Source organism: Zingiber officinale, chromosome 6A, assembly GCF_018446385.1.
Source record: "Zingiber officinale cultivar Zhangliang chromosome 6A, Zo_v1.1, whole genome shotgun sequence".
Lineage (NCBI taxonomy): Eukaryota > Viridiplantae > Streptophyta > Magnoliopsida > Zingiberales > Zingiberaceae > Zingiber > Zingiber officinale.
In genome coordinates this window covers 141131116-141202146 of record NC_055997.1, presented here as the reverse complement: position 1 = coordinate 141202146, position 71031 = coordinate 141131116, and the positions used below count along the sequence as shown (strand labels likewise).

Below are 71031 nucleotides of genomic sequence, written 5' to 3'. Positions count from 1 at the left end.
ACAAGTTCCTACACTTATATCTTCAATTCTTGATGATTCTTGAGGTAATGCTTCCAGTAAGCAATCCCCTACACTTAAATCATCTTCAAAATTATGTTCAGAACCTGAATCACTAACAACATATTCAACAACAAAATCATTAGGATCAAAAATTTGCATAATCACATAATCATCACAAAAAATACTAGAAAAATCATGTAAAGTAATGGGAGTAGGGTTAGGCCTGACAGAATCGCTACTTTCTATCTCTCCACTGGAATTTTGTGCTTGCAGCTGATTGATGGATGATGCAATTTGATCTAACTGTAACTGTAGGTTCTGTATCCTTGAGATTTGTTGCTCTTGATGTTCACTCATTTGTTGCATGATCTCCTTGAGTCTCCATGTTGACTCATCCATTTGAGGTTCATTTTGTTGAAAAGATTGTGGGATAAAATTTGTTGAAACTTCTTGGAACCCATATGAACTCTGGTAAGGTGGATATGACTCAATAAATGATTTTTGTGCACTTTCATACCTGAAACATGAATTATCTACCCAATTAGCATTAAAACCATTTGAAAATGACTCATACCTATTTTGTTGATCCAAATTTGGGTAAATTTGATACTCAGGCTGAAAACATTGATAACTCTCCATTCCACCTCCAAAATTCTGAAAATATGGATCCATGCTAAAGAAATCTCTTGTTCTTCACACTACAACATTAAAACTCAAGATTAGAAGATTCAAGAGCATAAAGTTTCAATCACATGAAAAACATGAACAGTAAAGCACTTAAAAATTCAAGAACAAATCAACATGAAAATACAAAAAAATAAGTAATCAAATCAATCAAGAAATATGCTAACAAAATAAAACCAATCAATGATCAATCTAAAATAAACACACATTGCTAGTCTTCCCCGGCAACGGCGCCAAAATTTGGTGTCGGTCATTTTGCATGTCACAAGGCTCACCAAATTAATAAAGATTTGAACTCATTAAAATTAAAACAAATGTTGTAGTAACGAGTCCCAAGTCGTATTTTTCCAAAGGCTAACTAGTAAACGTGTGTACGAACTTTAGATTTGATTCAAAATTGATTTCTCACATCGACAAAGTTTATTAGCCATTATCATCAATCAAGAATCATAAAATCAATTTCTTCAACTAGCAATCACAGCTTCAAGTAAACTCAAAGTTTAGACACCATTTAATTGACCAAACTACATACAATCCTTAATTTCAATCACTTCAACAACCATTTCAAGAATTCATTCACAATAACATAGAATAGAAGTAGCAATCTAAACATCGAATTAAGCATCCAACACCTAAACAAGATCATAGTCTCAAAGATTAAGTTGCTAACTAAATCACAAAACTCTACAACCTGTTAGTATCGGAATCGCAAAACTAATCAGAATTAGATCTAAGATGGGGTTTATAAGCAAGAAATCGAACTCGAAAACACAAAATCCCAAACAGAAATTCAAATTGTAAAAGAAATTATCAGATCTGAAGATCTGAGCAGATTCAAGACAATTCAAAGTAAAACCTAAACCTTAAGCATTCCACAACCAAACCCGTAGCAGATCTTCTTCAATCTGCCAAAAACAGAGTACCTCTGGGAAACGCCCTTCGGGTGACCACCGACGACAAACCAAGCTTCCGACTAGTGCATCCTTCCTATCACAGCCTCTGAGAAACACCCTTCGGGCTCACAGATTGGGTGACACTCACATCGCATGAAGAACAGTAGCTCTCTTCTGGAAATTACTTCATCCGATCAACTGATCAGATTGGTTCGAATGCAGCAGATGAAGTGAAGTCGGATCAAAATCGGAAGCTTCTGGGAAACGCCCTTCGAGCTCCATTGGCTGATGGAGATCGCAGATCTTGGGGAAACACCCTCTGTCGAACCGCGGAACTGGAATCAGAATCGAGCTCACGGACTGGGAACCACCCTCGTCCGCTCTCTGTGTCCTCGGTTGATGAACACCGATAGCTAGGAGATCGCCGACGATGATGAAGGATTGCTCACGGATCTGAAATGTGGAATGGGAGGCTGCAGCGTCGCGGAGAAGAAGAAGACGCAGGAACAGTGCTCGTGAAAACGCCGAGCTCCAACTGTAGCTTCTCACGCGAAGCCTTTTAAACTCCTAAGATCTGATCGGACGGTCCAGGTCGTTTCTAGCTTGATCAACGGCTATGATGTCTTCAGATCTGGATCAAAACCTCTGGATCCTCATCTATGGCTCAGATCTATCCCTCATTAGGTTGGATGAGTCGGATCTTCAACGGATGGCTCAGATCTACTCAATCTTGGATGAACAACCTATAATGCTCCGAGGCTTGATCAACTTGATTAGCCCTTGATTTGAGCCCAAATGCAGCCTGATCTGATAGGGTCCATGACCTTTTTGATGCTTATAAAATAAGAATAAAATATTAGCACCAAATATCATGAAAATTAGCTAATTTGCAATTAGGTCCATAATCAAATGCAATATTGAGATATGATGCTAATGTGAGATTAAACTATGAATAAACCAATAACAACATGCATTATGATTCAAAATAATATAGCCAAATTCATGGTTATCAGTGCCCAAAGATTGGGAATGAATTTGATGTGTGCCAATAGGGGGAGAATGAAGGGTTTAAGTTAGGCCTTCATTATCTAAGAGGGAGTTCGCCCTCTTAGGGGGAGAATGTAGGGTTTAACTTACGTCTTCATTACCTAGTGGCATGAAGGAGGTTGAGGCTATGAGATTAGCCTAACTTAAAAAAGGTATTGTCAAACATCAAAAAGGGAAAGATTATTGGTGCAATATTTCCCAGGTCAAGCTCGAGTCTTGATGTTGTGGTTTCGATGTTTGACAATACATGTAGTCAATACATGAAGATTGCAAGTGCAATCGTTCATGTGTGAAGGAGAGTCAAGTAGGTCAAGATTGACTGGATACTTGACTGAAAGTCCTAGTGAGTGAAGCTAGGCAGAAGAGAAATCCTGGTGAGTGAAGCCAGGTGAAAGTCCTAGTGAGTGAAGCTAGGCAGAAGAGAAATCTTGGTGAGTGAAGCCAGGTGAAAGACCTAGTGAGTGAAACTAGGCAGAAGAGAAATCCTGGTGAGTGAAGTCAGGCGAAAGACCTAGTGAGTGAAGCTAGGCAGAAGAGAAGTCCTGGTGAGTGAAGCCATGCAGACATGAAGTCCTAGTGAGTGAAGCTAGGCAGAAGAGAAGTCCTGGTGAGTGAAGCCATGCAGACATGAAGTCCTAGTGAGTGAAGTTAGGCAGAAGGAAAGTCCTGGTGAGTGAAGCCAGGCAAGGAAAATTCAGATGGATCAAGGATGATCGGACATCTGGTGGTGGGAAGTCCAAGTAGGTCAAAGGGATTGACCGGATACTTGGCACAAGGAAAATCCAGGTGGATCAAGGTTGATCGGACACCTAGTGAAGATAAGTCCAAGTGGGTCAAGGTTGACCGGACACTTGGTGAGCGAGTTCTAGCAGGTTAAGGGTGACCGGATGCTAGGCACGATGAACCAATAGATCATGGTTGACCAGATGTTGGTTTAGGAGGCTTTAGACTTGATTTTAGGGAGAAATCATGAGCTGGGTCGATCAGCTGATCGATTGGCTCATGCCCAATCGATCGGTCGATCGATTGGGAGAGTCTTCGCGACAAACCTCCTCCCAATCGATTAGTGGATCGATTGGGACAAGTGCACGATCGCATAGAACATCGCTGGATCGATCGGTCGATCGATCCAGATCCCCCAATCGATTAGTGGATCGATTGGGAGCGGCGATTTCGCACGATAAGCCTTGGATCAATCAGTCGATCGATCCAGGCAATTTCTCGAGAGCACAGAGGCGCTCTGGATCGATCAGCCGATCGATCCAAAGCCTTCCCGATCGATTGGGAGCAATCCAATCGATCGGGATCCGACCGTTGGCGTCGTATTTCGCTGCTGGCGAGCTGTTCTCTCGGCAAAACTTACACTGTTTCATCTCAGATCTTCACAGGGCTTCCAAAGCTTCTTCACAAAGTTCCCACCGTCAGATCTTGAGGGTTCTTAGAGGTTTGTCCAAGTCAAGTGGCGGATCTACAGTAGAAAAAGAAATCTAGGGTTAGGGTTTTCTTGCCCAAACTTGTAAGCTTTTGCTTGTATTTTGTTCCTTTCCCTTTCTTCTTTTAGTGTGAACTTGTAGGGCTTCTCCCCCTTCGGTAGTTACCGAAAAGGAGTGTTTTATTAGTGGAGGGTATGTGAGTATGTGGATCCTTGGATTAGTCACCTCTTCTTGTGGTGGATACCAAGTAATTCCTTAGTGTTAGCGTTGTGTTTGTTTTCTTTGTATTTTCCACTGCATATCCTTGAAGAAACAAGCAACGAAGAGCACGACGAGCGCACCGAGCTATTCACTCCCCCTCTAGCTACATAATCGATCCCAACAGTTTGATTATCATTCATCATGAGAAATTCAATTTTGAATAAATGGAAAAATGATCTCTTAGTGTGCAGAAGAATTTAGTTTTATATTAAGAGTTTTAAAGTTTAGAGACGATATAGCTGATTTATATTGAATCATAATTTTTGATGTTGTAAACATCTATAGATGCAATGGCGGAGCCGGCCCGGGTGAATTACCCGGGCTGATTTCAAGATGTGGGTCACAAGTGTTGACGCAAAGATCATCAACGTCAGTGTTCAGGGTTAACCGTCGACGATGATGTCACTGCCCCAAGATAGCCGTCGACGATGGCGTCACTGCCCCAAGCTAGCCACTGACACCGACATCGCCACCCCGGGCTAATCATCCATGTTTCTTACTTTTTCTTTTTCTTCCATTATTATATTTTTCCCCATCGTGGGCTACCCGGCTTATAGGTAGTCATGCATGTGACTCCGTCCTTTATAGATGATACACTTGCGAGCGTGCCAATAAGGATGTGTGGATACGTCTAACAAAACCTCTAAGTACTCCACAGATTGTCACGTCAAGATTACGTATCGACATATTAGATAAGTAGATTCTGTGACTTTGACATACAGGGACGGACCGAAAGAGGGGGCTAAGGGGGGCTTTAGCCCCCCTCCTCCTCCCCGAGTTTGTCGGAACCATTTAGTATGACGGTTCTTGACTGTGGGGGCTGCTTTTGCAGCTCTCCAATCTTCTTCTCCAACATATTTTTATGCAAGGAGGTGATGAAGTGAGTGGTGTTGGTGGAGAAATGGAGTCAACCTGAGCTTCAGGCCTTTCACCTTCCGTCTCCTCCCCGTCCTTCTTCCCACCCAAAAGGACACGTTGAAGTGAGTCTGTACATACAATCGGTGGCGACAATAATGGATGACCTATATATGCAGAGTGGATTCAGTCCCCTGTAAAAAATTTTCTAATTCCACCCCTATTAACACATATACACGATCTATCACTATAAAAACACCACCACATTCCACTTCTTAGAGTGAATAGATTGAGGCTAATTGCATGGGATTAATGACTACTCCTTAACACTCGACAGATGAATCATCCTACAACAAACAAAAAGGCATCGACAATTTACCAAAAGGCGCACTTAAAAATCTGAATTTACCAAAAGGTGTACACTACTTTGGTATTTACCAAAGAACGCACCTTTTTAAAAGCATTTCCTATTTTACCCTCCTAATAATTTGACTTTTCCTACTGTTTTTCTTTTCTTCATTATATTTCTCTCACTTCTCTCTCTCTCCTCTGTCGGCAGAATATAGGAATAGCATTAGTCAATCTTTAATCATATTTTAATACATTTGAAGAAGCCAAAAAAAAATAATGGACACCATATTTGGACTCCTTGCAATTTTAGAAATCCACAGAAACTGAAATGGGTGCAATCGGAGCTTTCTAGGTCGATCAGTGGGTTTCGGTCAAAACCCACTGATGGACCTAGAGAGCTCCGATTGCACCCATTTCAGTTCCTGTGGATTTCTAAAATTGCAAGGAGTCCAAATATGGTGTCCATTATTTTTTTTGGCTTTTTATAGATGTTAATAAGCAAAATCAAAGAATCGGCATAAAAGCCCACGTTGGGCACGATATGGAATCATATCGGGCCCAACGTTCCATATCGGGCCCGATGTGGGTTTTTGATTCTTTGATTTTACTTGTTAACATCTATAAAAGCCAAAATAAATAATGGACACCATATTTGGACTCCTTGATTTAGAAATGAATGGGTGCGATCGGGCTCTCAGGTCCATGGGTTTGGACCAAACCCACCGATCGACCTGTAAAGCTCCGATCGCACCCATTTCAGTTTCTATGTTAAATTACAAGGAGTGAAAATATGGTGTCCATTATTTATTTCAGTGGTGGACCGGAGGTTTTGAAAAACCTAAATCTCTCTTTCTTTCTTTTTCTTTTTTTTGTTTAGGCGATATGAAGATATCACGCCACGTTGGGCCTGATATCTCTTCATATCAGGCTCAATGTGGGCCTGATATCTCCCCATATGATGTGGGCCTGATATGGGAGATATCGGGCCTAGATACAACAAAAATAAAAAATAAAAAAGAAATAAAGAGAGATTTAGGATTTTAAAACCTCTCACTAAGAGTGCCAAAATAATAATGGACACCATATTTTCACTCTTTGTAATTTTAGAATTCATAGAAACTGAAATGGGACTACTCTAAGTCCATCGGTGGGTTTTGGTGAAAACCCACTGATGGATCTAGTCCTATGGATTTCTGATGTTGCGAGGAGTTCAAATATGGTGTTTATTATTTATTTTGGCTTTTATAGATGTTTATACATAAAATCAAAGAATCGGCAAAATGACCCATGTTGGGCTGATATGGAGTCATATCGGGCCCGCGTTCGATATGGAATCATATCGTCAACGGGCCTCGAGATGACTCCATATCGCCCAACATGGTTGTTGCCGATTTTGATTTTATAAACATCTATAAAAGCAAAATAAATAATGAACACCGTATTTGAACTCCTTGCGCAAATCGAAAGGAACTGAAATGGGTGCGAGCTCTCAGTCCGTGGTGAGTTTGACGAAATCCACCGATGGACTCCGATGACCCATTTCAGTTCCTATGGATTTCTGATGTTGCAAGGAGTTCAAATATGGTGTTTATTATTTATTTTGGCTTTTTATAGATGTTTATACATAAAATCAAAGAATCGGCAAAAATAGCCCATGTTGGGCCTGATATGATTCCATATCAGGCCCAACTTGGACCTGATATGAAAGCATATCAGGTCCAACAGGACTCTCAGTGATTCTCTAATACATTCTTTGCCTGAATCTATGCCTAGATCAATAAATAATTCCTCTCTATTTCGGTTGCACAATTCCATTTCTCGTGTGTTTCCTTGCAAAAAGTATTAATTCGGAATGTTGAGTTGCAACAAATGGATCAGTAGGTGATGAATGGGAATGCTCCTTCGTAGTGAAAACTGCATGATGAATGGAATTTTGCATGACTAAATCAAGCTCGGTTGGACTCTGAGGTTGTGAATAACTTGTTCAATTGGTCAGGGTTGGAGCTGTGTCCCTATCCCAATTGATCTCCCTTCAGTCCAGCACAACATTCATTATCATTATCTCAAATGGAGTTACTATAAGTTTATGTATTCAGTATTATGAATGTAACTATTACTGATTCAAGGATACAAACAAATCAAAGAAATGCAACATATGTATTAAAATAATTCCATATCAGGTACAACATGAGTTTTTTTGATGATTCTTTGATTTTATGTATAAACATCTATAAAAAGCCAAAATAAATAATGAACACCATATTTTAACTCCTTGCAACATCAGAAATCCAAAGGAACTGAAATGGGTACAATCGGAGCTCTCTAGGTCCATCAGTGGGTTTTGATCATCGGCAAAAACAACCCATGTTGGGCCTGATATGGAGTCATATCAGGCCCAACGTGGGCCTGATATCATTCCATATCAGGCCCACGTTGGGCCTGATATGATTCCATATCAGGCCCAACGTGGGCCTGATATGACCATATCAGGCCCAACATGGGTTGTTTTTGCCGATTCTTTGATTTTATGTATAAACATCTATAAAAAGCCAAAATAAATAATAAACACCATATTTGAACTCCTTGCAACATCATAAATCCATAGGAACTGAAATGGGTGCAATCGGAGCTCTCTAGGTCCATCAGTGGGTTTTGACCAAAACCCACTGATGGACCTAGAGAGCTCCGATTGCACCCATTTCAGTTTCTATGAATTTCTAAAATTACAAGGAGTGAAAATATGGTGTCCATTATTATTTTTGGCACTCTTAGTGGTGGACCAGAGGTTTTGAAAATCCTAAATCTCTCTTTATTTTTATTTTTATTTTTTTTATTTTTTGTTGTATCTAAGCCTGATATCTCCCATATCAGGCCCACATTGGGCTTGATATGGAGAGATATCAAGCCCACATTGGGCCTGATATGAAGAGATATTAGGCCCAACATGGGCATGATATCTCTTCATATCAAGCCTAAACAAAAAAAAAGGAAAAAAAAAAAGAGAAATTTAGGGTTTTTAAAAACCTCTGGTCCACCACTAAGCTTGCAAAATAATAAATCTACAGAAATAGAAATCTACAAAAATTGAAATGGGTGCATCGGAGCTTTCTAGGTCCATCGGTGGGTTTCGGCCAAAACCCACCGAAGGACCTAGAGACCTCAGATTACACTCATTTAGGTCCTGTGGATTTCTAAAATCGCAAGGAGTCCAAATATTGTGTCAATTATTTCTTTTATAGATGTTAACAAGCAAAATCAAAGAATCGGCATAAAAGCCCACGTTGGGCCTGATATGGAATCATATCAGGCCCAACGTGGGCCTGATATGGAATGATATCAGACCCACGTTGGATATGATTCCATATCAGGCCCAACGTGGGCTTTTATGCCGATTCTTTGATTTTGCTTGTTAACATCTATAAAAAGCCAAAAAAAAATAATGGACACCATATTTGAACTCCTTGTAATTTTAGAAATCCATAGAAACTGAAATGAGTGCAATCGGAGCTCTCTAGGTCCATCAGTGGGTTTTGACCGAAACCCACTGATCGACCTAGAAAGCTCCGATTGCACCCATTTCAGTTCCTGTGGATTTCTAAAATTGCAAGGAGTCTAAATATGGTGTCCATTATTTTTTTTGGCTTCTTCAAATGTATTAAAATGTGATTAAAGATTGACTAATGCTATTCCTATATTCTGCCGACAGAGGAGAGAGAGAAGTGAGAGAAATATAATGAAGAAAAGAAAAATAATAGGAAAAGTCAAATTATCAGGAGGGTAAAATAGGAAATGTTTTTAAAAAAGTACGCTCTTTGGTAAATACCAAAGTAATGTACGCCTTTTGATAAATTTAGATTTTTAAGTGCACCTTTTGATAAATTACCGAAAAGACATACATTATTTAAACTTTATATGTAATTTTGTTCCTGTATTCCGTACCAAAATGAGTACACAACACTGTGAGTTTCCCCAAAAATGTTTGACATTTGGCTTGTTCTCGTATATCTCAGTGTCAAATCGAAGACCCAGTTCTGAGTTAAACGTCTCCAAATGAGGCATATTGACTGTAGCAAGATTTTCTTATGAGATCAAAACATTGCATATTTTTAGCAGGAGGAAAGTTGGGTGCGTCGTAATAGACGATCGTGCAAACTGTTAAGACTGTTTATGGTAAATATTGGATTGTGTTCTTCCTATTATTTACAGGTATGATGGATGAGATATGGTCAGTAGTTCCTGCTATGCTTAAAACATACTCAGGCAGAAGAAGTAGATTAAATCATCCATTTTAATTAGATTAAATCGAGTCAATCCATTTAAAACATGCAAGGTTTTAGAAAACTTATTTTTTTTATTTTTTAATTCTCTTAGAAAATTTTCTTTGAAAATTTTTATCGAGGAAAACTGCTGCTTCCCTTGAGCAACTATCCAGTACTGGAACGACAAGCTTATATTGCAGGGGGAAAAAAGTTTTACAAGATTTCCTTTGAAAACTTTTACCGAGGAAAGAACTGCTGCTTCCCTCGAGTAACTCTTTCACTGACAGAGAGAGGAAAAAAACACAGAAGCATTATTAATCTTATTTGAAAGTTAGAGAGATGATATGCTAGACATATAATTCGGACGTCAATTAAAAGAAGATTTTAAATCTGACAAAAGGCTACGAAGGGAAGGAAAAATCGTCTTTGCGCATGTTCAAAAGAGCAAACGTTGGTCGGATGAGGAGTTATGTCATCTTAATTTTGACCGTATCGGCGTATAACATTCCGTATTAGTTATTATTATTATTATTTTTCAAATAATCGACAGAGGAATCTGTCTTGTCTTCATTCGTTGACCAGTCAAATCGAGTTGACAGAGCAGGCGAATCATTTATCCAATGCCATACTCCTGATCCACCTCATGCTCATTTCCCACATTTATCTTCTTCCTTCCTGGTTAATTCGTCTCTATCTACTCGCGTTTTTATTTTAAGCCACACTTCGCTGGTGGCGTGACAACGCACTTAACCCCATCATGATATGCACAAATCTAGTTGATGGTGGCTCTAACCTTCTATTATTTATACTTAAACAAATAAATTGCTTTTTGTAGGTAACCATACACAATGCATACTTTACGTATCCACCACAGTCAACACGATCCACATTCCAAAGTCGGATGAGTGCGTTTTGTCGCAGTGCTTGCAAACCCGTTCATCTGGCCGTGATTATTCCAATTAACTAAGACCATTTTGGAAAAAAAAAGTGATTTTTTTTCCTTTCTCAAAAGTTGTCTTTAGTTAAGTCTTAATATAATCTATTGTTTGTATTTATAAAGTGTCGCGGCTTGTCAGAGTCTTGGAGATTGGAAAAAAAAACTGAAAGACGAAGCACGCCTGAACGTGACACCCATTTAGGACTTCCTCAGACAGATACAGTTTGACATTTAATTTTCGAATTTATCTCTCGGTAAAAAATTTGAAAATTCTGATGGTAAAGTATTCGATAACAATATTATTATTTTGGCACTCAGATATGCCCCATGAACAGCGTTTGTAACTGACAGTTACATGCATGATCTATCATTTCAAGACGATTCAAAAAATTGAAACCTTAAACTATCACAGAGAAGATTAATTAATTAGCTAATCGCTCGATTGGGATTGCGTGGAGGTCTTGGGCGGGCAGTGCGGCGGCCGGAAGGCCAGCGGCCCGGCCGCGTAGACGTCGATGTCGGCGTACTGCCCCGGGACGGTGGTGTTCTGGAATCGGAGAGGCGCCCCTTGCAGGCCTCCGTTGACGTCGGTGGCGGCGCTGCAACGTTGGTCCGGCGACTCCAGGAGGCGCGCGCCGCACGCCTCCGCGGGGTCGAAGTATCCGCCGCGCATCGTCGTCGTGAAAAGCTCCGCGAACACGTAGCCGTTTTTGTCCGCCTTGGCCGCCCGGTAGAGCACCACCCGGCCCCGGTGGTCCCGGCACGTCACCACCAGCCTCGCCCCCGGCAGAGGCCGGGCCCCCGACAGATCCCACGTGCCCACGCTCCCGCAGCCCTGGCAGCTCACCAGCCCTTCCATCGCCACGATCACCTTCTTGCTGATCTCCTCCGCCTCGGCCGTCGTAGCCGCCGCCAACACCGCCGCCGCCAGCACCGCGCACCAAATCTTAGTCGCCATACGATCTACCGAAACGAAGGACAAATGCTCCCTTCCATCGAAAGGCAGGTGCCGCGGATTATAACGACAAACACGATCGATCCGGTTCATACTCTGAACCCGGTTCATAAATAGAAGGACAAAGAACCAAAATTGTTAGGGAAATTTTCACTGTACCACCAAATGATAAGATATTTCAAGTAACTATACACTACCCCAGAGTTTATCCCTTATGATCGATCATTTTCTTGATTATACAATATATTGACTTTGTGGGGGCAAACTGAAAATACCACTAGACTCTTTAGTTGGTGGAAGGCGAATTTGGTTTAGAATAAAAATTGAGTGATTCCTAAGTAACACACTTTTTTTCAAAATAAAAAAAAAAGGAAGAAGAATAGATGGAGAAATTTAGTAAGTGGGTTATGGCCAGTTTAGCGTTGATTCATGGGGTTCAATGGCGTCAGTTGTGGCGCATATTAATGTCTCTGAGCCAAACGCATCACTGTCGAGCGTCGACCGGTCGATTGCTTTACCATTAATTCATAATGGCGACGCTTGCGAAGGGATGGTCCTTCTTCCATTTTTAAAACACAAAAGAAAAGTGTTTTTTTTCTTGTTATGGCATAAAGGTTTAAGTAAGCCCATACAATTAAATATATATTCATGTGATGGAATCCTTCGACCCCGTGAAGCTATGCTGAGTTGTTAATTAAAGTTAAAATGGATCAGATGTGACCCGAAGGATAAAGGCCGGATAAGATTTAAATTTGATCGAGTTTACTCTGTACACTCGTTTTCAAAAATATAATTTGTCTGGAGACATAATCTGTCGAAAGACAAGACATTATTTTGTCTCGCTCTCAAATCCCGGCTCGTCCTTGCTCAGCCTTGGTCGGCAATTTCATCCGTGTCTCAATCTTAAATTTCAACATTATTTTTGTCTCGATCTTAGTCGCTAATATCCTACATGCCTCAATCTCAGGTCTCGACGTCATTCATGTTCCAGTTAGTCGTTGACATCTTTCGCACTCAATTTCAAGTCCTAACATCACACTTTTGACATAGGGCAAGATATTAATTATCTTGCGGACTGACGAGAAGAGAAAATTGAGGAAAAGATAAGAAGAGGAATCTTCAAAAGGAAACTTTTTATTAAAACTAGAGAATTAATTTCTCAACCTATAAACATAACTCTTATATAGACTACAACCTAAGACTTAAATAAGAAAAGAAATTATAATTAACATATTTTAATTCCAATTTTATAAAGAAAGAAAATATATTTGCATCCGAAAATAAAAATAATTAACTTAACTATCTTAATTCAAATCAAGACACAGATTAAATCTTTTCTAAAAAAATATCAGAAATATGAAAATTACCTTAAATATCAAAAAATAAAAATAAAAATACTAAACGGTTTAAATGGTAGAATTTAGGGCTAAAAAATTGATGGTTACGATTTTACTGATAACAAACGTAGGTTTTCAAATTCTGCACGTGTGACGACAGACAAAGTCTGATTCCGAGTCCCTAGTTAAAAGTTATGTCCGTTTGAAATTTAAAGTTTCATATTGGGCTTCAACAGGGGTTGGGCCTGCATTAGTATCCCCCACTTGAAAAGAATTCACCCTCGAATTCAGATTAACTTCATTAGCAACCATTGAATAAGGAGTTAGGTGATTCACATTGAAGACATCAGAAGTCTTTAGATGTCCAGGAAGGTGCAATCTGTAGGCATTGTCGTTAATCTTTTGTAATATCTCACATGATTCAATTTTTCGATCCTTTAGCTTTTTATAATCTCCAATAGGGAAACGATCACGAGTTAATATAGTCAAACAAAATCTCCAATCTGAAAAAGCATCTAATGTGTCATCGACCCGAGCTTTATACTTAGTATTGCTTTCCATAATTACCTGTTTTATCTGCTCATGAATACCTCGAAGATGGTCTGTCATCTCATCTTCTTTAGGACTAATTTGCCCTACACGTGGAACTGGGGCTAAGTGTTGATGCATATTGCATTAATAATAATATTTTGATGTATAACAAATAGGCTAAAGTTAGATGTTGTTTGCCTAACCTTTTACCAAGTGTGCGGACTTGATGGGTCTAGAGGACCGAAACACCCGGAGGGAGTCCGGGTGTCTGGAGGTGGATAAACTTCGAAGATGAAGTTTCGATAAGAGCTCGCCATGTCAGCACAAACAAAATACCCAAGAGGGGATCCAGGGGCTCGGGCAGGGCTATAAAAAGAATACTTCGACCAGCAGCTTCAATACAACAATTGCAACAACTTTTGTACTTGTGCGCTGCTCCGAAAAGGTCTCCAGAATATCAAAAAGTTGCTCCGACAAGCTACGCTCAAATCTGCGACAAATGATATTCACCCCCTTTAGTGTCTTTACGATCAACACTAAGTCTAGAACTCCTGGTGGATTCCGACTATAGACAATCTCAAAAGGATTCAATCTTGTGGTCCTATTTTTGATCTATTGTAGGCAAGCTCTGCTTGAGGTAATGCTAGTTCCACTGCTTTGGTTTAGTTCCTGTAAAGTATCTCAGAAGATTGCCTAGACTCCGATTCGCCACCTCGGTTTGTCCATCTGTCCGAGGATGGTAAGCATTACTAAAGTTTAACTGTGTTCCTAATCTCCCCCATAAGCTCTTCCAGAAGTGACTTATGAATTTGGTATATCGATCTGAAGTCATTGACCGAGGAATGCCATGTAAACGCATGATCTCCTTAAAGTAAAGATGACAATCCAAGTAGCATCCATAGTCTTCCTGCAAATTACAAAATGTGTCATCTTTGAGAATCTGTCAACAACAACAAGAATTGAGTCTGAGGTTCGTTGGATGCAGGGTAATTCCAATTCGAAATCTATGCTAACATTGAGCTAAAGAGAATTAGGAAACTGATAGGGGAGTGTACAAGTCTGCATTGGTTAGAACCCCTTAGACCGTTGGTATACAGAACATCGATCAATAAAGTGAGCCACATCATTAGTTAACTTGGGCCAATATAAATTGGCAAAGATGAAGGCTAATGTCTTATCACGTCCAAAGTACTCCTCATTTTGAAGCTCGCTCATAATCTGCTGCCTTAGAGAACAGTATGGAATGCACAACTACAACCCATGAAATAAATAACCATTATGCAAAATAAAATCATGTTGATCGGTAACCATCATGTATCTCCTAGAATATCCTTCTGAATGATAGGTCAGTTGTATACATATCTGGAAAATTTTCAAAGTCTGCAACTCTAGTACTTATGGTGGTGAGTAATGAAGAATGCCAACTCAGGGTATCTACGACACGGTTCAGACTTCTAACTTGGTGCCTTAGTGTAAAGGTGAACTCTTGCAAGTAAGCCACCTATTTGGCAATTGGCATGCCACCTGCTCTAGGTTGTGTTGACCATTGATATATACCTTAATGCTTCATAATCAGTGAACAAGAAGAATTCCTTCTATACTAGGTAGTGTCGCCAATGCTTCAAGGACTGCGCAATGACATAGAACTTCAAGTCATAGGTTAAATAAATTTTTTTTTTTTGACCCTGAGAGCTTCTCGCTGAAGAAAGCAACTAATTGCCCAAATTGACTCAGAACACCTCCGATACTTATGACGGATGTATCACAGTTGATCACGAATAATCTATCAAAATTAGAAAGAGCCAAAACTGATGCTTCGGTCATCCTTTGTTTGACCAGTTGAAATCTAGCCTCTGCTTCTTCAGACCACTTGATATCCCTTTCCTTAGGACACTCGTTGATAGGAGTAAATAGAGTGCTAAAATTTCTGATGAACCAGTGGTAGAAAGAAGCTAAGCCATGTAAACTTTTGCCATCGTGCAAGGTACTCGGTTGAGGCCACTCAAGGACTGCATTTATCTTTATTTAATCTACATATATACCATCAGTAAACACAATAGAGCCGAGAAAAGTTATCGATATAGTAAAGAAAGAGCACTTTTCTTGTTTACAAATAATCACTCTATTTTCAACTTTTCGAAGATGCCACGACGATGATTGAAGTGTGATGCTCATATCAGACTATAAACGAAGATGTCGTCAAAGTAAACCTCCATAAACTTTCTTATAAATAGTCGTAAAATCTTATGCATAAACCTCATGAAGGTACTGGGAGCATTGGACAATAAAAAAGACATGACTATCCACTCACATAGCTCATGTTGCGTCTTGAATGCCGTCTTCCATTTATCATCAAGCCTTATTCTGATTTAGTGGTATCCTCTTTTAAGATCATTTTTTTAGAAAACTTTAAAACTGAATAAATCCAACATGTCATCCAAGCAGGGATTAGAAACTTGTACTTTACTGTAATCTTGTTGATGACTCTGCTATCAACACACATACGCTACGAGCCATCCTTCTTTGGTACTAGTAGAGCAGGAGCTGCATAGCGGCTCATGCTCTCTCGGATGTGTCCCTTTTCAAGCAACTCCACTATATGATGTTGCAATTCTTCTGCTTCTTTAGGGCTAAGGCAATAAGCTAACCGATTAGGCAAACTCGCCCATGGAATAACGTCAATCTGATGCTGGATATCTCACATAGGCGGTAGCCCAAAAGAAAGATCCTTCGACATCAGCTCATCAAAATTCACTAATAGTTGATGTACTTGGCTGGTAACTCAGTATCTATGGTCAGAGCAATGCTTTGACATGGTAGCAAAGATATACAACTCCTTACTCCACTTCATCTAAAAACCTGGATATAGAAAACATATTAGTATTTTTAGCTATCAGAATTAGAGTAGTTCCTTTCCGCTAGGGCCCCAACACAATTTTTTCTCCCTTAACGTTAAGTGTATATGTATTCTTTTGCCCATCATGAACAACACTGTGATCATACTGCCAAGGTTGCCCCAACAATACATGATATACATCTATGACCACCACATCACATCAAACACTATCAAAATATTTGCTAATTAAAAAGGAAACGAGACATCGTCGGTCAACTGTTACCTAGCTTTCTTTATTCAGCCAAGTTAACTTGTAGAGTTTAGGATGACGATCAATCTTTAATTATAATTTCTGGATAACCTCTGAGGATATTATATTCTCACAACTGCTGTCGTCGATACTCATCTTGTAGACTTTACCTATGATGTTGTAGGTAGTATGAAAAATATTGGTTTTCAATCAATTATCCCTTGAATCACCCTTTATAGTCAACAGAATCTTATGAAAGGACAAAGTCTCATGATTATTGCCATAAATCACTTCGTCAGATGCTTCATACATTGAATTGCCAATTGTCGTTGTATCTTCTATTACTTCTTCCCCGATCAACAAGTTTTTGCCTTTCAGATAAGTAGAAGAGGGCTTCCTGCATTGGTGCGCCATATGTCCTTGTTCACCACATTGATAATATCTAACAAGAGCCTTAGAGTAAACCTATGGTTACCATTGCAGTGGTCGTTGTGATGGTTACTACGGTGGTTGCTGCTGTGAATGACAAGAATTTTGAGGGCGAGCTGGCCGATTGTTCTGGTCGTCTCTCCCCATTGATTTCTTGTTTTGTTGCTTTTTAGCCGCCAGTGCACCCTGAAAGGCCTTTGACACAATCGAGAGTGAATGAAGATTGATGACATCTTGCAAGGCCAAGCATAGACCCCCTAAGTAACGTGCTAGCTGCTGCTCCTCAGTCTTAGATAGGTCATTTTTGGCCACCAGTTGGAAAAACTCTTCTATATATTGTAAAATTCCAGAAAATTCCCTTATTGGACATTTTTCGGGAATTTTTCGGAGCTCGTATGGACGAGTTAACGGGGATAAGAACGGGGCCCGGGAAAGCCTGTTTAGGCTACCCCATTTAGGCGAGGAAAAATTATTTATTTTCTTTTCCTTTTTATTTGTTTTTCTTTTCTCTTTTATTCCTCTCCCCGACGCCGTTCCCTTCTTCTCCCCCGACCCCGAGCCGCACCCTCTCCTTGCCCTAACCGCCGACGTGCCCTAACCGCCGGCCACTCGGCGGTTCTTCTCCTTCCTCTTCTCCTCTTCCTTTGCCAGCACAAACCACTCGCGGAGCATCTCAACGCTGCCGACTTCTGCCGAGCCTCTTCTCTCTCGGGTCTTTGTCGAGCCGCCTTCTCTACCCGACAGCGACGCCGCCGCACGGGACAGCGCCGGCGACTCTCGAGCCAACGCAGCCGAGGACCCGACTCTAGCCTCTGCCCCGACTCCAGCGATGCCGTCCCTGTGCCCTAGTTCACCACCGCCGGCCCTTCTCCTAGCCTCCAGCCGCTGTGTCTAGCATTTGTTTGACATCAGTTCTTCCCGTTGTGCCCTAACCGAACTCCTTCCACTTCTGCCGACTCCTCCCTCTTCCTCATCTGATCCTTCAGATACTTTCACATCATCAGTTGCCGGAAGAGAGGATATCGAGTAGGTAAGCCTTATTGGGCATTTGGGATTTGATTACTTTGGTTTTTGCCTAATTTGGGAGTTTGGTATCAGAATTCTAATTTTGTTAATGGGAAGTTCTGGACTTAGGTTAATGTTGGCTGTGGATTCAAGCATCACCATTTGTAGGGCGTTAATTGGGTTTCCAGCAGTTACTCGGTTCTGATAGCCTCTCCATTCAGTGGCTACTGGTTCCTACGACGACTGTGAATCTAGGTAAGATGTAGGGTAACAGATCCTTGTTGTAAATGAGAAGTGTTAGCAAGAATTGTTAACTTGGGTACATGTGTTTGTTTGGGCAGCAACCTTTTGATTTACAGTAACAATTTATCTTTGCTAGCAGTAAAGTTTTGTTTTCCAGCAGCATCTTGGTCCAGCAGCAGTAAGGTAAGGGTTTAGTTTATGGATTGAGTTGGCACACTCTTGATACATGTTGTTTTAGGTATGAAATGATACATACATAATTTGGTATAGGGTGATTTAGGTACATTTCGATACATGATAAATTAGAGTCATGTTTCGAATTTGATATTAGTTATATATAACATATGTAATGGATAAATTACATATGTGATGTAAGTTAGTGATTAGGGGATTTGATTTGGCCAACTAATTTATACGTGAGTAGCTAAATCTGTATATTGTGACACAGGACTTTGACGCGAGACGGGTATCTCGACGTCGTGTTTGGACCATATTGGACTTGTTGATTGGAGGCGGGTACTTTTGACTTATTGTCTTTGATATGCTTAGTAATTAAATTAACAAGATGCATTAATTGTGTTTCTTACTTGTTTCGGTTAATCACTGCCCAATACATGCTACCTGTTGATTGATTGTTTGTTTACATCTTGTATGAATATGTACCTGATTCCACATGCTCATGGGTAGTGATATAACCATATTTTACCATGTCAGGACCTAGGTTTGATACCTTATAGAATCAGATACCTTGATATGATTCATTCGCTTTGGTGCACATTATGATATGTCCAGAGATTGGGTTAGTATATTACCATGTTTAGTGACATGCACCATTCGCATGATTGCATGCTGAGTGATTGATTGCTCCTTTATTGTCGAGCACTTTGCCAGTTTCATCACTGTTCGGTGCTCCGTTGTGACGCTCATGGGTAGCGAGATACAGCGTGGTAGCACGTCAGTTTGACTCTTCCGGTGCTCCGTTGATCCGCTCAGGGGTAGTGTGACGCAGCGTGTAGCACGTTAGAGATTCCTCCCCGTCATAGCGTACCGGGAGTTGAGAGCATTGCGCTCCCCCATTTATGATTTGGGGTAGGAGTACGTATGTACTCCGACAGCATCCCGTCCACTCGATCACTGCACGGTTGTCACAGCCCTACCCACTCGGTCCCACTGTTGATGTGAGTCGGCTGACTGGCGTCAGGGGTGACCATGACATCGGCATCATATGCATGATGCATTTATTGTTTGTGTTTGTGTTTGTTGCACTTATATGCTGCACATTGCTTGGATACCTTGATTGACATGCATACAGGTCTTCTATACCTTTCGGACTGTTTGTCCTTTTACCGGGTCCTGGTTAGTACAGTTTCTCTCCTGCTTACTTCAGTTTGGTATTTACCTTTATTCATCAGGAGACTGTACGCATGATTAGTGCTAGGTGTTATTTCTTTACTTTGCATATCAACTGTACCTGCTGAGTGTTGGACTCACCCCGCCTCCATTGTTGTTATTTTCAGGTTGATGCTGTCAGGAGGGAGTTCCAGTCGCTAGTCCCCACTGCACGTAGTGCTACTCCGCTGCTGGTTTTTGAGTTGTTTCATTTTAGCTTTTCGCTATCAGACTTTATTTTAGTTTTGTTTTGGATTTTTCATATGGATATTGTATGGAATCCTTTCGTTTGATGGACCTTTGATATGATTTGGATTTTATTCTACTATATGCCTGCCTGGATGGCAGAAGAGGTGGGTTCGTCGGTTTTGAGCTTTACGAGTGTAGTGGAGTAGGGTGGATTTCGAGTCAGAGTTTTATTGTTTTGTTTACTATTTTATTAACTGCATGGTTGTGACAGCCAGAGGCTGAATACTTATATAAACTGCGTGGTGATTGGTTTTATTTACTGTTATTATTCCAGCCGCCTGTGGCTGAGGTATTTATGTATGTAGAAAGTTTCAGATTGTCCGTCGTACAGGGGAGATGCTGCCGAAATTTCTTCGGACAGGGACTCCTCTGGGGCGTGACATATATTCGTTGACCAATCTCATGCCCTATCTTAACGAGTGAAGTAGCATGAGAAGGAAGTGTTCCTTCATGCTTTCTTTCATTTCTTCTAGACTGTTATTTGGGATTTACCTTGTTTGTCCCGATAGTGCCGTATCTGTTCCTACCATGCTGATGCTTGCCCTTTAAGTCTGATGACAATTAACTTCACTTTCATCCTATCTAGAATTTGCTTGTAGTCAAAGATCGGCTCTACTTCCTTGATCCAATCAATGAATTCCTTTGCTCGCAACGAACTAGAAAATTCGGGCAGATCCCGAAATCTGAAGTCTTGATTAGGTTCCTCTCATCCACGGTGGTCTTAAGGTGAGTCCCGCTGATGATATGAGTTCTCGAAGTAAGACTCATATCTACAATCTGAAATCTCATGATCTTCGGTTAAATTTGCAATTTGCTTCTGTAAATCCTCAATTGTCATTATGTCTCGGATGCTATGATCATTGTGCACAACTTCCTCCCCTAAAGCATGTTTGTTGTTGCGAATGTGACTATGACTACGACGACCCATCGTTGGATTTGTTGATAATCTTCTTGTTCTCTGATACCAACTGGTACCGAGCAGGATAACGATTATCCTACGGGCTGATAATAAGAAGAAAAATGAGGAGAATACAAGAAGAGGAACCTTCAAGAAGAAACTTTTATTAAAACTAGAGGATTAATTCCTCAACATCATGACTCTTACGTATTGTTTGGGAGGAGGTGAGGGAAGGGTAAAGAAGGGGAAGGGAAACTTAAAACCCAATTTGGGAGGAAGTGAACTACGGAAAGGAAAGGTAAGGAAGGGTATGCTTTAACATTCTTTATCCATGAAACGAAATAATTTCTTACACTCTGATTTGGGGGTGTAAGGAAGGGTAAGAGAAATTAAAAAAATTATGTTCCAATTTTATCTCTGTTTTATTATATTAATTCTAAAAATCTTTGTTTTAGATATTCTTTGCGTCACGATGAAAAATACTCGCATCGCCTGACTTGTACCACCCAACGCTTGCACTCCATTGATGATACCACCCACTTTGACGTTGACACCGACTTCGATGCCGACACCAACTTTGACCTTGACTTCGATGTCAATGCTGATTTTGTCGCTGACGTCGACATCGACGCCAATGCCAACGCAACTTTAATAAATGAGCTACAATTGCTTGAATGCGTAAGTCTTAACTAATAAATATATACATAATGTATTGGATTTTTGAACGCGTGTGTTTTTAATAAAAATGAGGGTAATTTTATAACTTTATATATTTAACACAGTAACACATGTTAAACCTTCCCTCCCTCTTAAATAAGGAAAATATAAATACTTTAATTTCCTTTCCTTTCTCTCCGTTCCCCTCCTTTCTCCAATTCTATTAATAAACTTTCGCTCACCCCATCTAAATAGAGGGTTATATAGACCATAACCTAAGACTTAAATAAGGAAATAAATTATAATTATCAAATCTTAATTCTAATATTGTAAAGAAAGAAAATAGATTTTTATTCGAAAAGAAAAATAATTAACTTAATGATCTTAACTCAAATCAAGATGCGGATCAAGACAAATCCTCTAAAAAAATACTAGAAATATGAAAATTACCCTAAATACCTAAAAAATAAAAATTACAAAAAATAACAAAATGACCGTAAAAAGGGTTTAAACTGCGGAATTTGCGGTTGGAAATTTGACGGTTATGGTTTCACCGGTAACACATATAGGTTTTCGAATTCTGCACGTAGTACGATAGACAAAGCCTTATTTCGAGTCCTGCGGGAAAAGTTATGTCCGTTTGAAGTTTAAAGTGTCATGTTAAGCTTCAATAAGGGTTGAGCCTGCATCAACTTCTCTTGCCCTTAGTCTTTGACATCTTTCACGTCTCAGTCTGAAGTCTTGACACCACACTTCTCTTGGCCTTAATCGTCGACATCTATGTTTTAGCCTCAAATCTTGACATACTCTCAGTCTCAGTCGTCAACATCCTCCATGCCTTAGTTTTCGATCCGAGCATCATCTCTGTCTCGACCTAAGTCACCGACATCCTCCTTATCTCGGCTTCAGTTGTTGACTTCATTTCTCCTTGTGGCCACTCAACGCCGATGTCACTTCGTCGTCCATCCTCAGATCAAGCCCACACTAAACCCCCAATGATGAGATTGCTTTTCCTTGAACATGAAAACAACAATGATAAATATTTCAGAACACGTGATACCGAGTGAATGGAGAAGTGGTTATGTGATTGTCAGATTTAATTTCTTAAATACCATCCTTTAAACACGTGACACTTAATAGATGAAGAAACATATAACAATTGTTAGATTTGGTCTCTTTATTGGCTCTGATGTAGAGATGCTTTTCTGACACTACATAAATCTTAGAGGAGATGAGCACCAGAGAACTCTTTGGCTAATACTCTCTTCTCTCTCCGGTTACCATCAAAGTCTTGCACCTTTTTCTTTTTCTTACTTCTGCATTAAGTTCATACCTTAAGCAAACACTAATTTAAGCATCAAAGTATCTCTCCCTTGCATCAGTCTATCCCTTTATTGAAGTACGTTTGAGTTCTCCTCATCCTCTTCACATACAATTTCTAAAGAGCGCACATATTAGATTATTTATTGACTTATAATTTGATCATCCACGTATTTAACCGGAACGTATTAATGAATTAGGAACTCAATAAGTTTCTCTCTTCGTCTGGGATTTTGTTTACATGCATGAATCCGTCCTATGAATCATTAATTACCCGACTCATTTTAAGCGAATGACATGCGTGCACGATATTCATGCCTTGGATTGGGGTAGGGCAGGGATTAAATAGCATTGCGAACTTGGACGTGGATGGGACGACAGAAAACGACGACACAATTCTTAATTATGTTATTATATATATTCAAGATAATGTGGAGATAATCCACATCGAGATAAACAGGTGGCAGATCTACTTGACTGAAACACTCCAAAGATGATGAACATAAAATACGATGCTTTAATTTGTCGACTAAATTATTTTACCTTTTTATTTAGATAATTTTTTACAACTATTATATGTTCCATCGTTCTTTCTAATCGGATAAAAATGACACGCTGTACTAAATATTGAAGCTTCATACCTTTTATATGAATTTTTTATTTTTTATTTTTTTTGCCTTGCAATTGAACTGATAAATGAAATCCAATTCAATTGATATATTTTTTTTATCAAACCGATTAAATCAGCTGATTGGACAAAACTCGATTCGTCATTAACGATTCTTTTGTGACAATCAGTTTAATAAATTGATACAGGATTATGAATGGATCCAAATATGATGTGACAATTAAAATAAGGTGAGATGACAATGTAAGCAAAATGGAGATGACAGTCAAAGGATCACTCTCAATATAGCTTAACTTCTCACCTAGTGCTAGGGCTCCCAATTTAAGGATGACTGGTCCTAAAGTCAATCAGACCTAGGAGACCCAATGTTTTACTCTACTGACACTAAATGTATATTCGGCTGTCTAGCTTAGCTCCTCCATTTTCAAAGTATATATATCTCCATATCTGACCGATCTAACAAATGGGCCCTCATTGTTCATTATTCGCCCATCCTCCTATATACATGCGTTCGGGTAAAAAAATGACCAGGGTTATAAGGCTTGGCCTCCTTATCTATGCAAGATAAATATACAAGACAAATTTTAGAAAAAGCCAGACCAAATTCCTAGAGGTCAGGATATTATTTCAGGGGCATGCCTCTGAATACTAGAATGGTCAGTTGAAAGCATTGGTCGGGCCTCTCGGGGCTCAATTCCCTATTCTCTAGAAACGAGCATCCCCGCTTAATGTCGGTCAATCATAGAATTGCCCGAACCTAGGGGGCTCGGTTCCCTATTTATATAATCAGATCTACATCATTCGACATATATCCGAGTAGCCATAAAGGCCAAACACCCTAGCATATTCAATATTCTGCTTATGCAAGATGCGGCCGACCGACAAAGTGCTCGATCGGGATGTATTCAGGAGACAACACTGTCAGAGAATCATAACAATCAGTCATTAAATAGTAACCGTTTGTCAGGGAATATTCTTCTGCTCTTATGAAGGCATTTAACGGAATCTTCATCGAAAGTGACTCTATATTTTCCTTTAGCCGACACATTATAACAACATATTTTTTTAACTGCTTCATTAATGACGTTAGCTACCAAAAGAGTGCACACGAGTAACGGAAGATTCTTCGGACAGTGAAGGTACACATCCCAAGCTATTCTTATTCCCTTATTCAATGACTTTTGACACCCGACATTCTGTGTCACCTCATGATTATGAAAGTTATAGAGGTGATATATAAATGGGGTCCTCTCCGAGAGCAAGGTACGCTTAAGTACGCTCACACAATTACACAATTACTATACTCTGCTATGGGCGTGTCCTACTATCGATTTATTGTTTTACTTTCCACTTAGATAATACACTGATTTGAGCGTTAGAGGACCTTCATCAGGACCCCTTCTTTGGTTTTTAGCACTGACGACTTGTTTGCTCGTCAGCTCACGACTCCTCTTACGATCTAAGACTAGTCTTCGTCTAGTCAACGTAGCAATCATCCACTCAGTGCACCATCTTCAACTTTCAGACAGGATCATAAATAATAAAAAAATAGATATTTAATAATTTCAATATCTTCCGATCTAATTTGGTCAATCTAAGATTTAACGCCTTAATCAGCTCTTGACCTCCAAACAAATTTTAGTAGATTCCTAAATGCCAATTAGGTTCTTACCAACAGTTGTCCGTTAAATTTGTAAAGTTTCTAGCCAAAGTTTAAAGGTTCGAATATTTTGTTTTTTTTTACAAATCGCTTCGATCATTTTTTTATTTAATCAACTGCTAATGCATTTTATGTATTGTATAAATGAATCAAACGTTCTAAGTTCGGTATTCAAATTGGTAAGAGCTTTTGTATATGTCTTATCATATAAATATTAATTAAATGAATACATTTAAATAATTCGTCAAATTTAATGAACTAGTTTGAATAAATATCTCATGAATCGAAAAATTAAAAATTATTAGTGAATAACATTGATGAATAGTGTATAGAAATAAAACTTATGAACTATATTTATTAATAAATTTCTCGAATTTATTAATAAATATTTTTGAAGTTTGATAACATTACGGAACAAACTAAGATCGAATCAAATTTAAGCCAAATTAAAACCAATTTAAATTTAAACAATTATTTTTATAACTTAAATTCATTAAAGTTTGATTTGATTTAACTCAATTATCTTACCAAATATTTTTGAATAGCATAAAACTTAATTCAACTCTAGTCTACGTCCCTAATTTTAAGAACAAACATTTTGAAATTGTCATTCCCACTGACAATGTACACTGTGATGAAAGGTGAAACTATCACCGACAGCCTCACACTGATAGGAGATAAATCACAGAGTATTTCATCCATATGATAAAAAGTGATTCGTTCGGTGTCAATGTCTTCATCAATCGGTCTCTAAATAAACATGGATGAGACACGAATAAAGACATATTCATACATACTAAATTTTAAACTTAAAATCTCATATGACAATATCTCACCATAAAATTCACCAGAGGTGAAATAATCAAAGGGAGATTGTGCACCCCCACCTGAACCATTCGTGTCAGCCCCACGAGCAATGTACACGAAGGAAGGTTTAGTATATATTAAAGCCAATTACAAACATGGACTCAGCGAAACACCAGAAACAAAATAGCAAATTGAACAACATATCGATGATGCACTCAATTCTCCCCACAACACATCGCAAATTGAACATATCGACATTAATGTATCTTCACGCCTCCTCGATCGCTATTCGCTAGTACCTCGGGGCGCAGCGAACAGGCCTGAACGCTAGCGGTCCGGCCGCATAGAAATCCTTCACGTATTCCCTCCCCGCGAACGTCTTGTTCTCACACCGCACCGCCGCGCCTTCGATCCCGTAGTTGACGTTAGTCAACTTGTTGCACGTCGCCTCCCGCGAGGCCAGCAGCCGCACCACGCAGGCCTTGACGGGGTCGAAGTGGCCCCCGCGTCCGCCTTCGAACGAGGAGTAGAAGTATCCGTTTCTGTCGGTGGAGACGGCGCGGTGGAAGACGACCCTTCGGTGGGGGGTCCTGCAGGTGATGGTCACCTTGGCGCCCGCCAAGGGCCGGGCGCCGTGCAGGTTCCAGGTGCCCGCGTACTTGCACTTCTGGCAGTAGACCAAACCTTCGGCGACCGCCACCACCTTCTTCGTGGAGTTGTACGTGGACGAGGAGGCTGTCACCGCGGCCACCGCCAACGCGAGGAGGAGGAGGAAGAAGGCCGCTTTGGTAGGCATTTCGTCGAACACTTGGGGTGCTGATTGAATTAACGGCTAGAGTATTTATAGATGGATTATTAGTGACGACGGACGTGGGAGCTTGTAAGAGCCTTCGGGATTGGGTCGAATAACAACGTGAAGACACGTTTGTTTTGTTTCATTTCATTAGCTAAAATTAACCTTGCTACATATCGGGAACTAGTGATCCAAACATCTCAGAGTCAGGCCTCTGAAGGTAGAACAACACATTCGAAGCATCACCTTCCATCCAATAAGAACCACTGGCGTTCCACCCTAACCTGCAATCCGCATCATCTGAAACATCAAAGTCAGTAGTACTCAACAGATCCTCCAGGCAGAAGACATCAGAAGGAACGTCGATCCTCCAATCGTCGTCAGTCTGTTCAACCTTTGGCCGTATCGACGTATCACTCGACTCAGTGACAGTGGCAACATGGCCGTCATTAGATTGATCAGGGAAATTGAGACGCGCGTAGGGTCCGTACATAGCTCTGGCAGCCTCGTCATATGCAAGTGCAGCTTCTTCTGCAGTCGGAAATGTTCCCAGCCACAGTCGGCTAATGCGATTGGGTTCTCGAATTTCAGCTACCCACTTCCCCCATGTACGCTGCCTCACACCGCGGAAACTGGAATTTGGATTATCTGGGCCTCCCTTGCCTTGCATGCACCCCTTTTTTGATCCTTTTGCCGGGGCACGTCGCACGCGTTTCTCCGCTTCTGCTTCATCGTTCTGCGCTCTCCACCGAGCAATGGTTTCTGCTACAGAGTTTGGACCATCACGCTTTCTTCTTTGTCTTTGTCTCTTTTTCCTGAACAAAATGAATCCAAAAGATTTATCACCCAACGCAAAATAGTTTAACCATGTGCAGAGAGTTGACACCGATATCGCAACAACGTAGACTCTACTAATATATTCATGCAAGCACTGGATTGTTCTCTTTGCCAATAACGAAAATCGAGATCTAAGACCAAACACAAAATCGAGATTGAGCGGCCAACTAAAACCCGATCACCAGCTTTGCAGAGGCAATATGAATCACGCTTGCTTTCCAAACTACTTGTTACCTCATTAAACGAAAACTCATTTGCCAGAACAAAGACTACTGTTAGATCAGTTTCCAGTTTCCACCCCCACAACATCCACAACCAAAACCACAGACTTAGATTGAAACAAGAACAGAAAGAATCACACAAAGAACAACGGGAAAAAAAACTCTAGAAATGTCAAGAGGAAAACATTCAATCTGGATCCTACCTTTCTTGTTCCATCACCATCCCCCTCGTTGTCTTCTTCTAATGCTCAAGTCTCTCGGCCTCTCTCGCGTTCTCGAGAACTCCTCTCTCTTGAAAGCCCAGAAGCCTTACGCCAGCATCGGGCCGTATTTATATCTAGGACGAGATAGTTCAAGAAAGGGCGTGGGTGTCGTATTCCTTGGAGGCGAAGAATCGATAGCCTTGCGGGTCAAGTCAAGTCCGACTCCGAAACCATATTTGGTATTCTTCTTCGAAGTTCACCAAAATCTATTGGGCCTTTAGTGGGTCGGATTGGAGGCAGGGTAAAATTCTAGTGGATAGTTCGGCCTACCCACGAGAGCCCAAATCAATTCTCAAACAATGATAGCAAAAATCAATACATTCGTCCCAGCGTCTCCATCAATCTATCGTAGGAATAATACGGAGGAGGTAAATCATAGGCGACTATTAACTTTTGGAATAATAACTAACACATTCTCAAACCGAAATCACAATCAACGCCGCCGAAATGAATCAAACCAAACAAGTATTATTTGTACAGATGAATCATAATTCCCTGAAGCAAAAATACATGTGACATTACTTCCAGTAGTCTAGTACCGGAAATCATTTAGAGTATTTATGTTGTGATTATGCAGATGTTCACTAGCTTTAGACAATCTCAATGAAAAGTCGTACTCATAGTGCAAAAAAATCATTTTATTACTAGTAAGAGTTGCTCCAACTAACAAGATGGATTATATTTTCTCCTTTTCATTTAGAATTTAAGCAAACAGTTGATGCAGATGAACCAAATATTGCGGAATTGACATGAGAGAGATTGAGCAGGTTAAAATTCGGAGCAGAAACCGGAGCCGTCCCATATTTTGGGTCAGATAAGATTTGGCATGACACCCTATCAGTCCAAACATTTTTTTTTTCCCCTTGGTGAAACGTCGTTAATAAAGTTCTAAACAAACTTAGGAACCAATTTATAAAAAGAATGGCATTTCTAATAAAGACAAATTTTAAATAATTTAAACTGCATCTCATGTTTGGGAACCCAGAATGGAATTCATTGCTCCCAGCTAATTTCTGCTGAACTCTCATTGAATTATCATGTTGGGATTGTTTAACTAATTTGCTAGCTATACGATAGTAATCTGCGTTAATGGGTGTGAGATATCTTATATTCCAAAGTTTGGTGATATTTGTTCAATCTTTAACCTTTTGCAATATTAACTTGGGAAGGGCTGCTCTAGAACGAATTGTTTTGAATTGGCGAAGAACACGGTTTGGGTGTTGAAACTTCTGATGAAGATTGATAATGTTTGTTTTTGTTGGAAGAATCAATTGTTTAGGCTTTGAATCCACCCTTAACACGTCATCATCAGGCACAACAACCATTAGGATAGAAAACTTGACACTTAGCACGCTATCTGCACTTGTAATTAGAACTTTGGAAGACAGAACCCTCCTCATGACACTTGCTTTTCTTCATGCGTATACATCATCTTGAAACATTTGCATCTCTATCTTTCTGCAATAAAACACAGTAAAATTAGTCTTGGGCATTTATTTCGGCATTAAATTCCAGACTTGCAAAGTTAAAAAAGCTATGTAGATAATAAAGACATCTCCAATGCAAGGTTTATTTGGAGCTTGTAAAATCCCAAAAAATTGAATAAAAAGTCTTAAATCATTGTAGAGGTGAGGTATGAGATTTGTAGTTTTGGTTTCTATGCCAGGTGTTATACCCGTGGCTTCGGGGGGGGGGGTATTCATGTTTGGCATATGCCTGCGCTGACCGAAATCTTTGGGGATGATTCCGTACTACAGTTTGGAGGAGGAACTTTAGGACACCCTTGGGGAAATGCACCTGGTGCAGTAGCTAATAGGGTGACTTTAGAAGCGTGTGTACAAGCTCGTAATGAGGGACGTGATCTTGCTCGTGAAGGTAATGAAATTATCCGTGAAGCTTCCAAATGGAGCCCTGAACTAGCCGTTGCTTGTGAAGTATGGAAAGAGATCAAATTCGAATTCGAACTAGTAGATAAGTTAGATAAAGAGAAAAGCTAAGTGTGCATAATTCAGTAATTCCTGTTTGTTCTTCTAATTGATTGTAATCTATCTTGAAAAATAAAAATCGGTAGAATAAACCTGTTTTTATTTTCTTTTAATTTAAAACTAATGTTCTCTTCTTCCCCATGTAGAAAAGGAATAAATAAATCAATCAAATTACGAGAAGCTTCATAAAGTGTTTCCTTAGGAGTTAAACTTCCATTTGTCCATATTCTTCCGTGATGAACTGTTGGCATCAGTCCTACATTTTGTCTCTGTGGACCGAGGAGAAAGGGGGTTCAGCGGGAAGAGGGTTGTACCATGAGAGAAGCAAAGAGGTCAACCTGCTTCAAATATACAACATGGATTCCGACAATGCAATGGAATTGGATCCTCGTGTCGATCCGAATGAATCAGTCTTTCCACAGAGGTAAATCTTTGCCTGCTAGGCAAGAGGATAGTAAGTTACAAATTCTGTTTTGGTAGGACATGTATTTCTATTACTATGAAATTAATATTTCTATAACTACGAAATTAATAAATGAAAATGAAGTAGTTAATGGTGGAGTTACCTTTATCCTTTTTCTTGTATGTATTCCTAAGAAAAGGAATTTGTCCATTTTCTTTTTCGAGGTCTCAAAAAAGGGTGTGGAAACACATAGGAACTCTTGAATGAAAATTGAAAAGGAATGTAGCTCCATTTCTGAAGCAGCTTTTTTAACAGGTTTGTAAAGTTGAAAAAGCTCAACAAAAAAGCTCTAATGAGTGGAGACATAAACTTCGAGGTTTTTATTTTAAGAGCAGGTTTGATATTTCAAACCTGCTTTTTTCTCTTGAAGATGGAGCCATTAATCATTGAAAAATTAATATTGCATGTTTGATTTTTTTAAAACCATTAAATATTTTATTTAATATTTAAATTATACACTTTTCTTTTGGAAATAAATGTATTTGGTAAGTAAAAAAAAATACAAATGACTATAATTAAATTAAAATTTATAAGTTAATTAAATATTAAATAAAAATTACAAATTAAATTAAATTAAAAATCATAAGTTTATTAATTTATTAATTAAAAAATACAAATAAATTAATTTAAAGATGAGAATTAAATAAAATATTAAGTAAAAATTATATAGAGATATTAAATGAAAAAATAAAAATAAAGATGTATGATTTGTAATGTAGGACCCACAAATTAAGTAACTTACGCTGATGACAAGAATCTCCAATGCAAATTTTGTGAAGGATTTGTAAAATTGAAATATCTAATTAAAAAGAGATTTTATGATTGTGTAAGTGAAGTTTGGGATTTTTAATTTAAAAATATATTTGAGTTTTTAAATCTATTTTTTTCTCTTGAAAGTGATTATTTCTAAATAATTAAAAATAAATTATTTGGTGTAATATTTAATTATAATATTTTATTTCATAAATAGTTAATAATAATTAAAATGATTTTTTTTTCTTTTAAAAATAACTATATTTGAGATAAGTTAAAAATATAGAAATGATTATAATTAAACTAAAATCATAAATTTATTAATTAAAAATTATAAATAAATAAAATCAAAATCATAAATTAATTAAAATATTAAATGAAAAATATATAGATATATTAAATAAAAAAATTAATAAATAACAATATATGATTTATAATATAGGACACACACAAAAAATTGTATGGAAATTTGTTCATTGTGGAGATATAGTAGATGTTTATGCTTGTGATGTGACATGATGTGGCATATTGAAAATTATAAAAAAACTCATTGAAAGGTTTAACCATTGGAGATATTTTAAAAGCTTTTTATACTTGTGATGTGGCATTGATGTGACATATTGGAAACTACAAAAAAACTTATTGAAAGGTTTAACCATTGGAGATGCCTAGTGAAAACACAAACCTGTTTTTTTGTCTTGAATTTGATGCAATATGCATGAAGCCATGTAACTTATACTATGAATGAGATGATAAAAAAAACTCATTTAGAGCTTTAACTATTGGAGATACTTAAATAAGTTTTCATATTATTGATGTGACATATTGGAATCATGAAAAAAACTCATTTAGAGCTCCAATTATTGGAGATGCCCTAAGCTTTGAGGTTTTTAGTTCAAAGCTGATTTTTTTTTAAATCCGTTTTTTTTACTAGATGGAACTATTAATCATTGAAAAAAAATAATATTACATGTTTCATTTTTTAAAATCATTAAATATTTTATTTTGTAGTTAAATTATACAACTTTGTTTTTGAAAATAAATATATTTGATAAGTTAAAAAAATACAAATGACTATAATTAAATTAAAATTCATAAGTTAATTAAATATTAAATAAAAATTATAAATTAAATTAAATTAAAAATCATAAGTTCATTAATTTATTAATTAAAAAGTACAAATAAATTAAATTAAAGATGAGAATTAATAACAATATTAAGTAATTATATAGAGATATTAAATGAAAAAATTATAAATAAAGATATGTGATTTGAAATGTAGGACCCACAAAAAAGTTGTATGGAGGGTTTTTTTTATTGTGGAGAGAATAGTAGATTTTTTTACTTTTGATGTGACATATTGAAAACTACAAAAAAGCTTATGGAGAGGTTTAATTATTAGAGATGCCCTAATAATCCAATCATTTTCAACATGTCTCAAACTCATCTAGGAGCATCTCCAATGCAAGGGTTTTAAAAAGGTTTGTAAAATGAAAAAGCTAAATAAAAAAGTTTTAATCATTGTGGAGGTAAGGTTTGAAGTTTGTTGTTAAAGAGCAGTAATAAAATTTCAAAGCTATTTTTTTGTATTGAAATTGATGTAATATGCATGTAATCATGCAATCACATATTATAAAATAGAGCACACAAAAATCATTTAAAGCTCTAACTATTGGAGATGTTTCAATAAATTTTTAGAATGTTGATGTGGCATGATGTGGCATATTGTGATCATAAAAAAAGTTTTTGTAAAACTCTAACTATTGGAGATGCTCTAAATAGAAACACGGGATACTAAGGGCATCTTCAATGATTAGAGTTCTACAAAAACTTTTTTTATGATCCCAATATATCACATCATGCCACATTAATATTCTAAAAACTATTGAAATATCTCTAATAGTTAGAGTGCTAAATGATTTTTGTGTGGTCTAATTAACAACATGTAATTGCATGGTTACATGCATATTACATCAATTTCAAAATAAAAAATAACTTTGAAATTTCACTACTGCTCTTGAAATATAAAATTCAAATTTTACACCCACAATGATTAAAATTTTTTTTTCCCAATTTTTTTATTTTATACAAAGTTCTTTAAAAATTTTACATTGAAGATATCCTAATTTAGACATGGTATATTGTTGGCTCAAAACCCACCACATGAGCACTTGCTTTTCTTCAGTGTATAGCATCATCTTGATACATTTGCATCTCTATCTTTGTGCAATATAGCTTGCAGAATTAGTCTTGGGCTATTATTTCAGCATTAAATTCCAGACCAAGAGGATTAATAACCCAACCATTTCCAAAGTGTCTCAAACTCATCAAAGTGGAGCAGAAACATTGGATGCTAAGTTATAAATCATGGTATATTGTTGACTTAATTATTTGATTGAATGACTTAACCCCTGCCAACTGTCCAACGTCCTTAAAAAATATCCCATAAATTAAATTAAGGGTAAATCTCAATGGCTAAAATCTGATCAATTAAAAATAATCTAAAGTATTTAATCATGTTATTTTAAAGATGTAATTAATCATTAAGATATAGAGAGATAATTTTTAAAAATTAAAAATGTCATGATAATGTGAACTTGGGTTTAAATGGAGAAAAATGATGATGATGTAAGAATCTTCCATCTTCCCTTTAAATCTAAAATATCTTTCTATAATATTCCTAACTTTGAAATGCTTCATGTTGAAATATTCCTCCGGTGTCTCCAGTCGATGGCCATGAACTTCTTTTAGATAATATCGTTATCCTCGGTATATAACAAGAAATCCATTTGCATTGTAATATCCAGAGTCAACCAATTAATAACAACTTTCATTGTTGAATAATAAATGACATTGTTTAGTAATATTAAAAATAAAAATAAAATTCATAGCAAGTTATACATTGCAACGTAAATGTCCCTCGAGGGACCCTTAGACCATGTGGTCTTGAGATCGCATCTCGAAGCAAACGACCATTATGTGCTGAGCCCTTCCAACCAGGGAATACATATATGAATTGCATGTTTGGCCAACAAACACCTAATACGTTTGTTGAAATACACCCTTTTCTAGTGTGATAATAACGTTTATCTTCGGTATGAGGTGTAACTTTAATTAATATTCCATCTAAGGCTCCTAAGCATCCCTACACAGTTAAAAAAAAATATACGATTATCACTTATTATAAAAAAAATATGTATTAAAGTTAGGGATGTAAATAAACCAAATGGTTCGCGAGTTATTCGGAGCTCAGTTCGATAAAAAGCTCGTTCGAGTTCGTTCGTTTGTCTTATCGAGCTGAGCTCGAGCTCGATTTCGAGCTCGACAGTTTTATCAAGCTGAGCTCGAGCTTAAGGATATTCGGCTCGTGAGCTTGCGAACATGTTCGTTTGTAGGCTCACGAGCTAAAAAACGAGCCTTAAATCGACCTCTAAAACGAGCCAAAAAATGAGTTCTAAAACGAACCTTAAAGCGAGCTTTAGAACGAGCTCTAAAATGAGCTCGAGTTCATTTAACGAATTAGGCTCGTTAACTATGATAATTCCAAATCGAGCTAATAACGAGCCGAGCTCGAATTGTTTGCGAGCTTGATAATTCCAAATCGAGCCGAGATCAAGCCTTGTAATAAAAGTTCGATTCGAGCTCGAGCCGAGCTCGAGCCCGAATATAACTTAAACGAGCCGAGTTCGAGCCTAATACTGTTTGGCTCGGTTCGGCTCGTTTACATTGTTGGTTGGTCTTAGGAAGATCGTATTAGTTCAACTGTACAAAAATTTTGTACAAGTGTCGAACCTTTCCTAAACAACCTATTGTATTCTGTAGAAATTAAATTAGGAATCGCAAATGGAACTTAACATTATTGATTCAAAATTTAACTTATCTGTTCTTAATGGTTTAGATTTGAATCATAAGCCAAACTTAACACTATTGATCCAAATCCACATATGTTATAAAGTTGATTAATAATTTATTTCTAAAATCGGCTCCCAGGTCAAACATGGCGAGGCACTAGGCCTTCTTGGGTATGAGATCATCCACCACTGCCTCGACAAAGCCTTTAATAGAAATTCAATATTTAATTTCCTAAAATAACATTAGGTTTAACCGAAAAGAACAATCGAATCACAAATCTGAAAAACAAAACAAAAGAAACACAACTTCGAAACAAATTTGAAACTCTAGAATCATATGTCTCTTGTGTTTGGAATTCATACAAAGAAAAACTAGCATGATACGAAAAATAATTACTAGTTATACCTTTCTTTGTATGCAACAACATCTTGATCTTCTACCGTATTCCTCTTCTTATCTCGGATGTTGTGTCGGCAACGATCTACCGAGATGAGAACCACCCAAGTCCTTCTTCTCCCTCACGAAGTTTCAGCCACCAAGACTCCTCCAAGGATGTAGAGGTTCGGCCACCACCACCAAGCTCCAAGGGATGCAAGAAACAAAGCCTCCTTTCTCTCATTCTTCTCCTAACTTGAACCGGCCACCAACAAGAGCTCTAAGAGAGGGATGAAACCGGACACTAAATAAGAAGAGAAGAGGAGAAGAAGAAGCTCTAGGGCCGGCCACCACTAAAGAAGAGAGGGAGGAAAAATAGAATAGAGTTATTAGCCATGAAGGTACCCTTACCCTCTCTTTTATAATCCTTGGTCTTGGCAAATAAGGAAAATTTAAATAAAACCTTCCTTAATTTCTTTGCCATGAAAAGGAAAATTTAATTAATTAAAATTAAATTAAGTATTAGTTTATCTTGACTACTAAATTACACTAGTACACTCTAAGTGTATTGAGTAGGACCATTTTAGGTAAGTTCTTTTTATACTGACTTAATAAAAGAATTAGACCTTAGTTATTATAGAAGCGTGCGCTCTTAATCCTAATATAATAATAAGCATATATATTTAGTATTTATTTCTTTAACTTATCAAAGGGTGAGATTTAGCTCGATAAATCAATAGGCCCGATAAGTTGGGAAATGATATTACTTATAGTGCGTGTTGTTAATTATAGAAGGAAACTATGTCCTAATAATCTAAGTTGAGAATGCCCCCAAGAGGAGCTCATAAGGATTGTCATGTTAAACCCTGTAGGTGGACTTAGTCTGACATGACAATAAGGTTGAGTGGTACTACTCTTGGACTAAGACATTAATTAAAGTGAGTTGTCAGTAACTTAATTAAATTAATAGGCATTCAATATTTTAAACACAGGGAGACTAACACACTCATGATAAGAAGGAGCCCATAATGTAATTTGGGATTAGTGCGGTAGTGCAATAATAACTCTATAGTGGAATAAGTTATTGTTGATGAACTTGAGTTGTATATTCGGGGCGAACACGGGATACTCGAGCTCATCGGAAGGTCAAAACTAATTTCTCCTCTAGGTCCCTATCGTAGCCTCATTAAAGCCTTAAATTCGCTCATAAAAAGCTCATCTTGGTGTCCAAGAAGGGACCGACCCATGGCTTGGTGACCAAGCCAAAGGGGTCGACCATAAACTCCTTGAGGTGGCCGACCACAAGCAATTGAAGGATGCCGACCACATATTTCAAATTAGAAGGGGTGTTTTGAATTTTAAAATCTTCTCTTTGTAGATATCTACAAGTTTTAAAAGAGAGATTTTAAAATATAAAACTTTCCTTATTTGAATTATGCCACATGGTTTAAAAGAAAGTTTAAAAGTTTTAAAACTTTCCTTTTTTAACCATCCTCATGGTTTTAGAAAAAAGGAAGAGAAGTTTTAAATTTGAATCTTTTTAATTTTGTAACCATGTTTAAAAAATGAAATTTTAGAAGAGAAGTTTTAAATTTTAAAACATGGTTTTAATTTTTAAAACTTTCCTTTTTTAACATCCACATTAGGAAAACAAAAGAGAACTTGTAAAATTTTATAAGAGTTTTTTCTTTGCCTATAAAAATTTTTACAAGGTTATTTCTTTCCTTTTAAGAGGTCGGCCACCCTTGCTTGGTGCCCAAGCAAGGGGCCGGCCAATCAATTGAACCAATCAAAGATTGATGATTGAATCAATCAAAGGAAAGGAAAAGGAAAAATAAAAGGGGAAAAGGAAAAACAAAAGGAATATTTTATTTTTTGTAAAAAGTCTTTCCTTATTTGCCTTGAGCAAGTAATATAAAAGAAGGAGAGGCCTCATGTATAATTAATTCTTATTCTCAAGTTGGTGCTTCCTCTTGGTGGCTGACCCTCTCTCTCTCTTTTTCCCCTTGCTCTCTTTTGTTCTCTTGTGGTGGTGGTTGGATTTTAGAGAAGGAGGAAGAAGACTTTTGGGTGGTGTTCATCTTGGAGGATCGTCGCCCACACGACGTCCAAGGCAAGGCGAGGAATACGGCAGAAGATCTCGAGGTTATTAGCATACAAAGAAAAGATATAACTAGTAATTATTTTCCGCATCATGCTAGTTATTTTTCTTTGTAAGAATTCCAAACACAAGAGACATTAGATTCTAGTTTTTCGAATTTGTAATTCGTGTTTATTTTTTTTATTTTTTTAATTTGTGATTCGATTGTTCTTTTTGGTTAAATCTAATGTTATTTTAGGAAATTCAATATTTAATTTCGTTAAAAGATTTTGTTGAGGCAGTGGTAGATGCTCCCATACCCAAGAAGATCATGTGCCTCGCCATGTTTGTCCTGGGAACCGATTTTCAAAATAGATATTTAATTGAATTTGTAACATAGGTTGATTTGGATCAATATTGTTAAGTTCCGCTTGTGATCCAAGTCTAACCATTAAGAACAGATAAGTTAAATTTGGAATCAATAATATTAAGTTCCGTTTGCGATTCCTAATTTAACTTCTAAAGAACACAATAGGTTGTTTAGGAAATGTTCGACACTTGTACAAAATTTTTGTACAGTGAAACCAATACGATCTTCCTAGGACCAACTAACATCTTATTTTCTATACGTAAGGAAAAACAAAAATCGTGGTTTCATTTTCTCCAAGATGTGGTGGAAGTGGGTTAGTGGATGAGTGGAAGAAATGCCCTATTATTTCCAAAACGTGGAGGGTAAAGGGAAAAACAAATTAATTATTTCTCTTGATTTCATTTCACGTTGAAATGAAATTCTCCTTTTTTTAATTTATTTTTCATAATGCAATTTAATTATAATTGCATTTCTTCTTGGGTTTAAATTTTCAAAGCCCAACATCTCATTCATCTTGGTCTATTGGATTTTAGAACTTTTCTAGAATCCAATAATGCGAGTCCATTATAATCATATCAACGATCCAATATCGTTGACACAATATACGTATTTGCTTGTTATTACAATAATATAAATCTAATTTATAGAGTTTATATGGAACTCTTCTACTCTCCTTGTTTTCTATTGATTTGAAATCAATATAACATTTGATCATATCAAACTTTATTTGTCAATACACTGTTTGATCACATCAAACTTTATTCGCCAAATTAACTCCTTGAATTTGACTTTCTTAACGGGAAATAGGGAAATCAATACTTGTGTGACCCTTAATGGTTCAGGGACACAGCTAGCCGTGAGTTCACAACTCTTTGTGATTCAGGACTATACTTATTCTTTATCGGACATACCCTTAATAGCCCATCATATGATTAACTCCTTAATTATAGGATATCAGAACTAATTCTGATTAACACCCAATGAATCATAGTAAGAGCGTCTAGCAGCACCGCCCTATGATTCCCTAGGTATCACTGAATAGTGCATGTAAGAACCAGTCGATTATGGTTAACGTACAGTCATGTCCCTTCATCTCATATATCCCGGTCGAATCTACAACCGTTGGTACATCGAGGATTGTATATTGATTCGATAACTATGTGATATATCTTATAGTGATATTGCAAGTGTAATTAAGAAACTCCTTTTCTAAAGTACATCTTACAGCTCTGATCAAAGATTTCATTCACTATAAAACAATATATTACATAGGATATCCACACCTGTAGGTGTGCGGTGATTCCCCGATTATAACATACTGACTTATATATGTTTCGTTACTACACTCAATCTCACCACCTGATGACCCTAATAGAGTCGATAAATGAGCAAAAGTACAACCCCAACATATAGAGTCTCAGTGTTGTCCTGGGTCATAAGGACTACTAGTGTACAACCACAACCAAAGACTTATCCACTCGATAAATGATAACCACTTGGAAAATCTGTGTGAGGCATGTTCGATAAACTCATCATATGATCACCCATCTGTATGGTTAAACATCTCTATGTCCTTACCAATGAAACATGGTACACTACATCACAGATACTAGTTGTAGGATCGAAAAGAATTTAGATATCTCCACAATTGCATGATATTGTCCACTTTGGGCCTAAGCCCTCATGGTTTTGCTCTTGGACTCTCCCTAAAAGGCCCCATGCCAATGGAGATATCTTTTCTCTTATAAACCCATGATCTTTCCCATGTGTTTCCAATATGGGACTATTTTTGCAACCTTGCAACCCCAACAATCCCCCCCCCCTCAAACAAAGGACCATAGGCTTCCCACGTCCAATCCTCGACCCACCAGGTCTTCCTGCCCCTCGGTCCACCTGACCTACTAGGACTTCCTTGCCTAGTCGCAACTAGGACTTCCTGCCTGGTGTCTGGTCCTCTTGATCCGAACATAGGAGCCTCCACTTCCTTTGTTTGAGGTCAATATTGTACCCACATGGCTCAATCAGACCATAGCTCTTGTGCACAGTCGGCGGTTAAACCTTCTGGCAGTCCGGGCTCTGATACCACTTGTTGGATCGAAAAGAATTTAGATATCTCCACAATAGCATGATATTGTCCACTTTGGGCCTAAGCCCTCATGGTTTTGCTCTTGGGCTCTACCCAAAAGGCCTCATGCCAATGGAGATATCTTTTCTCTTATAAACCCATGATCTTTCCCATGTGTTTCCAATATAGGACTATGTTTGTAACCTTGCAACCCCAACATTAGTCTCTAGTTCAAGCAACCTTTTATCCTTGTTTGTTAGGCAACCCAATTGACTAGGAACAAATTTAGAATATACAGTGAATATTGATGTATTTCATGATGACCATCATATGTACACCACATCTCACTATAGTATATTCAAGGACTTTATCTATGCATATAGCATGAATATAAAGATAAAGTAATGCCAAACTGAATTGAATTATATTAAAATAAATATTATTTATTTACAAGAGTCCATAAAGCCCTAGCCAACAGTTGGCTTTGCAGGGCACCTACTCTAACAGTCACGGTCTAAGGCAAGGTGACCCCCTATCTCCCCTACTTTTTGGGTTATGCATCGAAGTATTATCACACAGGTTGCAAGTTGCCTTCTTGTCACCCTCCTTTCACTTCCATCCTATGTGTAAAATGGTTGGCATCACACATCTTGTATATGTCGATGATTTGATGTTGTTTGCACGGGCGGATGAGCCCTCAATAAAAGTATTAGCAAATTGTTTGGAGGTTTTTGGCAATGAAGCAGGACTTCGGGCTAATTCATTGAAGTCTCATATGTATATGGCGGGGATTGATGATAGAATGAAGAACAGATTACTCCAACTTATTGGATTTCAGGAAAGAACATTTTTATGTCAGTACTTGAGGATTCCACTAGCGGCGGAGAAGTTATGGATTACAAACTATGGATCATTATTTGATACTATTACAAGGATGATTAATTCTTGGCCAAATCACACCTTATCTTATGTGGGGCGCTTGGAGTTGGTGAAGACGGTGCTTCAAGGTGTGGAGTGTTATTGGCTTTCCATGCTCCCTATTCCTAGCGTTGTCACTGCAAAGATCAAAGTAATATGTCGTACCTTTGTGTGGTTATCAAAGCACCCTCCTATTCCTTGGGTCACTATGTGTCTTTCTCGACATGATGGTGGTTATGGACTACGAGACCTACATGCATGAAATGAAGCACTTCTTAGTAAAACACTATGAGAGATCCAAACTAATGCGGATTCACTATGGGTAAGATGGCTGCACCATCATTATCTCAAGGGTACTGATTTTTGGCAATGGGAGGTCAAAGCTTCGGACTCTCCTCTTATTAAATGGTTTGTGGACATTCGAAACAAAATTTGAAGGACTACAAATGGAAATGGAGAGGCAAACTTGTTGATTGGTGAGTGGTTTGCGGGAGGAAAAAGTGGGACTGCAAATGCATATGATTTCTTTATGCTGAGAGGTCCTGCTGTGGCATGGGCATCATTGGTTTGGAGGCCAGAAATTATGCTGAAGCATCGAATCATTCTATGGTTACTTGCTCATGGGAAACTACAAACAACAGATAGAATGCCTTATGTGGAGAACAAGACTTGTATGTTTTGCCAATGTCAAGATGAGTCGAATAGTCACTTGTTCTTTGAGTGCCCTATCACATGTACTCTTTGGAACATGGTGCGAAGATGGTTAGAGATAAATCATGACGTTAATTCAATAGAGGAGTTATTTCACATTCTTGGCCAACACTACAGAGGTGCGAGCCGGAGAATGAAGGCAAGGTATCTTGGAGTTTCTAGTATGATCTATGTTATGTGGGAAGCCCGTAACAGATGTCGCTATGAGGGGATAGTCCCTGATATTGATAGGACGTCGCGTAAGATCCAAATTCACGTTTATCATTTTGTGGACTTATGCAGAAGTTGAAGGGGCATTCTACGTTGCTGCCCGTGAGGAGTTTGATGTCCGTGTTTTTGATGCTCCACCTACTGTCCATGGTTTTGAAGCTACATTTGCTGTTCGTGTTTTTCATGGCTTGTGTGTGTACATGCAAGTCAAGTTATGGGCTTGAGTGTATGCATGTGAGTCAAAATGTGGACTTTGTGTGTGTCTTGTGATTGGGGGTGAGATGAACTTGTATAGTGAGGGATCCTACTGTGTGTGGTGAGGGTTTACATTTTGTACACATTTCCTATGATGAGGGGATTAACCCAAGAGGGTTCATAGATCCAGCATAAGGATCTATCTAGTCCATAGGAAACAGCTCGCGATAAAGACACAATAAATCCGTTGATAGCTGACCACTTGCTACAAGTGGGGCGACGATCTATGGTGGGATGACAACCATAGATTTAGTTCGTGCTTTTGATGCTCTGCTTGCTGTTTGTGCTTTTGATGCTCCATTTGCTGTCAGAGCTCTTCATGGTTGAGTATTCTTGCTTGTTGTCCGTGTTTGATTGCCACACCTATTGCCACACCAACTGTTCATCATTTTGTATTGCATGTAATGGTGTTTGTGTGATGTTGTGTGTGTGTGATTGGAGATTGGTTTGACTTGGTTTTTGCTTGTGGATTGTCCCACGTGAAGCATGATGGTGAGAGGGAAGTTGAGTGCATGATGATGTAAGTGAATTGAGTGATGATAAAAGAGTTTACCTCAATTACAGAGGATAAACTCCTAACTATCATGTATGTTTCGACATTCGATTTGCGAATCTTTATCTCTCAAATCAATTTTATATAAATATACCTATTTCCATGATTGAGGCTAGCAAATTGTCATCATTAGGATTGTCGTTAAAATCTTTGCAGAAGTAGAATTTGGAAGGGACAATAAAGTAGAAATAGGAAGCATCACGATGAGACCAACAAGAATCTCTATAGCATAGTTGGGTTTAGATGTGACTAATCTAGGACACAATTATCTCTACTAGAGATAAAAGATAAAAATAAAACAAGTATGTCCATACATATGAAGGTAAGTAAAGGGCTTTATAAGGAAAAAAAATTGCAAAGGAGATGTAAACATGAAAAAAAAAAAAAGAGAAAAAGATATGAGATTTATTGGGTAGTATGCAGGAAGAATGATATAATAATTGTGTATAAGTTTAAAGAGAAACTCCTATATATGATAATAGTGTATACGCTGTTTCATCAAATGCCTTCTTTCCCTCAGTAATATACGATTCAGTTGGGATGTAAAATAATATGGAAATTGATAAAGGGGACCTTGGCTCGAAAGAACAGATTCAAAGATATGAAGAAAACTTTATTGACATTGTTGCTTAAAGTTTTAATAGAATTCAAATTGACTTCTAATTTCAACACATCGGAATAAAGAATGTTTAATAGTTTAACGTAATGTTTTTCAATAAGAAAAGCCATGTCATTTTGAAATAGTGATCTATGAGGAAAACAAAATATTTAAAAGTATGCTTTCTCACATGTTAGAATGTATGAAGGACAAAAGTGTAGTAGCATGTCTATGAATACTAGGAGAAAATAAAGAACAAATCCAAATTGACACGAGTCATATTCAAGATTTTGAAGATTGGACAAAGTATGAAAAATCTTTGAAGCATCTGAAGGTTAAAGGTGTTGGAATGTATACTAAAAGTCTAATTTTTGTAAATATTTATTTTTGAAATAAAAGAATCACATTGGTCAATATCTATATTTATTTGTTAAATATAATTGCTCAATTAATTTATATAGTAGAGAACATGATGTGTGGTGTCACACACAGAAAATCATGTTGATGGTTCTTTATAAATTATAAACAGTTGCTCATGACTAAGATGAAAAGGAACAAACCATCGGAATAGTCGTAGTGTAATTAAGTATTAGTTTATCTTGATTAGTAAATTACACTGGTACACTCTAAGTGTATTGAGTAGGACTATTTAGGTAAGTTCTTTTTTTACTGACTTAATAAAAGAACTAAATCTTAGTCATTATGAAAGTGTGTGCTCTTAATCCTAATATAATAACAAGCACATATATTTAATATTTATTTCTTTGACTTATTAAAGGGTGAGATTTAGCTCGATAAATCAATATGCCCGATAAGTTGGGAAATAATATTACTTATAGTGTGTGTTGTTGATTATAGAAGGAATCTGTGTCCTAGTTATCTAGATTGAAAATGTCCCCAAGAGGAGCTCATAAGGATTGTCATATTAAACCCTGCAGGTGGACTCAGTCCGACATGACAATGAAGTTGAGTAGTACTACTCTTGGAGCTAGATATTAATTGAGTTGTCAGTAACTTACTTAATTAGTGGACATTTGTTATCTTAAACACAGGGAGACTAACACACTCATGATAAGAAGAAGCCCATAATGTAATTTGGGATTGGTGCGGTAGAGCGATAATAACTCTCTAGTTGAATGAGTTATTATCGATAAACTTGAGTTGTGTGTTCGGGGCGAGCACGGGATACTCAAGCTCATCGGAAGGCCAAAACCAATTTCTCCTCTAGGTCCCTGTCGTAGTCTCATTATAGTCTCAAGTCCATCCAAATATAAGTCCATCTTGGTGTCCAAGAAGGGGGCCGGTCCAATGCTTGGTGACCAAGCAAGGGTCAGCCACATCCTCTTCCAAGGGGCCGACCCTATTGCTTGGTAATCAAGATAGCAGGGGTCAGCCACAATAATTCAAACAAGGAGGGTTGTTTTGAATTTTTAAAATCTTCTCTTTGTAGAAAACTATAAATTTTAAAAGAGAGATTTTAATTTTTAAAATTTTCCTTATTTGAATTAGGCCACATGTTTTAATATAGAGTTTTAAAGTTTTAAAACTTTTCTTTTTTAACCATCCTCATGGTTTAAGGAAAAAAAGGAAGATAAGTTTTAAAATTTAAATTTTCTATCATCATGTTAAAAAAGAAAATTTTATAAGAGAAGTTTTAAATTTTAAAGCATGGTTTTAATTTTTAAAACTTTCGTTTTTTAACTCCTACTTTAGGAAAGAGAGCTTGTAAAATTTTATAAGAGTTTTTCTTCTTGTAAAATTTTATAAAAGAAAATAAAATATTCCTTTCCTCTTATGGGGGTCGGCCACCCTTGCTTGGTGCCCAAGCAAGGTGGCCGGCCATGTTTAAAAAAAAAATAAAATCATCAAATTTATTTTTGGTGATTGATTCAATCAAGAGGAAAGAAAAGGAAAAATTAAAAGGGAAAAGGGAAAACTCTTGGAAGATTTTAATTTTTGTAAAAATTCTTCCCTTATTTGTCTTGGGCAAGTATTATAAAAGAAGGGGTGAGGAGGCTTCATGAGACACAATTCTTATTCTCTTGGAGGAGTCTCTTTTGGTGGTGGCCGACCCTCTCTCTTCTCTTTTTCCCTTTGCTCTCTTCTCCTTGGTGGTGGTGGCGGCCGGATTTTAGAGGAGGAGGAAGGAAGCTTTTGGCTGGTGTTCATCTTGGAGGATCGTCGCCCACACGACGTCCAAGGCGAGGCGAGGAATACGGCAGAAGATCTCGAGGTCATTTGTTTACAAAAAGAATGTATAATTAGCAATTGTTTTCCGCATCATGCTAGTTATTTTTTTTTGTAAGAATTCCAAACACAAGAGGCATTAAATCTAGTTTTTCGAGTTTGTATTTTCTTCTTTTTCGAATTTGTGATTCGATTGTTCTTTTTGGTTAACCTAGAGTTATTTAAGGAAATTAAATATTAGCTTTCTTTAAAAGGCTTTGTCTAGGCGGTGGTTGCTCCCATATCCAAGAAGGCCATGTGCCTCGCCATGTAGTCCTGGAAGTCAATTTTGGAAATTAATATTTAATGGAATTAATAACATAGGTAGATTTGAATCAATAGTGTTAAGTTCCGCTTGCGATTCAAATCTAAACCATTAAAAACAGATAAGTTAAATTTGGAATCAATGATGTTAAGTTCCGTCTGCGATTCCTAATTTAACTTCTAAAGAACACAATAGGTTATTTAAGGAAATGTTCGACACTTATACAAAAAAATTTTGTATAGTGAAACCGGTACGTTTTCGTAGGACTACCCAACAAAAGGTCCTAGACAGCTATGAATTTGAAGTGGAGGATAGCTAGCTACTAATGCAAATGAATTTGAAGATATAGTCAATTGATATGATTCTCCAGACTCTTTACCTACAGTGAATACTCTTCTATTCTGTGAACCCAAAGTTGAAATAGGATCAACAATAAAGCTTACTAGACATTTTTGCATTTTCATGAGTTTTGCAACAGAATGTAAATTGAAAAAAATTTGGGTATATCTAAAGTGAAGAAAATGGTGAGGATGGCGCGGAAGTGATCTGACCAACATCTTGAATTAGTGAGAATAACCCATTTGCTAGAGCATCTATCATAGGATGAGATGTAGGCATATGACCAGAGAAAAGTGAGTTATTTTCATACAAATGCTCAGAATCACCAGAATCTAGAATTCAACTTTTTACCCCATGCAAATTTTCCATACATGTGATATATTCATCTTCATAAACTAGGGATGAAGTGAGAGTCTGCCACCTAAAGAAGCATAGATATTCATATGCAGAGATGTCAATGTTTGAGGGTATGTAGCTAAGAACACCATTCTAAGGAGTATACTAGTATTGGAATGACTCGGCATCTTTGGTACACGAAATTGCAATTTGATTTAATAAAAATCCCACACTCTGGGAAACAACAGAATCTGATCTGATCTGGAACTGTAGGAATCCAGGCATTTTATATAGACGATTAGCATTGATATACAGGATATTCACAAATTTCTTTTGAGCAAAAACAAAAGTTCCAATGGATAATACTTAGTGAAGCACACATCTTATAGTGATGTAGTACCATAACCATGATTATTAATACAATTTAGATTAAAATTGTGATCCCATATAAATCAAGGCTTCCAATCAGACATGATAGGAAATTGAGAAGACGCAATCATGCCAGCTGATACGCTTTTATCTGTAATCTGGAGTTAGAGTAATTAAGGTAACACAAAAAAGTTACGAAAACCGCAAAAACGTGATACAAGTTGAGTCTTCCTTAGATGAACTAACTAAACCAATAGCATCTCAGTTTAATCCTTGAACAGTATCAGAGAAGTTCTAAAAGTTATAACAAATCTTTGTATCCGTAACCTTAGTTAAAGACAATTATAGTTTTTAACTTGAAATTTTGAAAAATGAAATTTTTTATTTGTTTTGGTGAACAATCGCTAGTTTAAGATTTTCCAGTTCTTTTTGATTTCCAGATCACCTTACACTGATCCGTGAGTTCTTAATTGAATTAACTGAAAAAAATCACAACCAATAGTAACATCCAGAATGTTGGCATCCAAACAATAAGTTAAACAATGGACTCTCAATTATTCAATTCCAACAGGAGAGGACAGCGAAGAGGAAAACATCATACATTTGCTAACCTAGTAGATCCATTGTCAAGCCATGCGAAGAATAGCTAATTAGCTGATTTTGTGTTCTTTAGAAATTAAATTAGGAATCGCAAACGGAACTTAACATTATTGATTTTAAATTTAACTTATTTGTTTTTAATAGTTTAGATTTGGATTACAAGCGGAACTTAACACTATTGATCCAAATCCACCTATGTTATAAAGTTGATTAAATATTTATTTCTAAAATCAGCTCTCAGGTCAAACATGGCGAGACACTAGGTCTTGTTGTGTATGAGATCATTCACCACTGCCTCGACAAAGCCTTTAATAGAAATTCAATATTTAATTTCCTAAAATAACATTAGGTTTAACCGAAAAAAACAATTGAATCATAAATTCGAAAAACAAAAAAAACACAACTTCGAAACAAATCCGAAATTCTAGAATCATATACCTCTTGTGTTTGGAATTCTAACAAAGAAGAACTAGTATGATGCGAAAAATAATTACTAGTTATACCTCTTCTTTGTATGCTAATAACTTCGAGATCTTCTGCCGTATTCCTCGCCTCCTCTTGGACGTTGTGTGGGCGACGATCCTCCAAGATGAACACCACCCAAAACTTCTCCTCCTTCTCTAGTATTCGGCCACCACCACCACCAAGGAACAAAAGAGAGCAAGGGGAAAAGAAAGAAGAGGGGTCGGCCACAATGAAGAGCTCCAACAAGAGAATAAGAATTGATAAATCATGAAGTCTCCACTCTCCTTCTTTTATATTACTTGCCCAAGGCAAATAAGGAAAAGATTTTTACAAAAATTAAAATCTTCCTCTTATTTTTCCTTTTCCCCTTTTATTTTTCCTTTTCCTTCCTCTTGATTGATTCAATTATCAATCATTGATTAAATTGATTGGCCGACCCCTTGCTTGGGCACCAAGCAAGGGTGGCCGACCCTAAGAGGAAAGAAATAAAATCTTTTGTAAAAATTTTATAAGCAAAGTAGAAAAGCTCTTATAAAATTTTACAAACTCTCTTTTAATTTCCTAATGTGGATGTTAAAAAGGGAAAGTTTTAAAAATTAAAATCAAGTTTTAAAATTTAAAACTTCTCTTCTAAAATTTTCTTTTTTAACATGGTTACAAAAATAGAAAGTTTCAAATTTAAAACTTCTCTTCCTTTTTTTTTAAAAACCATGAGGATGGTTAAAAAAGGAAAGTTTTAAAACTTTTAAACTTTCTTTTAAACCATGTGACCTAATTCAAATAAGGAAAGTTTTACATTTTAAAATCTCTCTTTTAAAACTTGTAGATATCTATAAATAGAAGATTTAAAAAATTTAAAACACCCCTCCTAGTTTAAATTTTAGTGGTCGGCCCCTTCTTGCTTGGGTACCAAGCAAAGGGCAGGCCCCCTTTGAGAAGTAAGTGGTCGACTCCTATGGCTTGGTCACAAAGCCATGGGTCGGCCCCCTCTTAAACACCAAGATGTGTTTTTTATGAGTGGATTTAAGGTTTCATTGAGGCTACGACAGAGACCTAGAGGAGAAATTGGTTTTGACCTTCCGACGAGCTTGAGTATCCCGTGTTCGCCCCGAACACACAACTCAAGTTCATCAATAATAATTCATTCCACTATAGAGTTATTATTGCACTACCGCACCAATCCCAAATTACATTATGGGCTCCTTCTTATTATGAGTGTGTTAGTCTCCCTGTGTTTAAGATATCGAATGCCCATTAATTTAATTGAATTACTGTCAACTCACTTTAATTAATGTCTTAGTCCAAGAGTAGTACCACTCAACCTTATCATCATGTCAGAATAAGTTCACCTGTAGGGTTTAACATGACAATCCTTATGAGCTCCTCTTGGGGACATTCTCAACCTAGATAACTAGGACATAGTTTCCCTCTATAATCAACAACACACACTATAAGTAATATCATTTCCCAACTTATCGGGCCTATTGATTTATCGAGCTAAATCTCACCTTTTGATAAGTTAAAGAAATAAATACTAAATATATATGCTTGTTATTATATTAGGATTAAGAGCACACACTTCCATAACAACTAAGGTCTAGTTATTTTATTAAGTCAGTATAAAAAGAACTTACCTAAAATGGTCCTACTCAATACACTTAGAGTGTACTAGTGTAATTTATTAGTCAAGATATACTAATACCTAATTACACTACGACTATTCCAATGGTTTATTCCTTTCCATCTTAGTCGTGAGCAACTGTTTATAATTTATAAAGAACTAATAACATAATCTTCTGTGTGTGACACCACACACCATGTTATCTACAATATAAATTAATTGAACAACTACACTTAACAAATAAATGTAGACATTTGACCAATGTGATTCTTTTATTTCAAAAATAAATGTTTACAAAAGTTAAGCTTTTAGTATACACTCTAACACACTTCTCCTGCTCGACCGTATCGTCGCGGTCGACCGCTTAATCCGCTCGGGCTGCTAACTCGCTCGGTCGTTCACTTGCTCGGGCTGACCGCTTGCTTGGACTGCTCGACCTCTCTACCTTTAGGCCGCCCTGCCGTCCACTATAAGGCTAACTACCCGCTCGATCTAACAGCTCATTCGACCTGTCAGCCCAGTTGACCAATCTATTGCTTCCCCGGCCAGTCCTTCAGTTTGCTCGGACTTTGCGGCTCGGACTCGAAGCTCGGTCTCCACTTAAGCAATTAATAGAAATCAGCCTCTGCTGGCAGTCTAGATTATCTGCTTACAGGGCCGACTTAAGGCATAATGGCCTATGCCTAGGGCCCCTATTATATTGGGGCCCACCAAATTTCATATATATTAAATATTTAAAATTATGACTAAAATAAATTTAATATTTATTTTTATTAGCAATTTTAATTTTTTTACTAGCTAAATTATATTTAGTTAGTAATTTAAATTTTTTAGATTTAATCAATAATTTTTAACTTTTAATATATTAAAGTCTATATCATTTTATTTTTTTTTACTCTTATTAAATTTAATTGATAATTTTAATTTCTTACCATTAAAATTAGATTTGGTTAATAATTTATTTTTATTTTTTATTAAAATTTAATTAGTAATTTTTAACTTTTTACTAGTAAAAATTTAATTTATTAATCAAAATTAAGTTTTGTTAATAAATTAAAAATATTTATGAGTTATATTTAATTGATATTTTTTATAAAAATTTAATATTACACTATTATTTTTTTCTAAATTTTTTTTTTTCTGTTCTATCTACTATTTCATTATATTTTTTAAAAATTTTATTTTTCTTTCATTTTTTTAATAATTCACCTTTGATGTTTATTAGTTAACTATTTTTGGTTAAATAATTTTTCTTAATAATTTATCAAAATTAAAATTAATAAAAAGATAATTTAGTTTACGAAGCTCTCTCCAATACAAGATTTCAAGAAAGAGTTTATTTTACGTAATGACTATATTTAGTACTTTAACCTATTTCTCTAGGTTACATACAATATTTTTATTGTTGTGTCAAGATTTTCTTTCCTCAAAGTTAAAATTGTTTGATATTTTTTTAAATAACAATTAAAATGCATATTAATAATTTTATAATCATTTACTACTCGTTTCCAAATTAGTTAACATAAATATTTTTTATATTTTAAATTTTACAAATAAAGAAGCGAAGTTTGACACAAGATAATGTTATTGATAAGTGGCATAGTTTGTCACAACTTTCAATTGTATATATTATTATTGGCAATATATGAAATTATTCTTTTAAATTTTACTAATAAAATTAAATACCATCCCAAGACATGGTTGAGTTGGCTAATGCACAATGGGAAGGGGTTGAATCTTGATAAAGTTAAGAAAAATGCTCTTCCCACAGTAGTCAACTACAACTTTCTGATTTATCTCCTCATAGATGATCATAAGATTGATCGTGTTAAGTTGCTAGGGTGGCAACTTCTACTTTTTACTATAACTAATAAAATTAAACATCTCTAATAATATTTATTTTAAAAAAATATTAATGTCTTATTTTTTTTTTTCTGCCTAGGGCCTCAAAAAGGGTTGAGATGGCCCTGTCTACTTAGGTCATCTTGACATATAAGTATTTAAATTCTACTAATTTTCAAAATCTCTGACAAATTGTTTGTCTAACAATAATATCTACAGCGCGCACGGATATTATTTTCTGCAGCGTGCGTTATACGTTGCAGATAATAATATCTATAGTATGTAACACATGCTGTGAATAATGTAAAATTTTCAATAACTTTTAATTATGCAGCGTGCAATGCGCACTGCGAAAAACGAATTTACACGGTACAGGAAGCCATTTTTGTTGTACGTCCATACTTTGATAAACTACTCAATTTCAATGATGAACTGACAGATGCACACATGTTGCATTTAGGGAGAGTTCCACAGCACATGTGCAAGTCGTAAAATCCTAGATAGATAAACACAATGACTAACATAATCATCTTGTCTTTTAAAACACTTATTATCTTCCTGTGTTCCTTAAATGAAAATAGGAAAGGGAAAAACAAAAAAAAACATAAATCTTCATTACATAAAAACACAATATTCATTAGTGTGTTTTTTGTCCATGGAAATATAGGACCAAAACTCAGTTGGCTTAAGATGAAGCCAACATTTTATTATTTTGACATCTTAGTCAACATATGGCAAAAGTGACTAGGTTATTTCATAAAGGTTTGACACATCATCAATAGGGATGTATCAACTATCCACTAGGAATGCTGGGATTTGATATAACCATGAAGGGAGTAGATTAAGTGTCCAACTATGAAATGTGGCTACTACTAGGGATAGTGACGAGTGATATGTTAAGGAATGGGGGAAGTACATATTTTCTTTTGATAATTGATGAAGATTGAAGCAAGATGGGAGGAGATAGGACAGAGCAAAGGTTTTTTAAATTTTAAGAGGTAAGGAAGAAGAGAAAGAGAGGTTCTAAGGGGAGGGGAAGGCACTTGCAACTAAGGAGAAGGATTGGAAATGCTTATTACAAGGTGGGATGAGGCTTCTTATGTGTGGTTGCCTTTGCCTGTTATCATGAAAGTGACATGAGCAGCCATTAAATGGTTGCCTTTGCCTGTTATCATGAAAGTTTGTCCTATGAATTTTCCCTTGTTGGAAGATGTGCTTTTAGTGCTCAAATTTTCTCACAAATGCTTTGAATCTCTAAATGATAACTTCGCCCAGGAATCCAGAATTTCTTATAATTTCTTTCAATGAAACTAAAAATTTTGAGAAGAAAAATTTTCAATCAAATTTTAATTTTGTTTGATAAAAACCAACAAAAAAAGTTATAAAAGAGATTGAAAATTATAAAATCTTGTTTGGAAAAATAAATAAACTCACAGTTTGTATACTCTTTTTTTTTTTTGACGAAAAGTAAAAAAAAAATATTTTTGATATAAAATATTTTTCATAGTAGAAGTTATCATATTAATAGAAAAACTATATTATTATACAAATATATCTATAAAATATAACAAACTAGAACCATACTAAAAAGATAAACAGATTATCAATGAAATTAATTAGATTATTAACAAATTATTTATTATTGTCATAGTGAGTAAATGTTATTGTTAAATAATTTATTATTGACATAATGACTAAATTATTAATGAGATGCAAAGTCTAATTTTACGTGAAAATATATAAGGATGAAATACAAAAAATATATATATGGGAAAATTAAAAATTCTATCACTACAAGAATGGTGTAAAATTTTAAAATGAAAGTAAAAATATAAAAAAAATTAGAGGACTAAATTACAATATTAACGTACGGTTCGGGAAAATGATGAAATTATACAATTGTGGGATTTAAAATGAAATTTAGATAGTGAAATAAAATTTTAAAAACTTCAAAGGTTAAAAAAGTGTTATTTGACTAAAAATTTAACGTGATATGAAAATTTAAAGTATTTTAGAGATACTTTGAAAATATGATATCTTTAACAATAGGTTAAATTTAGGGACTCAATTAAAAAAATGAGGACTAAAAGAATTATTTTAAGGATATATGACATGTATATGATGACTTGAGGAGACAATTACATTTTATTTTATTTTTAAATAGAGATGTTGTTATAATCTAAAACTTTAGGAGGACTAAACTATAATATTTTAGAGAATTTTTAAAAATATAAAAAATAAATAAATAAGAGATATCCGGCGCCTACTTCCCAAGTGAACTCCAAACATCATTGTCATAATTTGGAGTTCGGATTCTCTATCCCAAACACTTTCTGTTTTCTTGTCTATCGGGCGGATTAGATCATATTTCAAGAATACAATACACATTACGAGAATGTTACACACATCTTGAGGATGCCACGACTGTCCGATCAACGAGGGGACATGGAGACATGCGGTGTTTGGGATAGAAAATCCAAACTACATAACTTGTCTCCTTTAACGGCGGGTCAAAATAGTCTCTAACAAAATCTCTCATGAAAATCCTCTTGATTGTCAAGCACACACAAAAATTAAAAAAAAAAAATTAAAAAAAAAAAAAGGGTCGTACCAAAGTAGCACTATCACTTGAATTTTATACAAATTATGAAGACCACAAAAATCTGGTACAAGTTGATTATTCCATAGATGAACTGATGCGTATGAGCAATTCGATCAAAGTTCGACTCGAGTTGAATTTGACTAAGCTCAAGTCAAGTTCGAACCGGCTCATTTAACATTCGAGTCGAGTTCGAGCTCATTTAACACGGGCTCGAGGGCTCGTTGGGTCAGATTAATTTAATATTTTAATAATTAAAATTATTATAGAAAGAGTTTATGGTCCAAACATATCATTTATATATTTAAGGTCCATGGTTTCAATCTCACTTGCACATGTTTTTAATTTATTTTTTCAAGTCAGGCTCAAGCTTGACTTGAGCTCGAATCTAGTCTGTAGTTTTCTCCGCTATTATAGCCCTACACCATACTTTTGAGGATAATATGAAAGAATCTCCAGTTTAATCCTTAATCAGTATCTATTAGAGGAGTTCTAAAGTTATAAACAAATCTTTGTATCCGTAACCTTAGTTAAAGACAGTTTTTAACTCAAGGAGTCTCAATTATTCAATTCCAACCGCAGAAGAGAGAGAAGAGGAAAGCAACGTAAATTTGCTAGCCTAGTAGATTCATTGAGAAGAACAGCTAATTAGCTGACTCGGCCGCAGAAGAGGAAGCCGCAGGAAAAGCGTTGACTGACGAAGATCGGCGGGCGCAGAGCCCTGTGCTCCGCCTCCTGCTGCTTCCTGGCATTGTACATTTCGTCCGTCTCCACGGCGACCAATCGCTTCACTTGGCCATTCAGCAATGAATACAAATGAGAAGAAAGTCGAGAATCCAGGAGGCGATCAAAAAGGAGAGAAAGGGATGGAAGCTGGTTGAGCATGCCGAGGAGAGATGGGGTTGTGCGGTGGATGACGATTTGGTGGCAGCGGCGGAGGTGGAGGCGGCGGGTGCCAGGGAGGCCGCGCACCAACGTTATGGACAGGCGAGGGCTCCACGCGATTGGCACCCGCGCCTTGAAGGCATTGAACGCGCTTCCGCTCATCTCCGATCCCTCTCTACGCCGACGAACAACCGACGATGGCCAGTGGTTATTTCGGCCCAATCCCATGAGAGCCCAAATTAATGGCCCAATCAAATCTCACTGCTGTGCTGTGGCAGCGCCTCCACGACTCCGCTAATGTATATCGGACGTGGCGCTGTTTCTCACTCGAACAAGAAGAGGCAGATGGGGAGGCTTTCCATCCTCCACTCCCTCCGCCTCCTTCCTTCACTTTCCCCCCTTCGTCTTTCCTCCATTCGCCAGTCACGGCGCCTCTCCGCTTTCGCTCGTCGTCAAATTAGGTAATCATCATTCACTCCTTCCCTCAATCGCGCAAGTATTCCTCTCGTTCCAATTCCTAATTTTTGCAATTTTAGGGCTTCTGGTCAAGCTTTTTTTTTTCCCCTGAAAATAATTATTCATTGTAGGTCGGAGTTGTCTTTGTCATTTGGTAGTCATCTAATCCCACACCCTGCAAAAGTGAGTTTTCCCCCCTTCGTTCCATTTGATATCATTTTATTCGTGTATTTTCTTGAAATGATTCTTCTTTTGTGAGTTGGTTCAAAGGTTGATAAGGGCGGTGAGGATGCCTTCTTGGTGAGCAACCACAATGGGGGAGTTTTTGCAATTGCCGATGGTGTTTCGGGGTACTGTATTTAGTTCTTAAAAGCTTTGATGAAGATTTATGTGCTTAAGTGTAATTTTGTATTATATTTTTTCGTCGTTTTGATGATTGATAGTTGGGCGGACCAGAATGTGGATCCTGCTCTATTTTCAAGGGAGCTGATGGCAAATGTTTCAGAACTAATAGTGGATGAAGAGGTGAGGATTCAGATATTGTGAAATTGATAGTATATTTTGAGTAAACGGGAGTAAATTGGCATGCATTGGATCAGTATTGATTTTGAGCTTGCATAAATATAGTTTTTTATTTTACTCACGTTTTTTTTTCTATTTTGTTTGCAGAATTTCATGACTTTTTCAAACTACTAGCATCAGAAATAAAAGAGACTATGTTTTAGTGTTTTGGAAAGCAATTAAGCTTTTTAACTGTCTCACATATATTTTAGCCTCAATGTTCTCAGTATGAAAATCAAGAAATGAATATATTTTCTTGGCCCATGTGGCTTTAACTATTTCATTCTACTTAAATAAAAAGCCATTTTGAAATATGCTTATAATTAAGATTGAACTTGCAATCGTTTCTAATCATCTTCCATTTGACAGGTCAATTATAATCCTCAAGTACTCATGAGAAAGGCCCATGCTGCTACCTCTTCTATAGGTTCAGCTACCGTGTAAGTATCATGTAAGTCTTACTTTTCTATCTTATGGTGTTAGGTCGCAGACATGTTTACCCTTGACCTCTACAAGCACCATGGATGGACAGATTTGACTTTGTTTTGAGTAGTTACATGAAAAATTATCTGTAGATAGTCTCTCCATTGCTAATTTGCTATGTTACTCTGACATGGGTGCTTGTATCCAACATATAGATCTAGGTGTTTAACATCATATCTTGTGAGAATATTAGCTATGCTCAACAGAGGTGTCAGTCCCTAACTCAGTGTCGGTGTCAATGTTGTGTGAGACACGAGCACATCATTGGTAGATTGAGTCCAAGTGACTTAATTCATTGGGATCCTAAACTATTCTTTCTATGGGAGGATTACTAGAATCATTGAGAAGGGTGAGAAAAGTTGTCTAGTGATTTACAGTGGGTGAGGGCCTTTGTTTAGTTCGTTCTCGATCATGTCTAGTTAATCTTGGTTTTGGCTAGTTGTGGTGACCTCAAGTCTATCTTTCACTTATAGAGGTGATGTTTGTCGAAATGGGTACCTATCTAGACTCCTTATGCCTTGTCAACAAAGTACTGCAGCTATTTATCTACTTTGTGGAATAGTAAGCTGATAGACTTAGGTCGTTAGGTGATGTTGTTGTATTTTTTTTGTCCAATTACAAATTTATCTCAAAAAGAAAGTAAGCTATATGTGAAGATGAATTCTGTAAGGATTTTTTTTAAGAAAATAGTTTTTACAATACAATCCTTTTATTTTTCTTCATTTTTAGATTCTTTTCTCCTTAGGAAAAAAAATTGGAGAAAATTTCACAACATGTGCAAATTTATCTTTTTCAGAATAATTTTTATGTACAAGGAAATGACTAAAGGGAGATTTCTTAGTAGCTCATACTTGGACCAACTCAGGAAATGACTGAAGGATTTCCCCATAACTAATCCTTTTACCAACTTGAGAATGACCAAAGGGAATTCTCCAAAGCTGATACTTTTATCAAATAGGGAAAGATCGAAGGGTTCCTATAGCTAATACTTGGACCAACTTCAAGGACCTTAAGGAGGGGGCCTCATAAAACCCATATCGGAGCCCCAAATCAATACACAGGGACAGAGAATCACATTTAGGGGCCCCGAAATATCCCTACAAGGACAGAGAAGAAGGGTTTGCTGCAAAAAGGGGTTCGTCCACCCTTATTTCATCGAATACCATAGTTCATAGTCATGATATTTACATAACACGATTGTTGGTACAGGGAACACCAAACGATCGAATCTGTGTTTTGATAATGGCAAAGGGGTTCAAAGTTAAGCTGTCTTGTTGTCTAACAAGTTGAACTAAGTGTGCAGGAAAGTCCTAAGTACTGTTAGGCAGGTGGAAAGTCCTAGCTGTGCTTAGGCAACTAAATCGTGGTCCGGGGGATTGAGCAAAGTCTTGGCGGGTCGAGGACTTTGGGCGAAATTCTAGAGTCAAGCACTCTAGGTAAAAATCCTGGGGTCGCGGACACCAGGTGGAAGTCTGGACGAGTCGTGGATCAGACGTTCAGCATGAAGTCCTGAAGTCTCGGATAATAAGCAAAAGTCCAGACGGTTTGGAGGACCGGTCTAGCAAAAGGTAATTTCTTCTAAGAGGAATAGGTGAGGGTGTGTTTCCCGAAGAGGGAATAGTAGGCGTTGGTTCGACATAGAGTTTCAATGAAACTCAAAATCAGGACCGGACAGTCCGAAGGCTGTCAAAATGTGTCATTCTTTAAATATTATTTGCTTGGACTAACTTTGTTTTGTAGAAAAAGAAGTTGGCAGAAAATGGAGTCCGAGCGCCCGGGGAGGCTTCGCCCGGAGTAGGGTGCCTGGCCAGCACCCTTGCGGTTCGAGTGCCCAGAGTTGTTCTAGGCTTCGCCCGGAGCAGGGTGCCTGGCTAGCACCCTTGCGGCTCGGGCGCCCAGAGTTGTTCCAAGCGCCCGGACGATCGAAAATCGATCTTCACAGTAAGCTGAAGCGCGATGATTGGCGGACCTACGTCACGGTCCGGGTGCCCGGGGGTGGTTCGGGTGTCCAGAGATGGATAACTTTTGCAGATCGAGTTTCGACGAGAGCACGCCACGTCAGCCTTGTGGGGGCGCCCGGGGGAGGTTTCAGGCGTCCGGAATGGGATATAAAAGGAGGATTCGATCAACACCTGGATAACAACATTCCAAACAACTTCTGCTTCTGCGCGCTGCTCAGAAAGCGCCTCCTCAACGCTCGAAAGTTGCTCCGACGATGATTGCGCTCAAGATTTGATTCTCTAAGTCGTTGGTATTGTTGTTATTCAAATTACTTGTACTAAAGCTGTAATTATATTTGTAATCATCGGATTGATTAGTATTTGCCCATCGAAAGCACTCTCACGTGCGGGCATTGGAGTAGAAGTCGCCACTGCCTCCGAACCAAGTAACTCTTGGTGTGTTAGCGTTGTCTCTTTCTTTCTTTTTGTCTTTATTCCGTTGCCATTTTACTCGATCGATTTTAAACGAATGTGAAGAAGCCATGAGCGCTATTCACCCCCCTCTTCTAGCGTGTCTCGATCCTACAACGACAAGTGTTCAACAACTTGTTTCTTTCAATGTTCTACTTTTTGTGACCATGGGTGCCTGGTTTGTGTTCTTTCATTGCTTTATGCCTTGTTTGAAAGGTTTGATAGTTGAGGCCAACTACTTACTGCTTCGCTAATATGGATAGTATAATTGCAATATTAGAGAAGAACGGAATCCTTAAAGTGGCAAATGTTGGAGATTGTGGGTTGCGACTTATTCGGAGAGGTGATTTACCAAGAGATGAACTGACTTCTATCAGTTTTTTTGAGGTCAGCAGCTAGAATATTTGTGATTTTAATTTTTTTTTTGTCCTGCCATTTGATGGACAGACCAAGTAGTTTTTGCTACATCTCCACAAGATCACTATTTTGATTGTCCATATCAGTTGAGCTCAGAGATTTATGGCCAAACGTATCAGGATGCCACGGTATTGCTTGTTTGACTTCGTTTTCGTTACGTTCATTTTTTTCTTCTGCTGTTGCTTGCTCTATATGAATTTTCTTTTCTTGACTTCTTATCTTTAGTTTAGAGTAAAATTCTTTTGTACTCCAGAATCTTTTTTTTATCATCATCATCCCTTAGCATACCATTGCTTTGATATCTTCTGCACTGATCCAAAAAGAACAAAAATACGAAGCCTGAATGTCCCAGTGTCCATATAACAAAATTTCAGTTCAATTATTCATTTGAAGCCTTAAACCTTTGCTTTACTCGGAGAAATTATTTGCATGATCCATGACTCTGTTCAGTACTTATTCAGCTTTTTTACTAAATATTGTCAATTCTGATCATTTTCTAAGATACAAACTAAACTTAAGGTTTGACATCATGAGTGGAGGGTCAAATTAAACTTTAGCTAAAGTATAAAGCAACAAGGTTATATTAACAAGAAGAAAAACAAGCTCTTTATTTTGCTGGACTCTGTGTAAATGTGTGAAGATGGAAATTCTGTGGTTAACAATGATGACATATGATTCCAAAAAAATTTGCCTATGTATTTCAACTTAAATTGTAGAATTTTCGTGCATAAGGAGAAGCAATTGGTGTTCATTGTCCAATTTATCTACTTTATCACTGCCAACTGAATGGCTGTACATGGAATGATGAAGCTAAGATTTGGTTGCTCTAAAATGGCACAAGTAGTGGAAAAGTAGGTCTGTTTCCAGACCATTCTTAATTCTGATGCGGCATGGTTATAGTTTCAAATTTATCCAGTCTGCTTTTAGTTTACATATTTGTCCACTCAAATTCTCTTCTAGTTAATATCCTACTCAGATGAGTCTACAGTGATTTATGAAGTACAAAATTTGCACTTTTCAGGAATTCTACTTTTAGCTTTATATGCCGCAGCTACATTTATTTTCTCTTTCTAATATTATTGTTTGGACTGACAATCAAATGCGGCAACTTATTCAACAGGTATGTAGTTTAGAGTTGATTGAAGGAGATACAGTTGTCATGGGTTCAGATGGCCTTTTTGACAATATCTTTGATCATGAAATAATTTCAGCTCTCTCTGGATCTCAAGATGTCTCCGAAGCTGGTTTGTTTAGAGTACTAAATTCGCAATTTGGCTTCGAGTTATTCCTTCTAACCAATATGTTTCTTGTGATGGTAGCAAACAAACTAGCCAATCTAGCACATTATCACTCTATGGATTCAAATTTTGATTCACCGTATTCCTTGGAAGCCAGAAGCAGGGTACTGACACCTTGTTTTATGTTTTGTTTGTTGTCTAAGGATAGCATTGATGCTCTATTTCACAACTATCATACCAAACAAATTCAACACAAGAATCTGAAATAATATTCACCGTGCCTTTGTTCCTATTATGTGGTACATGTAAACATTTAAACGTAACATGTAATTGTAGAAAACATGTTATCTAGACCTGAATAAATGATGTTTACTTTGCAGGGCTTTGACGTACCCTGGTGGAAGAAAGTCCTTGGAACAAAACTAGTTGGCATGACATTCTTAACCTCTTGTTTTGATGAATTTTTCCCATTTCCATGCTCTTAGTGTTCATGCTAATGCCTTCCATGTGATCTGATGCATCACTGGATTGTTTGACGCAGGGGGCAAGTTAGACGACATCACTGTCATCGTGGGTCGAGTAATAAGAATAAGCTTGTCGGACAACAACGAACAGGTTCACAATCAAACCCATCGATAAGCAGGTGCTTATCCATTATTGTTACATTGCTGAATGATTAGCTGACCGAATAACTGGCAGGAGGAGATTGCAAGCTCCACGTTTTGATGTTTACGGGAGATCACAAGACCATTTCTTGCTATTTAATTTCTTAATTTTACAATTGCTGTGTACCACTATTAACAACACTCTTGTTATTCATGCAAAATTCTACTGATTTTGAAAGAAATAAGTATATTAATCTTTTTTGTGAAAATGAAAGGTATATTCTAAATTTACGACGTTTCATATTCATCGAATACGGCAGATTCCTTGTCTGGAATTGCACCAACATTTTACTTCAACCTTTTACAGGGCCTGGCAAAAAGTTTTCAATAATTCCTGACGTCAAAACAACCGCAGATTACGTCATCACCTGGTGCATTGTACACAGAATCTAATTCCTCCCAGGGGCCGTCCTACTCTATCGGACCGTTGAAATGGCAGATCGGAGTCAAACCACTCCCACCGACGATGTGGATGTGACGCAAGCTAGCGCTTCCGGACGCAGCCCCCAAAATCTAGCCGTTGCTCTTCCTCACTCGTCAATTTTGTTTTCGCTTTTGCCCTCGCGCTCTCCGCTCAGTCGTAGCCGGCAGTCAAGAGGAAGAAGATGATGAAGCGGCGCAGGAAAACTAGCCGTTGGCTTCCTCCAAGGGCAAAACAACAATAATAATTTCCATCTCCGGCAATTTATAATCGCACTCCTTTCGTTCCCGAATCCAATTAATCTTCTTCTCTCATCTGCTCTCCCTTGATCTTGTACTTCGTCTCGCGTTGATCCAACGCAGAGCAGTGAGTTCCCTGCTTCATGGATAGCCTCCAACGGCAGCAGTCGCCGCCGCTGCCGCTGCTGGTGTTGGTCTTACTTTTATTGGTTTCGTCTAGGTTTGCTATGGGACTCGAGTGGGACGGGGTAGCGATCACCCAGAACGACCTCCAGGGGCTGCAGGCCATCAAGGCCGAGCTCACCGACCGCCGAGGCGTGCTCCGGATCTGGAACGGGACTGGCATTGACGCCTGCTCCGGCGCATGGACCGGTATCAAGTGCGTCCGCGGCCAGGTGATCGCCATCCAGCTCCCGTGGCGCGGCCTCTCCGGTCGCCTCTCCAGTAAGGTCGGCCAGCTCGTTTCCCTCCGCAAGCTCAACCTCCACGACAACGCCATTGGCGGGCCCGTCCCGCCGGCCCTCGGCCTCCTCCGAGAGCTTCGCGGAGTTTATTTGTTCAACAACCGCTTCACCGGTGAGGTGCCTCGGTCGATCGCCGGATGCGTCCTTCTGCAGACGCTCGACCTCAGCACCAATTCGCTCTCCGGCAGCATCCCTGCCTCCATTGTCAACAATACCCGGCTCCTTAGGCTTAATTTGAGCTACAACAATATCTCTGGGTCGATTCCCGCCGCCGTCACTCGCCTTCCTGCTCTTGTCTTCGTCTCCCTCCAACACAACAACCTCTCCGGTTCTGTCCCCGACACATGGGGAGGCAGCAGCAGCAACAATGTTTCAGGTTTCCAGCTCAAAAGCTTGCATCTAGAGCACAATTTCCTCTCCGGAAGCATCCCAATCTCTCTCTCTCGCCTTCCAATGCTGGAAGACCTCTCTCTCAGCAACAATGAGCTACAAGGCAGTATTCCTGAGGAATTCGGGACGTTCCCGAGGCTTAAAACGCTCGATCTTTCCAAAAACTCCATTAGCGGAAGCTTTCCTGAGTCACTGTGTAACCTTTCGTCCTTGGTCGAGCTCAAACTCGAAGGTAACTTTCTCGAAAGCCCGATCCTTGAGTCCATTGATGGCTTAACGAATCTATCTTTGCTCGATCTTAAGAAGAACCAATTCGTTGGTCCAATCCCTCCCACGCTGGGGAACATCTCCGGCCTTTCTCTGCTGGATTTGTCGGAGAACAACCTCACCGGAGGAATTCCAGTTTCCATTGACAGCCTCACCAACCTCACTTTCTTCAATGTGTCCGACAACAATTTATCTGGCCCTGTTCCTGTTCTCCTCTCCGAGAAATTCAATTCGAGCTCTTTCAGTGGAAACCTCCGGCTCTGCGGTTACAGTGCCGCTCCATGCCCTTCTGCTCCTCCTACCTATCCGAAGTCTCTTTCCACCTCGCCGGAGCACACCCGGAGAAGACTCGGTACCAAGGCACTAATACTCATCGCTGTGGCGGTCTTCCTTGCGCTCCTCATCCTTCTTTTCTCCTTTCTATTCTACTGCATGATTAGAAACAGAGCTGCAAAACAGAGCACCGCAAGAGAGGCGGCGGCCAGGAGAGGCGAGAAGTCAGGACAGGAGACGGGGTCGGAAGTCGAGACCGGAGGTGACACCGGAGGGAAGCTGGTCCATTTCGACGGCCCGCTAGCCTTCACCGCCGATGACCTGCTGTGCGCCACAGCGGAGATCATGGGGAAGAGCACTTACGGGACGGTCTACAAGGCGACGTTGGAGGACGGCAGCCAAGTCGCGGTGAAGCGGTTGAGGGAGAAGATCGCGAAGGGGCAGAAGGAGTTCGAGGCGGAGGTCGGCGTTCTTGGGAGAATCCGGCACCCCAATCTGTTGGCTCTTAGAGCCTTCTACTTGGGGCCCAAAGGAGAGAAGCTTCTTGTCTTCGATTTCATGGCCAAAGGCAGCCTCGCAGCCTTTCTACACGGTAAAAGATTCGAATTTTTGATAAAATTCGAGTTATCTCCGAATCTGATGTTCGTTCTAATCGAATCTAATATCTTTCACTATTCTGACATCAGCTCGTGCACCAGACAGCATGGTTGACTGGCCGACGAGGATGAGGATCGCCATGGGAATAACCCGTGGCCTGCACCACCTCCACACCGAGCTCGCCATCGTCCACGGCAACCTCACGAGCACCAACGTGCTCCTGGACGAGAGCTGCAACGCCAGGATCAGCGACTACGGCTTCGCCCGCCTCATGACCGGCGCCGCCGCCAGCTCCAACGTCGGCGCCGCGGCCGGTGCGGTCGGATACCGCGCGCCGGAGCTGGCCAAGCTCAAGAAAGCCAACGCGAAGACCGACGTGTACAGCCTCGGCATGATCCTGCTGGAGCTGCTGACGGGGAAGCCGCCGGCGGACTCCACGAACGGCATGGACCTACCGCAGTGGGTGGCGTCCATAGTCAAGGAGGAGTGGATCAACGAGGTGTTCGACACGGAGCTAATGAGGGACGCCGCCGCGACCGGCGACGAGCTGCTCAACACGCTGAAGCTGGCCCTTCACTGCGTCGACCCGGCCCCGGCCGCGCGCCCGGAGGTGCAGCAGGTGATGCAGCAGCTGGAGGAGATCAAACCAGAGCTGGCGGAGCCTTCCGAGACTGAAGGGGAATCACCAAAGCTCGATGAATAGAAGAAGTCAAAAGATAAAATCCCATACTATACAAACTTTTAACACTAGAGTTGTTTGAGTATTTATAATTACCTTTTTTTTCCCCCTTTTATCTGTTCTTACTGTTCTTATTAATCATTTAGCAGATACAAGTACTGAATCATTTATCAGGAAGACATCAAGCAAATCATAGCTTTCAAATGCTCACAAACAAGTCTCGAACTACATGATGCTAAAATTTAAAATATGTACAGTCAAATTCATTGTCCGCACAAATTAAGTGGGCCTACGTCGTCGATCTCCTCCTCCTCCTCCCTGGCTCCGATGCAGAGCGAGTCAGGACCAGTGGCCGCCGCGCCTCGGGGACACTCCCCTCCTCGTCTTCGTCTTCGTCTTCCTCATCCAGCTCCTCCTCCTCCGCCGCCGCCGACTCAGCCGCTGGAAAGAGAGACACGTCGACAGGGGACCACTTGGGCCTCTTCTCGCCCTCTTTGCTGCCCTGGATCCCGCCCAACCACGTGGGCTTCTTCCAGGCCGCGAAGAAGCCGAGGAGCGCGGCGCCGTTGCGGAAGCGTCTCCGCCACGGGGCCGCTGGCCTCTTCTCCCTCGGCGGGTTCTTGTGCTGGACCCGGACTTGGCCAATGCAGGTGACCTTGGGCGAAGAGGGCTCCCCGCCCGCTTCTTCGGCTACCTCAGCCGCCATGGCGGACTGCGCGGCGGCCGAGGAGCGGCCGACGCTGTTGCTGCGGAACGCGTGCCCGTGGCGGCGGCGGCCGCCATTGCCAACCTTGCCGCGGCCCGGGCTCGGAGAGACCTTGACCACCCCCGTCACTGCCGCGCTCATGGCAGCTTGGTCGGTTGGTGGAGAAATGAAGCGGAGGAGGAGGAGGATGCAGTATTAATTCGAGATGGGAGGCACAATCTGCGAACGCTGAACTGTGAATCGTACCATCACACCATGCGCTACCATGTGACCATTGTTTTGTTTGCCATAAATAACGCTAATCGTAACGGTTTCTGAGACCGTTTTATAGTGGTAATTACTAGTGGGCAAGAATAAAAAAGCATCTTTTTTTATTTTTTATTAAGATGGAATCACACTCCATCAGTCCTCTTTGTAAAATAGCATCGCCAAACTCCCACTAATATATTAAATCATGAATTAGTGAGACATATTAGAGTAGCTATAAACATTTTTGGCTTTTAGAGAGAGAACTGATATTTTTGAAATTGAGAAAAGGAAAAAAAATTAAAAAAAAAAACAAGATCCTCTGTTGCACTGGTGAATTCAGAGGCAGAGGTATTTTTCAATTTATTAAATTCAGTTTTTTTACCTGAAGAAAGAGAAGCGTATGTTTTATCTGCTTTCACCACATTGTCCACACAATTGCAGGGTTGAGTGGAAGTCCCCTCCACGATGCTGCCTGTCGACACTGAGAGTCTTGATAAATTCAATAATGGTCGAATATATCAAGTGCCTTGGCAGTTCCAAAATCGAGTTCTCTATGAAAGAATTTCCCAACAATCTTTCACAATCCCAGATGTCCCTACAAGACTTGTTCCAAGTGTGGAAGGATGATAAATTAAGATATTGAACGGTCTCATAAATAGGAGGAATTTATTCCCCAAGGAAATCAATCAACTTTGCTCTTGTGTTGCATTTCCATCATTCAAGTTCTAACTCTGCTACCGTCCCGTCAGTCGGTGGCTACAAGACAAATAATGCTTGGATCATAATTAAACTCACCTGCTCAGATGATCAATCGGTCTCCAGTGATATATCATACAACACCAGCAATTGCGAATAAATAATATTTGCTCATTATAAAATTTGCACAGTACTATAATGGTGAAATAATTAAACACACACACTCTCTCTCTCTGGATCTTCATCTGTACAACTTCATCAAAATCTAATTGCTAGATCTTGGTGAGTGGAGATGCCACAGCATGATCCTGGAGCAATCTGCAGGGATGCCCTTCATCATCTTGTTCTCATCTTCCAACACCACTTCTTGCACAAATTTGATCGAGTCCTGAGCCAAAACTAAAGATCATGTAACTGGAATTCTTTCTAATGGCAAGTCTTGGAATTAAGTCAAACCTGATCAGACATTGTGTCTGGGACTGAAGTGGATCGACGACCCCATCTCTCAGGATCCCACAAAATGGAGCTATTGAATGCAAAGCCTGAGATGTCGATCTTTGTAGGTTTCATTTTAGGTTCTGCAGACTTCATCAGATTCCGGAGATCTCTGAACTTGTCGTTGGATAAATCCTCAGAGATCCACCCTAGAACATTGGAGGAGTTGCAGATCGGTCCATCCACCACCACTCTCTTCCTATTTGCTGACATCATGGCCATTGGCCAAGCACCAAAAGCCCTGCACAGATTATATATATATAGCTTAAATTGCTGATGAATTGAATGATATGGAGATCAAAAGGGGAGAATTATTAATTAATTACTCGATGTTTCTAATTTCTCGGAAGAATTGGAGATCGTAGACGTTCGAGAGGTCGGCGAAGTGCACGATTCCGGCGAGTCGGTGGCGCTCGATGTGGCTCAAAGCCACGTTCCTCTGGTGATCGGCCGCCGCTGCCGCGTCGGTGAAATTCTTCTTGAACGTCAAGTGGCGGTACATGACGCCGGTCTTCCTCAGCACCTCGGCCGCCCCGTCCAGGTCGGCGGCGGCGACCTGTTGGACGACGATCCAGAGAATCGGAGGCGGCACCAGCCTCAACGTGTCTGACATCCTCCTCAGTAGAGCATCCCGCCACCGGTCGCCGGAACTGGTCGTGGTCACGACAATCAACTGCCGGTGGGCGTCCGCTGCGGTGTGACCAGCGGATGGGTTAGCGCCGTCGCCAGTGTCGGCAATCCTATCCCGGAGAGCTTCCGTGTCGCGGCCGGTGAAAAGGGAGACGGAACTCGTAGGCGCGAAGCCGGTGAAGAAGCCCATGACGAAGCAGAGGGCGAAGTGGATCAAGGCCTTCTTCCAGAGCTGGATCCGCTTCTTCGCCCGGTCACCGGAGCCCATCTTGGCTCGCCGTGAAGAGAGAAAGAAGGTGGTTGGGTTAAAAAGGGTGGGAGAGGCTAACGGTTGAATTGGCTCTTATTTATAATTTATTTTTAAATGATTTTCTTTTAAATTTACCAATTAAAATAAATCTAAAATACAATTTATGCACACAAACAATTAGAAGGAAATATTGATGATTGGCGTCGTGAGTTGAGCTCTCAATTTAATATTATAACATATTCCATCTATTTCTTTTAGAAAATAGAAAAAAATGAGTGATATAATTGTTACCTAAAGAGAAAGCTAAGTCCTTACTTTCCATGGTTGGGAAATCAATTCATCACTTAAAGCTAAAGAAAAGGGAGGATGTGCCAAATTGTAGGGTGGGATGGGCAAGTACACCTAATGGTATGCTCAATTGCTCGGAGTAAACAAGCTAATCCATTTAATTCCAATGGTTCTGATGGGGTCTCTTATTTCTTACTCAAGCTTCTCCTCTTCAAAAAGCTAGACAACTTATTTAACTCGTGAGATCCGATAATCTAAGAGGTAACATAAGTTAAAAATTGGTCGACTCTACTGGCATGACTACTTCGATGCTCAAATTAATTATCAATAAGGGAGAGATCTAAGATTTTACAAAAGACAAGACAAGCCAGGGGAAAGCTTAGTAGAAAAGAATTACCTCCACTTACAAAAAGAAATATTATCGTCCTTAAGCTTAGTTGAAAAGAATTACCTTGCTTACAAAAAAATATATATCATCCTTGTGTCCTACCCTCATTGGTGCTTATATAGATATTATCTTGAAGAGCAACTCCGCGTTAGCTACCGTGTGCTCCTTCTTTCTCCTCATAGAAAATGGTAAAGGGATCATATTTGACAATCGTTAGCTGCCTTTTCATTTATCAAATGCCACGTATCCTAACAGGGGCTACCAAAAACTAAATCTGACATCCACTGAGTTTTTCCATTCAGAAGGTGCCACTATCCATCAGCAGACGATCATGTGACCAAATTTGATATCCACTATGTTGGGTCACTTTGAGAGCAAGCAAACGCTAACGTCAAAGATTTACTTGGTATTCACCTCAAGAAGAGGTGGTCAATCCAAAGATTCGGCCCTCACTCACATATCGACAATAAAATACTCTTTCTCGAAAATACTTCGGAGGCAGAGAAGCATCGTACAAACTCACACACATAGTAGATACAAGAAGAAAAAGATACAAGCTGACAGAAATGAAATCTTATAAGATTTACAATGAAGAAACCCTAGCTTGCTCTCTTCTTTGCTTGTAGACACTTCTTAAACGCTGAAAGTGCAGCAACACTTGTTTCCAAGAACTGGTGTGAAGATTTGTGCTCGATACAGAGAGTGGAAGAGAAGAGATACAGTGAACAGTGCATATGAACTCCTTTTCTGCCTACATAACAGTTATATTTTCAACCTTAATCGACTACCCCAGTCGATTAAGCCTTGCTAAATCGATTAGCCAGATCGATTCAACAACATTCTGTTCGATCACGAGAAATAGCTTAAGCAATTAACTTGATCGCTTAAGTTTCGAACAGAAACATTCTATTTGAAAGCAAAAGGAGCTGTAAGCGATTGCTCTAATCGATTACGCTGTGTCTAATCGATTGACTTAATCAATTAGGCACATCTATGCACTCGCGTTAAACCAGCTCTTAAGCGATTAAGAAAAATGCTTAATCGCTTAAGCTTAGTGTAATCGATTACCGAACTCTAACTTCCAAAACTAAGTTTAGGGTTCCTTGCCAACATCCGATCAACCGTGACCTGTTAGGACTCCTCATTGTATGACATCCATGACCTGTTGGGACTTCTTCACCAAGTGTCTAGTCAATCCTTTAACCCGCTTGAATTTTCTCCTCGTGCTGTGTCTGGTCAACCTGACCCACTTGGACTTACCGTCTCATGTCAAATATCCGGTCAATCCTTTGACCCACTTGAATCTTTCTAACTGTTTGACTTCACTCACCAGGGTTTTACACTTGGTTTTACTCACTATGATTTCCTTTTACCTAGCTTTACTCACTAGGATTTTCACCTGGCTTCACTCACCAGGATTTCCTTCTGCCTAGCTTCACTCATTAAGACTTTCACCTACCTAGCTTCATTTACTAGGATTTTCAACTTCTGCTAACCTTCTCGTTGGACATGTCCTTGCCTAGTCTTCAGTTTGGACTTTCCAATCAAGTATCTAGTTAACATTGACATACTTGATTCTCCTTTATATTAAACTAGTCAAACATTGATCAGTGGCGAATTGCATTAACAATCTCCCCGAATGGACAATTGCACCTGCAATCTCCATATATTGTTAAACATCAAAACTTAAACATCACAACTCAAGGTTGAGTCAACTCAAATTTAGTCATACTGGTCAACCTTGATCTAGGAAAATTGCACCAACACACAACTCCCCTTTTATTTAGAAGATGCCACCACGTATTCATTCGCAGGCGATCAGGAGGCCAAGTTTGAATATTGAATCGGAGTGCTCGTTGGAAAATGGTATCTGAGCACTAAAATCGGATGTTCAATGTAACCTAAGATCTTAGCATTAAAGTTGAATGCTCGGTGGAACCTGATAGTTGAGCATCAAGGTCGGGTGCTCAATGGAACTTGGTATCTAAGCACCAAGGTCAAATTATGTTTGGTAGAACCTAATATCTAATATCTGAACAGTGAATCCCAGGGCTCGGTGGAGCTTGGGATCTAAGCATCGAGGCCGAGTACTCGGTGGAACCTAGGATATGAGCACCAAGGTCAGGTGCTAGATGGAACCTGGTATCTGAGAACCAAGATCAAATGCTTGGTCCAACCGATACCCAAACACCCCATCAAAGTGTTTGGGAAATGGCCTGGTACTATCAAGTTCAATATGACCCATTTCCAATGGAACGCATTTTGTAAGGCCAAAGTTAATTATAAGATTTTCGATAATAATTTACTTTTGTGTATGATAATATTAGGTTAATTTTGAATTATGTCATAGCATTGCTAGTTTAAATAACCTCACTCATTCAAATAAAGATTTATTTATAATATCGTCCCTATTTGTATTATATTGCTATTTTATTTAATTTTTTGCGACATCGCAAAGAATAAATGATTTTACTTGAGAGAATCTCAAGAGTAGTCAAAGTTTTAAAAAATATTAGAGATTTCTCAAGGTTCTCTATTAGTCGGTAGCATATATTTGTTAAGTAAATTGTTTTTGATTAGTAGTATAGGTAGTGTGGGTATTCGAGTTGACGTATTACATGTGCTTTATTTATTTATTTATTTTATCGTAAACACGAGATATATTTCTTAACACGAGAATAATTAAGTAAATATGATTAGCTTTGGTCATGTGCTCCATTAACACTCTACTTGTCAAGATGTTTCAATTGAAATCCTATAAATTGGCTTCTAAAGATCATTGGCTTTTTATAATGATTATCGTATAGTTGCTTAAAATACACAAAGGTTATAAAATGAAATAAGCAAATTAACTTACAGCTATCAATTGATTACCTCTAACTATTAGGGTCGATTGATGATGATGATGATGATGATGTTGTGCAGCGAAATACTCTCGAAGCAAGCTCCAATGTTAACAATATGGATTTATTTGGTATCCACCTCAAGAAGAGGTGACTAATCCA

At 38.4% G+C, this 71031-nt stretch overlaps 8 protein-coding genes across 10 annotated transcripts; 3 read left to right on the top strand and 5 right to left on the bottom strand.

Annotated features, from left to right (window-relative positions):
- Positions 1-10976: 10976 nt before the first annotated feature.
- On the bottom strand, positions 10977-11727 carry LOC121994509 (non-classical arabinogalactan protein 30-like). Its single transcript, XM_042548519.1, has one exon. It carries the CDS (start codon positions 11676-11678, stop codon positions 11151-11153), a length of 528 nt encoding a protein of 175 aa, XP_042404453.1. The 5' UTR covers positions 11679-11727; the 3' UTR covers positions 10977-11150.
- A 14331-nt stretch (positions 11728-26058) lies between these two features.
- Positions 26059-26854, bottom strand: LOC121994508 (non-classical arabinogalactan protein 30-like). Its single transcript, XM_042548518.1, has one exon. It carries the CDS (start codon positions 26708-26710, stop codon positions 26207-26209), a length of 504 nt encoding a protein of 167 aa, XP_042404452.1. The 5' UTR covers positions 26711-26854; the 3' UTR covers positions 26059-26206.
- On the bottom strand, positions 26750-28067 carry LOC121994507 (dehydration-responsive element-binding protein 2A-like). The gene is made up of 2 exons (XM_042548517.1): positions 27969-28067; positions 26750-27522 (listed from the first exon to the last, which is right to left on the bottom strand). Exons 1-2 carry the CDS (start codon positions 27986-27988, stop codon positions 26877-26879), a joined length of 666 nt encoding a protein of 221 aa, XP_042404451.1. The 5' UTR covers positions 27989-28067; the 3' UTR covers positions 26750-26876.
- A 12535-nt stretch (positions 28068-40602) lies between these two features.
- LOC121995400 lies at positions 40603-41151 on the top strand. The gene has a single exon (XM_042549148.1). It carries the CDS (start codon positions 40603-40605, stop codon positions 41149-41151), a length of 549 nt encoding a protein of 182 aa, XP_042405082.1.
- A 13333-nt stretch (positions 41152-54484) lies between these two features.
- On the top strand, positions 54485-61196 carry LOC121998375 (probable protein phosphatase 2C 1). 2 transcript variants are annotated; one of them, XM_042553284.1, is made up of 12 exons: positions 54485-55224; positions 55351-55402; positions 55490-55569; positions 55663-55744; positions 56150-56220; positions 58938-59017; positions 59122-59219; positions 60212-60335; positions 60411-60493; positions 60710-60758; positions 60871-60944; positions 61029-61196. In XM_042553284.1, the coding sequence occupies exons 1-12, from the start codon at positions 55061-55063 to the stop codon at positions 61053-61055; spliced, it is 984 nt and encodes a 327-aa protein (XP_042409218.1). In that variant the 5' UTR covers positions 54485-55060; the 3' UTR covers positions 61056-61196. The 2 variants fall into 2 exon arrangements, with proteins under 2 accessions (XP_042409218.1, XP_042409219.1); XM_042553285.1 differs by lacking the exons at positions 54485-55224; positions 55351-55402; positions 55490-55569 and having other exon boundaries at positions 55666-55744; positions 56150-56231; positions 58891-59017.
- Positions 61197-61318: 122 nt separating this feature from the next.
- Positions 61319-64441, top strand: LOC121998374 (probably inactive leucine-rich repeat receptor-like protein kinase IMK2). 2 transcript variants are annotated; one of them, XM_042553283.1, is made up of 2 exons: positions 61319-63640; positions 63747-64441. In XM_042553283.1, exons 1-2 carry the CDS (start codon positions 61798-61800, stop codon positions 64346-64348), a joined length of 2445 nt encoding a protein of 814 aa, XP_042409217.1. In that variant the 5' UTR covers positions 61319-61797; the 3' UTR covers positions 64349-64441. The 2 variants fall into 2 exon arrangements, with proteins under 2 accessions (XP_042409217.1, XP_042409215.1); XM_042553281.1 differs by having other exon boundaries at positions 61324-63640; positions 63735-64441.
- Positions 64442-64613: 172 nt separating this feature from the next.
- Positions 64614-65171, bottom strand: LOC121995399. Its single transcript, XM_042549147.1, has one exon. The coding sequence runs from the start codon at positions 65169-65171 to the stop codon at positions 64614-64616; it is 558 nt and encodes a 185-aa protein (XP_042405081.1).
- A 942-nt stretch (positions 65172-66113) lies between these two features.
- Positions 66114-68108, bottom strand: LOC121994505 (beta-1,4-xylosyltransferase IRX9-like). Its single transcript, XM_042548516.1, has 3 exons — positions 66797-68108; positions 66432-66711; positions 66114-66363 (listed from the first exon to the last, which is right to left on the bottom strand). Exons 1-3 carry the CDS (start codon positions 67366-67368, stop codon positions 66241-66243), a joined length of 975 nt encoding a protein of 324 aa, XP_042404450.1. The 5' UTR covers positions 67369-68108; the 3' UTR covers positions 66114-66240.
- Positions 68109-71031: the final 2923 nt, after the last annotated feature.

Coding starts and splice junctions, on each gene's coding strand:
- LOC121994509 (XM_042548519.1), bottom strand. CDS start 11,678: ATGGCGACTAAGATTTGGTGCGCGGTGCTGGCGGCGGCGGTGTTGGCG.
- LOC121994508 (XM_042548518.1), bottom strand. CDS start 26,710: ATGCCTACCAAAGCGGCCTTCTTCCTCCTCCTCCTCGCGTTGGCGGTG.
- LOC121994507 (XM_042548517.1), bottom strand. CDS start 27,988: ATGGTGATGGAACAAGAAAG. Junction 27,523..27,968: donor ATGGTGATGGAACAAGAAAG/GTAGGATCCAGA, acceptor CATTTTGTTCAG/GAAAAAGAGACAAAGACAAA.
- LOC121995400 (XM_042549148.1), top strand. CDS start 40,603: ATGGTTGGCATCACACATCTTGTATATGTCGATGATTTGATGTTGTTT.
- LOC121998375 (XM_042553284.1), top strand. CDS start 55,061: ATGTATATCGGACGTGGCGCTGTTTCTCACTCGAACAAGAAGAGGCAG. Junction 55,745..56,149: donor AACTAATAGTGGATGAAGAG/GTGAGGATTCAG, acceptor TCCATTTGACAG/GTCAATTATAATCCTCAAGT. Junction 60,945..61,028: donor TGTCGGACAACAACGAACAG/GTTCACAATCAA, acceptor AATAACTGGCAG/GAGGAGATTGCAAGCTCCAC.
- LOC121998374 (XM_042553281.1), top strand. CDS start 61,798: ATGGATAGCCTCCAACGGCAGCAGTCGCCGCCGCTGCCGCTGCTGGTG. Junction 63,641..63,734: donor CCTCGCAGCCTTTCTACACG/GTAAAAGATTCG, acceptor TTCTGACATCAG/CTCGTGCACCAGACAGCATG.
- LOC121995399 (XM_042549147.1), bottom strand. CDS start 65,171: ATGAGCGCGGCAGTGACGGGGGTGGTCAAGGTCTCTCCGAGCCCGGGC.
- LOC121994505 (XM_042548516.1), bottom strand. CDS start 67,368: ATGGGCTCCGGTGACCGGGCGAAGAAGCGGATCCAGCTCTGGAAGAAG. Junction 66,712..66,796: donor CGAGAAATTAGAAACATCGA/GTAATTAATTAA, acceptor TAATCTGTGCAG/GGCTTTTGGTGCTTGGCCAA. Junction 66,364..66,431: donor CAGACACAATGTCTGATCAG/GTTTGACTTAAT, acceptor GTTTTGGCTCAG/GACTCGATCAAATTTGTGCA.